Genomic DNA, 72089 nt, shown 5'->3' on the forward strand with positions numbered 1-72089 from the left:
TACATTTGCTTCTCCTATTTCCCCCATCAATGGTTTGGCAATACCAATCATTTTAGTTTAAAGGGTTAAAGGGTAAAAATGCTTTGAAACTTTTTCATCAGAAATATCTGGTATTCCAAACTTTTTGTTGGAGTAATTTCGTTTTAGAACTTAAAAAAAAAAAAAAAAGTGCAATATTATCCTACTGTTTGAGTTGACCATTTATCTGGCAGTTAGAGAAAAAAAGGGTCGCCAATACTCAATCCATAAACTGCCATCTTCAACCTCACTAGCTCTAGGTCCTTGCTCATCTTGCTCCTATACATGCCTGTGAACATGATCGGCTCCTCCATTACTGACTTCTCCCCCTCTCTGATCTTCAGTAGATACATTATCGCTTTTGGCTTTGGGTTTTGGAACGTTGCTATCGGCAGATGGCTATGCTCCAAGTTCACCACCGTCGTCTAGTGATCCTTAATTAATCTGTAGTGTAGCGTGTGAGCTATTAATCCCAATGGAGAAGCTTGCTGAGTTGAGGGGCAAACTTCTTGGATTTTTTTGCCGCGACAACTCATAGCTTCAATTCAGAAACTGAATCTGATTCCTAGCAAAGCATTGCTAGAAACCGAAACCGAGCTTGAGTTGATGTGAGCCGTCATCACCAGAGGTCAAAGAAAGCTCAGAAAATCAAGCTTTAGTTGACGTGAGCTGTCATCACCTACGGTCTCTTGCATGAGTGAGGTTGATCAGCTCATGAAGAAGAAGAAACAGAAGAGAAAGGCTTGCGAGCATCAGAGTACTTAATTCTTTGAAGTTAGTTCTGAATCATTTTTAATCAAGCCAAATCTTCTGAGAAGCAATAGTGACTTTTTTTTTTTTAAATCATGATTTAGTGGCCTTGTCTTTTTTCTTTCACAATGACGCAGCATTTTTTATTGCTCCAGTGCCAAGAGTCGCAAATCACTAGCATGAGCTCACAACACATAACGGTATGGATCAATATGAAAATTTCTTACTCTTGACGTGACTTGTTGAGGCAGATTCAAAATTCAAATACTATGTATTCCAAAAAATATATATATATATATATATATCAAATCCTATAAAGATGAGGTAGCTAGTAAGTTTTTGTTCAAAATACAGAGCATCCTAATTCTCCATCCATGGATGGAGGATGAAGCTCAGTTTTCTTGATATTGACAGAAAACTCTCCATTCCATAATGGCCCAGCGTGAACTTATCATTACTGCAGAAGGAGGGTCGTGGTGCCCAGGTCAGTACGACGCTTGAGGCCGTGGGTGAGGTTCGATTGCAGGCATTTGGGGTAGTAAATTAACGCCACCATCTGGTCCAGTTCCAATTGCTTGGCGAGATGGGTCATGTCCAAGAAGAGAACACCAGTCAGGGAATGGGAGAGAAGAACAGTTTAGGGAGAGAGAAAGTATGACACGTGCACAGTATGGTTCCAAAAACAATAGATTTAATGATCAAAAGTTAGTCCAAGTTAACGATGTGGTGATATTGTATCATTTTTTAAAGTTTCAAAGTGAAATTGTTCTAACAAAAAGTTTGAGATACTTAGTGCTATTGGCCAAAAAAAAAAAGGTCTAAGATATTGTTGTCATTTAATCCTAATTTAAATATACTATTGGTCGCTCTACTTTTCTTCAAAATGTAGACTTTGGATTTTGAACTATGTTCTAAAACCATGCAACGTTTTGTTTTGCCACATCTCCATATAAAAATAACAAATTTAACAATTGTTAGGCATTAATCTGAACATGAGTAACAGTGTGGGGGTAACGGCTATATCAACAAACTGTTATAATTAGCATTACGTAACAGACTGTTAGACATTGCCTTGTAATTGGGGTTGGGGGGATCAAGGTGTATCTAAATAATTAAGCCTATAAAGATAAAGTCCATGTCTATTGAATTGGAGCCAAGTCTGAACTGATTTATTTTTACATTCACGGAGCCTCCCTAGAACGCGCAATTAATTCAAAATTATGTGATCATAAATTTAGGGAAACTACAGATAAGTGTATATTTTATAATTAAATAAGTATATATTTGGATTTGAATTTAATTATATTTATTAAGATTTTATATCTATTTAATTAAAATTTATATTTTTTTCTCATCACTTAATTATAAGATAAAAAAATTTTAATATAAAATTTACTCATATCTTTCTTTTTTTATATCTTGCAGGAAAATAATAGATTAAACAAAGGAAGAAAATGTAAAAAAGAAAAGAAAATAATAAATATATTTATTGAAGGAGTATATTTTCACATATCATATCATGAGGCAAATATATATATATATATATATATATTAATAGTTCGAGAAAAATAGATAAATGGATAATTTATTGAAAATATAAATAATAAAAATAAATTAAGAAAATAATGATGATAAAAACACAATCACTTGAAGTGTTGGGGTTTAAAATTTACCTTATAAATTACTAATTTTTACCCTTTGAATTGACTTTTTAATCAATTATAGTGACAACTATTCCTAAAATGTCATAATATTCTCCTGAATTATTGATCCTTTTTTAATTAGCATTGAATTCATTTTCACAATACCTAAACAACTAATTAAATCGTAAAACTATAGTTTAAGTCATCACAAATTTCTAGAACTATCCCTAACCTAGTTATTTATGTTTATTTCTCTAGATATAGGTTCTCTCTTCACCTTCAAGTCTATCAAGATTACCTATAAATTTGATTAAATAGTGGCCAATCATAAAATCAACATGAAGACCAAAAGAAATAAATATAATTGAAAAGGAAAAAAAATATTCATAAATATAAATGTAAAAAGTCAAAACAAAAAAAAATTAGCTCCCTAATTGGACTATATCCCTACCCCAACTGGATAATTTAGAAACACTTAATAAAATCAAATAACACCATCTAAAATTCTCAATCATAAAAAATGATCACAGAAAAAATTAAGGAGACAAGAAATAATTATGATTTGTAAAACTCCTCAATGATCTCGCTTTCAACCTTCAAAATGCTTCTATGAGCTCCAAATATCTCAGAGAGAATTCCTAAAGTACTTAGATAAATGATTGGATGCCTTCTCTCTTAATGGGGGGAGGATTTATAGTTAAAGTGGGACTATAGTCTCATATCGACTAGGAATAGAAGGAGGAGCCTTTACTCCTTAATTTTCTCTATGATCATTTTTCATGATTAGGCTTAATGCTGAATGCCAATCAAAAGTTGATAATGCAGCTCAAGATGATTCAAATAATATGGTTGTTGGAGAAAGGGAGGAGATTTACAAAATGCTAGCAACAAATTCAAGGCAAAAGGCAATTCAAGAAAGGAGGGCGATGGTTAATGAAGTTTTTACATTAGATGTCTCACATAAACTATGGGATTTGACAAAGAGTTTAAATTTATTATTGAAAAATTTTAGTCTTGTTAATTCTCTTTCTTCTACTAATAATTCTCTTCATACAATTGTGATGGTGACTATATGAAGGAGGCTAATTATATCGGAACTGATACTGATCAAATTAATCCTAGGAATGACCTTTACTCTAACACATACAATTTAGGGTGGAAAAATCATCCAAATTTCTCTTGAAAAAATTATATCACTTAAAAGCCACTCGCACCACCAAGCTTTCAATAACAAAGAAACACAACTGAAGATCGTACAATGAAGTTGGAAGAAGCTTTGGCTCAAATGGCAAATTGCCAAGTGAATAGTATGAAGAGTATGAATCAAGAGATTGACCAAATTAAACAAGCAGTCGCTTCAACACAAGCTTCTGTGAAGAATATGAAATCACAAATGGGTAATTCTATGAAGAATGTAGAGACCCAAATAAGCAACTTGGCTAACTTACTTACTGGGCAGAGTCAAAATAAGTTCCCTAGCAATACTAAAGTTAATCCAAAGGAAGGAGTCATGGCAGTCATCTTATAGAAAGATAAGAACTCCAAGAGGTTGATAATGGGGTTAAAAGGATAAGCAAACAAAAAAATGATGAAGATGATGAGGTAATTGACATGCCTAAAGTTAATGTTACAACTCAAAGCGGCCCTTATCCTCCTAAAAACAAACCTTATATACCCCCTATTTCATACTCCAAGTGCCTTAAAAAAAAAGATCCATATTTAAGCTTCTAGAAATTCCTTGAGATGTTTAAGAAAATTCCAATCAATATTCCTTTTCTAGAGGCATTAGTAAAGATGCTTGCTTATACCAAATAAATTAAAGAGCTTGTTTCAAACAAGAGGAGGTTGGAAGAATAAGCCACAGTGACACTTATAAAGAAGTGTAGTGCAATTCTATAAAAAAAAGCTATCACCTAAATTGAAAGATCTATAGAGTTTTATTATTCCTTGTGACATTGGTTTAGATATTATTGAAAATTGTCTATGTGATTTAGGTGCTAGTGTTAATTTATTGCCTTATTCTTTATGCAGGAAATTTGGAATTACAGACATCAAGCCAATCAATATTACTCTTCAACTTACAAATAGATCAACTAGATATTCAAGAGGTGTAGTTGAGGATGTAATAGTGAAAGTCAAAAACTTTACATTGAGGATAGTTGGAATGTCTCTCTAATTTTAGGAAAACCATTTTTATTAACTAGTAGAGCCTTAATTGATGTACTTGTGGGAAAATTAATTTTTAGAGTTGGTAACGAAAAGGAAGCATTTCAAATAGCTAAAGTTGTTAAATTCCATCTTTTGATGAAACCGTTTTTAGCATTGATATTATTGATACCCTTGCCTAAGAACATTTTAACATGTACTCATATAGTGATCCCCTTAGGACATGCATTGCACAAAACTTAAGTGAAAATGACAAGGATGAGCATGATTTTATAATAACAATAACGAGTTTGGAAGTTTTTGAAATTAAAAACTGACATTATAGGAAATAATATTAGGATTTAGGTATAGGCAATTTATTGCCCTTACCTTCCCCAAACTCACCACCCTTTGTTGAATTAAAACCTCTTCCCTACCATTTAAAATATGTTTTTAGGTGATTTTAATGCTTTTCCTATCATAGTTTCTTTTGCATTAACTTTTGAATAAGGAATAAACTATTGAGAGTCCTAAGAAAATTCAAACATGTTATTGGATGGTCTATTACTGACATAAAGGGCATTAATCCCTCCATTTATATGCATAGAATTCTTGTGAAGGAAAATTACATGTCAAAGGTGCAACCACAAAGAAGACTCAACCCTCACATGAAAGAGATAGTTAAAGCAAAAGTTTTAAAATTGATTAAATCTAGTATTAATTATCCTATCTCCGACAGCCCTTGGGTAAGTCTTGTGTAAGTAGTTCTTAAGAAGGGAGATACAACTGTGGTGAAAAATGAAAGGATGAGCTTATTCCCATAAGAGTGGTAATTGGGTGGCGTGTATATATAGATTATAGAAAATTGAATGAAGCAATAACAATGACCACTTTCCTCTTCCGTTTATAGATAGTATGTTAGAAAGAATAGTAAGGCACGCTTTTTATTGTTTTCTAAATGGTTACTCTAGGTAATTTCAAATACCAACAACACTAGAGGACCAAGAGAAAATAACTTTTACCTGCCCTTATGGTACTTTTGCTTATCATAGGATGCCTTTTGGGCCTTGTAATGCCCCTACTACTTTTCAAAGATGTATGATGGCTATATTCTCTGATATGGTAGAGGACATAATTGAAATTTTTATGGATGATTTCTCTGTATTTGGTGATACTTTTGATTTATGTTTAACTAATCTTTCTAAGGCTTTACAAAGATGTCAAGAGATTAACATTGTGCTTAATTGGGAAAAAATGTCACTTCATAGTAAGTGAAAGTATAGTCCTAGGCCATAAAATTTTTGAAGAGGAATTGAGGCGAATAAGGCAAAAGTTTAAATTATTGAGTATATGCTCCTACCCACCTTAGTGAGAGGTATAATGAGTTTTTTAGGTCATGCTGGCTTTTATAAAATATTTATTAAAGACTTTTCTAAAATTGCTAAACCTGTTACTAACCTCTTTGTGCAAGATACACCTTTTCTATTTGATGAGGCTTGTTTAGATGCATTTAATAAATTAAAATCTACATTAATTTCTACCCCTGTAGTTGTTTCCTTAGATTGGAGTCTCCCCTTTGAAGTTATGTGTAATGGTAGTGATTTTGCAATAAGAGTTGTGTTAGGACAAAGAAAAGATAAACAGTTACATGTCATATATTATGCTAGTAAGGTCTTAGATGGAGAACAACTTAATTATGCTATCATTGAGAAGGAATTTTTAGCTATAGCTTTTGCATTGGAGAAATTTAGATCATATCTCTCTTGTTCTAAGGTGACAATATATACTAACCACCAAGCTTTGAAATATTAGATGAATAAAAAAGATGTAAAGCCAAGTTAATTAGATGGGTTCTTCTTTTACAAGAATTTGATGTCACAATTATTGATAACAAGGGTGCAGAAAATCTAGTTGCGGATAATCTCTCTCAACTAGAAAATTTTCCAAAAAATGAAATTCCTATTAAAGAAGAATTCCCAAATGAAAAGCTTTAGGTGGTTAAATCCTTACCTACTCCTTGGTTCATAGATTTTGTTAGTTATATTGTTCTAGGTATAGTTCTTGTTTCATGAATTACAATCAATGGAAAAAGTTTCTAGGAGAATCAAGACATTACCTTTAGGATGAGCCACTTCTTTTTAGACGATATGCCGATAGGGTCATAAAGAGGTGCGTACTAAATAAGGAGATGATCCTAATTATTGAAGGATGCCATTCCTTACCTTACAGAAGCCACCATAGGCTTGATAAGACAACAACTAAAGTCCTTCAAAGTGGATTATATTGGCCAACATTACTCAAGAATGCAAGGACCTTTGTGACAACTTGTGACAAATGCCAATGAACAGGTTCTATTGATAAGAGACATGAATGCCCCAACAACATATATTAGAAGTTGAACCCTTTGATGTTTGGGGACTAGACTTCATGAGACCTCTTCCTCCCTCATATGGTCATCTCTATATACTTGTTGCTACTGATTATGTTACCAAATGGGTAAGGGTTATGGCACTGTCAAATAATAAAGCTTCTAGTATGATTGGATTTGTTAAACAAATTTTCTCTAGGTTTGGCATTCCTAGGGCCATCATATGTGATAATGGGGTGCATTTTAGGAACTATCAATTCAAGTCCTTGTTAAGTAAATATAGGTGTCACCTTAAAGCTAGTACTACTTATCATCTACAAACTAATGGTCAAGTTGAAGTCTCAAATAGGGAGTTAAAGGCATATTAGAAAAGACTGTAAGTGCATCTAGAAAAGATTGGCCTTTGAAATTGAATGATGCATTGTGGGCATATAGGACTGCATATAAAACACCCTTAGGTATGTCCGCTTATAAGTTAATATATGTTATGTCTTGTCATCTTCTTATAAAGATTGAACATAAAACATATTGGGCTGTGTGTGCTTTAAATTATGATTTGAAAGCTACAGTTAAAAATGTTTTCTTCAACTCAATGAGTTAGATGAGATTAGATAAGAGTCTTTTGAGAATGCCCGCATATACAAGAAAAGAACTAAAGCTTGGCATGACTAAAGAATTCTCAACAAAGTGTTTAAAATTGGACATGAAATTTTATTATTTAACTCTCGCTTGAAGCTATTCCCAGGTAAGCTAAAATCAAGGTGGTCTGGTCCCTTTAAAGTTGTAGATGTAAAACTATATGGAGCTATTGAAATTTGAGATGATGATGGGAGGACATTTGTAGTCAACAGACAATGCTTAAAGTTATATTATGAGGGAGCCCATATTGACATATCTCAGTCTATCTCACTCAAGAAAATCTAAACCACTATAGCAGTGTCTAACAATAAACATTAAATGTAACACTTGTTGGGAGGCAACCCATTTTTTTAATTATTTTTATTTCCTTTTTTGTTATTTTATTTTTTATTATTTTTTTGTTGTCTATTATCTCCATAAAATTTTATTTGATCACTAAGATCTCCTATGAGATGAATTGTAGGGTTATAATGTTTAAAAGGGAGCTTCTTAAAAGTCATCAAAGTTACATCAAAACAAATTAAACTAGGAGAATTTCAGTTCCTTTATCTTTTTTTTTTCTACAAACATTGAGGATAATGTAAAATTTAAGTATGGGGGAGGATATATCATGATAATTTTTCATTGCTTATACTGTTATAATTTTCTTAACAATTTACATGCTATAATTGGCCTTATTTCTAAAATTTTTGATTTTTTTTGTTGAAATTTTTGCTTTTGTTGCATTGTTTTATTTAGTTATATAACTACTAAGGGTAACTGTGTGTTTAAGAAAGAATTTAAGGTTGCCACTACCCTATAGGAGTTTTTAAAAAATATACTTAATGCATAAATTATCTGTCCTATTTATTCATTTTTATACCTAGAAATCTAACGCCTTGTAAAGTAGTTAAAAAGTGGAATGATCCAGTAAAAAAATGAAAAAAAATAAAAGAAGAAAAAAAATGCCAAGTATCCACTCCACCAATGCCAACTAGGCCTAGTAACCAGGGGCCTTCATCACCAACATCGGTCTTCACGTCAAACAGCTTAGTAAGTGTCAAGAGTGTGTCGATAAAGTTCCCTCAATCTGGGTAACTGAGCCCTTGTGTCACCAATATGAGGGTTCGCGTCAAAAGAACTTAAGAATTATCTAAGGAAGAAAGGAAATTCATTAATAGCTAAGAATAATGACCCACCCCATTTCACTAGCTCAACAAAAGAAACTAGTAATACCTAAGGATATAGATAAATTCATTCTACAGATAAATGCTTAATCAAAACTCAATTCACTCCCTGTGGTGGCACTGGTAGAATTATTGGTTTTCTCTCTCACACTGAAGCTTGGTATGTTGGTTATACAATTAATTTTTACTAGTGCTAAGAGCAAAAATCCCATATTTGATTTACTAATATAAGAAATAAGGCTAAATGTAAAAGTATTTGCTTGAGGATAAGCAATAACCTAAGTGTGGGGGAAGTTGATAAGTGCATATTTTATAATTAAATAGGCATATATTTTGATTTGAATTTGATTATATTTATTAAAATTTCATATCTATTTAATTAATATTTATATATTTTTCTCTCATTACTTAATTATAAGATGAAAATGAATTTTGATTCAAAACCTACTCATGTCTTTCTTTTTTATATCTTGTAGGAAAATAATATATTAAAAAAAGGAAGAAAATGCAAAAAAATAAAAGAAAAGAATATATAAATATATATATATATATATATATATATATATATATAGAAGGAGTATATCTTCATATCTCATATCATGAGGCAAATAATATATATATATATATATATATATTAGAGTTCCACTTCAATTAGGAATAAAAAGAGGAGCATCCATTTTAACTATAAATACTCCCTCTATTAAGAAAGAAGGCATCTAATTACTTATCTAAGAACCTCAAAAATTCTTTCTTAGATATTTGAAACCTGTATAAGCATTTTGAATGCTAAAAACAAGATTGTTGATGAGTTTTACAAATCATAATTATTTTTTTTTAATTTTTAATTTTCTTGTGATCAATTTTTATGATTGGAGATTTTTGAATGATATTATTTGATTTTATTATGTGTTTCTAAATTACTCAGTTGGGGTAGGGATGTAGCCTAACTGGAGAGCTAGTTTTCTTCTTTTTTTTTTGACTCTTCACGTTTACATTTATGAATATTTTTGTCCTTTTTAATTATATTTATTTCTCTTGTTCTTTATGTTGATTTTATGATTGGCCACCATTAAATTAAATTTATGAGTAATCTTGATGAATTGAGAGGCGAAAAGAGAACCTAAATCTAGAGAAATAGACATAAATAACTAGTATATGGATAGTTTTAGAAATTTGTGGTAACTTAAACTATAGTTTCACAATTTAATTAGTTATTTGGGTATTGTGGGAATGAAACAATGCTAATTAAAAAAGGACTAATAATTTGGGAGTATATTATGACACTTTATGAATTGTTATCACTATAATTGATTAAAGAGTCAACTCAAAAGATAAAATTAATAACCTATAAAGTGAATCCCAAACTCTGACGCTTCAAATGATTGTGTTTTCATCATCATTATTTTCTTAATTTATTTTTATTATTTATATTTTCATTAAATTATCCATTTTATCTATTTTTTCAGAATTATTAATTATTTAAATTAATAAAAGCACAACTTTTCTGTAGTTTCAACACCTGAAATACTCTAGATAATTTATTATTGTGATCTTGTACACTTACAAGAGCGATCAATTATGACATAAAAGTGTAAATATATATCCTTTTTTATAAGCATACTATATATAGTTTTTTTATTCTAAAATATTTATTTATTAAAAATTATTATTTATTAATATAGTTAGTAAGTATGGGAAGAGACCACGTCTCTTTCAAACCGTCGACAAGCCTGGCCTGTCTTATCTTATTTATAGACAAGCTAAAGAAGAAAGAGGCCTTTTATTTTAGGAAGAATCTCAATTAGGGCGTTTAAAATCAAATTAATAGCATGCATGGCTTAAAACATTCATAAACTATTCTGCAAGTCCCAAGGGCCTTGATGTCAATTAATTTTTTTGGTCCAATTACAAGAATACCCTCAACTTTTATAGTGTGAGAGAGAGAGAGAGAGAGAGAGAGAGACTCACCGTTGCCAGCATCGATGGTAACTATGGACAAACCATCATCGCACCAGAGGCCAAACCTCCATTATCAACTGCTAATGAGTGGTCAATAGTGGGTCAAATGAAAAAGGGGACTAAGGAATGATTTGATCCCTTGACCCTTTAGGTGTTAAAAAAAATTGCCACTGAACCATTGAACACTTTTAATTATATATCAAAATATAATATATATATATATATATATATTATAATTTGTTTTCACATTTACATGATTTGTTGTTTGTCATGAACATGTTGTTGCGTAAATTTGAACAATCACTTATACATACGCAAATATAACTTGTTTATACATAAAAAATATTGTCAATTATTTAAACCTAAGTTTTTTTTTAATTTTTTAACACCTTGTTGTTCAATATTGACATTTTATCAATGTTATACTAAATAAAAATATATATATATACTATAAATTTATTTTTTAAGTATTTGCATCAGTTTTGTTTATTCAAGGATGCATTGTTGTGCGTATCAAAATAATTACTTATACATATGCAAATATGTCTTGTCCATACATTAAAAAAACACTAATTTTTTAAACCTACTTTTTTTCAAAATTTTTAACAACTTGATGTTACAAAATTGACATTTTATCAATATTATACTAAATAAAAAAATATATCTATTATAATTTTATTTTTCAAGTATGTACATTGACTTTTGTTATTCATAGAAGCATTCTTATGCATATCAGAATAATCACTTGTACAAATGCAAATATAACTTATTCATAGATGAAAAAAGAGCCACTTTTTTAAACCTAACTTTTTTTCAAATTTTTTAAGAACTTCTTGTTTTAAAATTGACATTTTATCAATATTATACTAAATAAAAAATATACTCACTCTATTCAAAAATATAAGACATTTTTAACTGACTCTCACCCCTAATAAAGTAGTTATCTACTTTCAAACTAACCCTATCTTTTTATATTTACCCCTATTAAACACTTTATAATAAATATAAAATCATTATTAATAGGGGTACTTTAAAAAAAGGCAATAACTATACTTTAAAAGACTAAAAATGCCTTACATTTTTAAACATCTAACTTTTTAAAAAATACTTTATATTTTTGAACGGAAGGAGTATATGTTATAAATTTATTTTTCAAGTATTTTCATCAATTTTGGTTATTCATGGACCCATTATTGTATGTATTCAAACAATTACTTATATATATATACGAACATGACTTGTTCATACATTAAACAAAGTGCTAATTTTTTAAACTAATTTTTTCAAATTTTTTAATAACTTGTTGTTTCAAAATTAACATTTTATCAATGTTAAACCAAATAAATATATATATAATTTAAAATTATTTTTCAAGTATTTTCATCAACTTTGGTTACGTATGTAGGCATTCTTTATCATATTCAAACAATTACTTGTACATATACGAACATGACTTATTCATATGTCAAAAAAGTTGTTAATTTTTTAAACCTAACTTTTTTTAATTTGTTAACAACTTTTTGTTTCAAAATTGATATTTTATCAATTTTATGCTAAATAAAATATATTTACATTGTACATTTATTTTTCAAGTATTTTCATTAGCTTTGATTAATCATAGACACTTTATTATCCATATCTGAATGATTACTTGTACATATTCAAACAATAACTTATACATATTAACATTTTTAGCCTAATTTTTTTATGTATGAATAAGTTATGTTCGTATATATAAAGTGATTATTCGGATATAAACAACAATACATTTATAAATAGCCAAAATTGATGAAAATACTTGAAAAATAAATTTATATAATATATATTTTTATATAATATAATATTAATAAAATGTCAATATTGAAAAAATAAATTGTCAAAAAAATTGAAAAAAGTTAGGTTTAAAAATTTGACAATTTTTTATGATGAACAATAAATTATATAAATGTGTGAAAACAAACTATAATATATTATATTTTGTTATATATAATTAAAAGTATTCAGTGGTTCAATGACATTTCTTTTTAACACCCTAGGGATCAATGAATCAAATTACCCTGTGGCTCCTTTTTTTCATTTGACCCACTGTTGATCACTTGCTATCATTAGAGGTTTGATGGCCAGTGACACAGCTCCTGCCTCTGGTGCAGCGGTGGTTTGTTAGACGTCGATGGTGGGCCTTTTTTTTTAAATAAAAGTCAAGGATATTTTTGTAATAGGATAGAAAAAATTAATAGCTATCATGGTCCTTGAGCCTGCAAAATAGTTTCATAATGTTTTTAGCCATGCATACTAGTAATTTAATCTTGAGGGCCTCATTGAGATTCTTTAAATTTTTATCCAAACAGATTGGGCATGATTTGGCAAAACCAATATAATAGCAAAAATGTCTTGAATTTTTTTTAGGGACATCTAGTATTTTAAATTTTTTAAAAATATTTTTACTTTGAAAGTTAAAAAACATAGTATTTTTGTTCCACGGTTAAATATAAGGAACATTAATCATTAATTAAAGTTTGATCAAATATTTTATAATTTTGCCCTCTTTTATTTTTGCATTTTTCAATCTTTATTTTTATTTGTTGCAAGAAAAAAAAAATAAAAAAATTTACTAGAAAATAAAATCAGAGACTAAACACAAAAGAATTGAAAAAAAAATATAAAAATATCCTTAATCAAACTTCAATTTAACGATCAATGTTTGTAATTTTTAATGATAGAGTAAAAATATTTTAAAAAAAATTTAAAATGTCAAGCATCCATAAAAAAAATTTTCAGACATTTTTGCACTTTAACTTTGTAATATATTTATATTTTTATATATTTAATTTTTATTTTGCAATTACCATTTTATCCCCAGGATTTTAATTTCATCCCGACCCTCATTCCACCCAATCCATCCAGGCTTCGCCTAGTCTCACTCTCACGTACCTCAGCCCTTCTCCTTCAATCTCCGATCAGTCCACCCTCGGTGCTGTGCCCATGAAGTCGTGCTCTACTCGGTCACCGATCAGTCGAGCTCAGACCTTCTCCTTCATCTTCTCCGCGGCGCCCGAACTCAGCTCGTGAAGTCTTGCCCTGCTCTCAGTCGTCGGCTTGTAGCTTAGCTCTTCTTCAGACTTTCCGCGAGTGCTCACCGTCGATTGGTCGTGCTCGTCCAGTCGTCCTGCTCATGCTCAGGTTGGTCCTTCTCAGCCTCCATTTCTACTCTATTATGAACCTGCTACTGGTAGTATTTCGCAAGTGTGCTTGAGGAGTTTCCGGGACGTCTCAGTCATGGCTTTAGATAATAGATGAGGACTAGATCTAGTTTTGAATATAAAAAAAATTCAGACAGGGTCATTACATTTTACTCATGGTGCCCAGCGGCGCTTCTAAAATCCTGAATTTTTGCTGGTATTTAAACATCTTACCATTGTCAGTTGTGTTTCATTTTGTCTATGAGAGGTTTGTCTTTGTGGGCGTTATTACTTTTGTTCTTTAGGTGAACATGGTGTCATAACTTTCATTTTGGAGAATTAGTTGCTGAGTTCACTGAGTTGATTGCCTAGTCTATGAGAGGTTTGTCTTTGTGGGCGTTATTAATTTTGTTCTTTAGGTAAACATGGTGTTATAATTTTCACTTTGGAGAATTAGTTGTCGAGTTCTCTGAGTTGATTCCCTGGTCTTATATATTAGAATGTAGAAGTTCTGTGTTTATGATTATCCTAGTTGTTTTGCGATATTCATGGTGTATATATTTCTAGTGATACGAAAAAGTTTTCTATTAAACTTTCACAGGCTTTTGGATGTGCAGCAGAGGAGGTGAATTTATTACTATCTCCACATGGATTTTATCAATCTGAACCAAGCCTTCGTTCCTTTCTTTGTTGAACTTGATTAATTATAAAGAATATGGACTGAACTTATAGATTTTTATAGCTTGAGAGAGGTCATTCATGGTGACTGGAATTTTCTTTATCCAAATGCTTAATGTTACTGGTGATTCAAGCCCTAATTTGTGATTGGAGCATCACTTATTTACTTGAAGTGCCCTCCTTACATTTTTTTCATTATATCTGAGCTTTTAATTAGGCTTTCAGACTATGATAGGACTTTGCAGGTTCAGGCTTGAGTCTAAATAACAGCCTTAAATAGACCACATGCTGAGGCTTGAGATCTACCTTGCAAGCTTAGGCCTACCAGATTAAAGCCTGGCCTAGCCTGGCTCGTTTCCATCCCTAGTTCCCACGCCCTAATTTAGAAACACCACGGTGGCTAGGCAGCGGCCACTGCATAACAGCACTTAGCACGACTGAGCACGAAGAGATCTGCTCATTGCCAAACTTTGAATTTCAAAGTTTCTTTTTGGCACAATCTTATTTGAGAGCCTGCTGTCATTTAATTTTCTTGATTGACATCATATCATTTTATCCAAACCCTTAAAATCCCAGATGCTTGGAATTGATGCACCTGCAATCGATAATCTAGATGACTACTCTCGTTCGTCAACTGTAGTAAACTTTGAAAGGCCGATCCCCTTGTTACGCGGACCATTACCGGCCGGTTCCACTGATGACCCATCAGCCGGTCCTTTTGTACTTGCATTCAGAGACTCACAAGCTTGGATTTCCTCATACAGAGCCTGCGAGCACAAAATCATACTGCAATGTCAAGAGGGGGCCAGGATTGGGTGTGCTATCAGCGCTTCTAGCAAGTGCAAGCCTCCATGGTGGAAGTCCTTGACAGGTGTCAAACCTACTGATTTAAAGGAGCGAGAGCGATGTGAAGAGCGTGAAATGGAGAGCTGCTTTGCCGCTGCGAAGGAGAAGTGTATCGGGTTTGCCAGGGACAAGTGTTTATCTCCCTTTAGGGATGCACGGATTGCAGTTAGGGAAAGAGGATTGAATTCAAAGGAAGCTTTGAAATTGATTCACTTATTATCATTGCCCAAAGGGTCTTTGCGGATTATGGGTCAAATGTGCTCCATATGCTTGTCTCATAGTACGAAATTAGGGGTGACAAATTACAAGGCAAGTGAACTGCTTGGCTTGGAACGTGATGTGCAATGCATCCTGGGTGAGCTGCAGCAAGGGGCCAAAGAACTGTAGCTTATTTTGAACGTTGGGGGCACAACCAGCATAATTTTGGCAGACAGCTTAAAATGACCGAGGTATCACTTCCTATGCCTCTGCTTACTAACTTGGCCAGAGTTCATTGTTATGTTTGTGGAATGTATTCAGAGCTTATTGGTTGATGCTAAATGAAGTCTAGAAATTTTCATTTGTCTTTGAGCAGGGACATTGTGCCCTGCAGATGCATTTTTCTTGGTATTGATTTACAATTTCCTCTCTCCTGATTCTTTTTTATTTTTTTAATTTTTTTTGTATGAATTATAATTGGTTCAAAACGTTCAACCTTGTTATTTGATTTATGTCTAAAATTATTTCATGTTCACCATTCCCTGCTTTATTATGCCTTGGAAAGTCAACATTTGCTAGCTGACATTTTTCTAGCTTTTCTTCCTGAATTCATTTTGAGAAGCCCGTGGCTGAATTTATTAAGATACACCTTTTTTAGTTGAATTTTGTATTTTACTAGTTGTCAAAATATAAGACATTGGATAAATTTTATATTTTTTTTTTACCATTTATACCCTTTTTTTTTAAATTTCGTGTCTTTAAATGCTTCATATTTAAAGAACATAGGAAAATAAGATTTTAACTAATATTTTTCATAAAATGTTAATTTGTTACTAATGACATATATTGTGGTCCAGCGGAAGTAAAATATATAAAGAAAGTATGGGATGTATCTGGATTTGTGCTAGATCTCTCCTCTGTATTTTCACTTCTGATAAGTTTGCTAGTCCGTCTCCCAACATACAATCTTTAATCCCATTCCTTCCCAGAAATAATATTGTTTGGTACTAACAAAGATTGATTCAATTGGTAAAGATTTGGTCAATAACTCACAATGTGGTGAAATCAAATTTTACTGTTAATGTGAGGATTTTGTTAATGGGCTATCTGTGAGTACCTTTGAAAACGTTCTTTGAACTTTTAGATATGTTTTGACTTTGGTGAGCTCCTAAGATCCAACACACATAGACTTCTGCTGATAAAAAAAAAAATTATTGTTTGGTTCACCAGCATGATCAGATGCTGCTTAAAACTTGATCTCAAACTCTGCAATAGATGAAACTCAAGCATCTCCTTGTCATTTGAGTGTCGGAAAAATATTAAGATATTCATATAATGATGGACAGGTACAAGATTTAAGCTTGAAAGGCGTGGGTTTGGCTTGATCAAGATTAATATGAAGTCGTGGAGCACATTTATGAGCAATCATTCCTTTGCTTTCTTATGTATGTTTTAACTTTCATGATGCTATTTAGGCAAAATTTGGATCAAATTTGCACAGATTTGGTGGGTTACTTAATTCAAGTTAGCCTGAAAAAAAAAAAGGCATAGGCTAATTCTGGCCTGGGTTTCGTCTTTTCATCAAAAAGAAAAAAAAGAAAGGAAAAAGAAAAAACCTTCAAGTGTACTGCATGCATTTTTATACAAATACCTTTGTCGCACCAGAAAATGCGATGCGGACGGCGCGAGAGAGCAGAAGTTTTGACCTTCGGAGCGAAAACTGACAAAACGGGAGTTGCCATCAAAATTTTGAGAAAAATTTTAGAAAATTATTTAAAAAAGAACAAGAATGGTCCGCAAAATTAGAAATAGGTTCAGGAGTCGATTAAGTGTAGGAAAGGTGTTAGGCATCTCACAACACATTTGTCAGAACGGTTACCTGAAGATTGTTGTGCTATATTAATACAGTTTTAAAGTTATTTTAATTATCCTTTTTGTATTCATATGTTTGATATAAAAATGATAAGAATTAAGTGAGATAGTTATTTATTAACAAGGGAGTACTTGATTCAGAATTAAAGTCTGAGGCTTACGTATCCTGCGATGAGGGTCAAAGTTCACGTAGTTCGGCTTAAAAAGTTTATTGGTGAAAATATTTTTTTGAATAGAAATTAATTAAAAATAATTTATCATTTTGTAAATAAAATAATTTTTTGAAATTTGATATGTGTATTTTATATTACAAAAAAGTAATTTAATTTTAATTATTTTTTTAATTTTAAAATTCTAAAATAAGATAAGAAAAGAGTTTAAAATTATTATTTTATATTTTATAATTAGAAATTTAATCGCTATACCTATAAAACTTTATTAATTTATATGATAATGTAATTGTTCTAAATATTTAGGGAGATTTTGAAATCTTACACAATAAAAAAATTTAACAACTTAATTAATTTATTTATTTATATTTTTATGTATATTTTAAAGTATTAATAACAATTTTTTGAGCATGTATGTATATGTTTTTAAAAAATTTTAATTGTCATACTTGCAAAGTCTTATTGGCTTATACAGTAATATGATTATCCGAAATATCCGCGAAGATTTTAAAATCTCACACGATAAAAAATTAAATAATATACATTTAAGTATATTTTTAATTTAATATAATTTAATATATTTTAATTGTGTATATACATATTTACATTTTTAAAGACTCTTAATCATCATTCATGCAAAGCCTTATTGACTTATATTGTAATACGATTGTTCTAAATATTTACGGAGATAAAAATTCTCACACAATAAAGGATTAAATAATATATATTTAAGTACATTTTTAATTTAATAGATTTAATATATAATTTATATATTTTTTAAAAAAACTTAATCGTCATATCTGCAGAGTCTTATTGACTCATACGATAATATGATTATTTTAGAAGTCTACAAAGATTCAAAAATTTCACATGACTAAATGATCTAATTACAAAATGTGATTATAATTTAAATTTATTAATTTAATTAATTAATATTATAAAAAATATTTATTATTTTATTTACAAAATTCATATAAATTGAGAATCATGATATCTGTGAGGATTTATTATCCCACACAATAATGTACTTAATTTAATTCTCTACGAAAATTCTTGAAATCTTACATGAGACTTAAATATTTTATTGATTTAAATTATAAAAAAAAAGTTAATTTTAATGGTGAGCCATTAGAACCCATCTTTAATATACAAGTTGGATCTTCATACCTGTAAAATTTTATTAATTTACACGATACGAGATCATTCTCAATACCAATGAAAATTCTTAAAATCTCACATGGCAAAATTTAAAAATGATAGTTATGTTTACCATACAGCCACAAAGGGATGCACATATTCAAAGATAATTCATTCGAACATAAGAGCAACAAATTAGGAGTGGACCATTTCTTTTTTTCTTTCTTTTTTTTAAACTTGACCATAATCTTAGATATTTGGCTTGATGTTTTAAAGATATCCAAAAGGAAAAAAAATAAATAAATGAAGCAGCAACGTTCTTCCTTTAAAACAACAATCATATAAACCATGTATGTAGCCATTGCATAACTCTCCAATAATACTAATTTTTTTTTTTCACAAACGATAAACACCAAATCAAAATCTCATCCTGGAATTAAATTATATATAAGTTAGCTTCTACTTGATAATGGGCCTTTCAAAAACAAAAATTACGATATAAATACTGCAAGCCCCATTTGATTCAATTAAAGTGAATATAAAGAGCCTAGTCAAGTAATACTATAAAAACTTGAGGGAATTGGATTACCGACCTTGAAACCCTGTGATTCTTGTGGACGAGCATTTGAATTGCGCTCTAAAATGATTCTAATTACCTCTCGTTTGGCAGCCTCATTATCCATATTATTGCGACAATTTAAACAGTTGCAGCCATCACAATGGATCTCAGCTGCAAAATACTCACAATGCAATTACAGAAACCAACGATTCCCAGCACAAAAGCAATCAAGTGAAGCAACGGGTGCATGAACTTCTAGGTTGACCTCTCGCTCGGTATCATATGGTGCGCCATCATTGCTTGACCCGATATGAAGATATAACCCATGAACAACAGTAGAAGGTGGACGTTGAAGACTCGGTATCTATTGAGAGAATCATACTCCATCCCCTCATGAAAATGCAGCAGCCAGATGAGCAGGAGCATGACGGCGAGGATCCCAAACCATTTGAATCTCTCTCCCTCTCTTTCTCCAGATCTTGCCGTGAGAGAGCAACAAAATGCAAGATCTCTCTCTTTCCCTCTACCGTTGCTCTCTCACCCTCGGTCTCTCTTCTTTCTCCAACTTCTTCTCCTTCTCTCTCTTGCTCGTTCCTCCCCTTCCGGATCTCTCTCCTCCAGAAAATCCTCTCTTGTTTCGTCGTCTCTCCCACTTCGCTGTCCCCTCTTGAAAGCAGAAGCAAGGAAGAATTTATTAGAGCTTGTGTGTGAGATGGAAGGCTCTTTGCGTGCTTCACTCCTCTTGTTACGTTCAGAGATGTTTTGCGTGTTTTCGTCTCTAGGTTCCTTCCTGCTCGTGTCTGCTCTCCTCTTTCTGCTTTCTCTTTGTTTTTCGTCCGTCCTCCTCTACTTTTTGCTTCTGCGTTTGGTCCAAGTCTGTTCTCTCTGCATCTGGTTTCTTCTTCACTCTGCTGTTTGCTGTCCTCCGCATCTTCTCTTCGTGCATGCGTTCTCTGCGTGGCCGTATTTCTGCTCTTCTCACTTTTTTTTTGCATGTGGCCGAACGTGTTCGCGTGTGTGACTGGCGTTTCTACTTTGTGAAGCTTTTGTTCTGCCTTTCTTTTGCTCTTTCGTCTGGTCTAGCTGAAAGTTTGCTCTCCTTGATGCTTCTGTTTTTTCTTTATGTTTATCATCTGTGCTGTGTTTCTATTCTGCTGCATCTGCTTTCTGCTTTCTCTGGCCGAAAGTGTTTTTGGGCTGCGGGTGCGTGTGTTCTGTGTCTGCTCTTCTCCTTCGTCTCTCGCTTTTCTTCTTCCTGCCTACGTTCTTTGCGTGGCTGTGTTTCTGCTCTGCCTTTTTGCTTCTTCGTGTGCGCAATCGTCTGCCCTCTCTCTCTCTCTCTCTGCCCTGTGTTTTTGGCGTTCGGTTTCGGTACTCAGCAGCCGCTGAGCACCGTGGTGCTCATCAGGCCGAAACGCACCGTTTCATTAACCATGGAGAATCTCTGCCGTTCATTACGTTTTTATCTCAACCGTTCATTCATTTTTCATGTTAATAAGGCTTTTAACAATTCCTTTGGTCGACTTTACCGTTTGCTGGCTGTCAGGTTTAAGACTCTCAAACCAGAGCTTTATCGGCGTCTCCTCTCGCCGGTGCCGTCACAATCATTGGGTTCTGTATCTCCATTTGGACCTTCTCCATCAGATCATCACCAAGGGTAGCCTTTCTGGAGAGTTATTTCCTTTATCTCGATGAGCTCTCTCTCAGCGACACAGCCTTAGCCGTTTCCTGCTGATTTTTTTTGCAGTGTTTCCTGTTGATTTTTCTCTTACAGATCATCGCCAAGCATGGCTCTTAATTTCTGCGACACTTCGATGAGTTATTTCCTTTCCAGATCATCGCCAAGTATGGTTCTTAATTTCTCTTGCAGTGCTGTCCTGTCAATTTTTCTCATTTTCTTGGCTCTGTGTTGAATTTTCAACCATGGGGTGCGAATTGATGATTTGTAGTTTTATCCTTTTTATTGTGCCATTGATTGGGTTGTCAGTTCTGTCTGAAGCACGTGACATTGATTAAGCTTGTTCTTTATAACGTTATCTGGGAGAGATTTTGGGCTGACTTAAGCGATTTGAATGTTGAGAAGACTGTTTTGGATGTGGGAACTGGAAGCGGCATTCTTGCGATATGGTCAGCACAGGCTGGAGCAAGGAAAGTATACGCAATGGAAGCAACTAAGATGGCAGAACATGCTCGTACTCTTATCAAAGCAAATAATCTTCAACATTTGGTTGAAGTAATTGAGGGCTCAATGGAAGATATAACTTTACCGGAGAAAGGTAAGCACAACTTGCTTAATCTATTTTCCAAGTTTAGAATTTAATTTTTTGGTGGTATTTATCATTGACACATTTTAATTGTCTCATTTCTAATTTTCAATGTCATGCAACTTGCAGTTGACGTGATAATCTCTGAGTGGATGGGATATTTTCTTCTGCGTGAATCTATGTTTGATTCAGTAATATGTGCTCGTGACTGCTGGCTCAAACCAACAGGTGTGATGTAAGTATTATGTTAATTTTGTTGCTGGAATAATAACAAACTTTACCCTTATATGTATTAATGCTCAGCAGCTTGTTTCTTTACAAAAACACTATATGATTTAGTTTAAACTGTCTCAATACAATATCGTTTCATTCAAACTCCATCACTGTTGCCGCTGATTCATTTTTTTATTTGGAATCAGGCATGCCATTGTAGAAGAACTAGCAGAATTTGGAGCAACTGTGCATATATGTTCCCGTAACCAATTAGACATCGACAAGTGTTTGAAAGAGTGGAGGAGCAAAGGATTTTGTGTCACTAGATCAGTCTGCGATGTGATCTAAAGTCACCAGTGTCAAAATTTAATGCAAATTGTTGCCTCCATTTTTCATGGAAAGCTCAACATCCTTGTAAGCTTCTCTCGGGTTAGCTTGTATTGATAATGATAGTGTGGTCAGTTCTGGAGAAGATGGCTGTATTCGCGTTTGGAATTTGGCTTCGAAATAAACTTACGATCAGAGCAACTACTAGTATCCTACCTTTAAACACATAATTCAATATACAGTAAAGAAATGTGTAGTTCTATCTTGCGTTTAGATGTTCAATGGTCCGCACTATCGGTGGGAAGGAAATTAGAGGTTACATTACGCTTGTGCAGTATCTTTATAGATGCATGTTAGGACTGACCCATCATTCAATCTGGATTTGGATCTTCTTAGTTATCCTTTAAAGGAAATCTAGTTATTGCCATAGAAGCTGGCAATGTTTTCAAGCTAGAATGAATAGAGAGGGAAAAGCACTGGAGGGCGAAAGAACATTTCAATATTGACTTGCAAACACACATTGTGTAAGATGATGTTCTCTGCAAATCAACGCAGAGGAAAAGAGATTATAGTACAATAAAAAAAATCTTGCCAGTATTTCTCTTTTCAAAATTGAACGATTCTTTGCATTTTAATTGACTGTCAAGCACATCTTGGGATGATATTGACCTAATCATCTTTGATGATTTGCTCACTGGGTGTAGAAATATTATGCACTATGATATGACCTTAGTTTCTTCTTTTTGCTCACTGGGTGTAAAAATAATTTAGGTTTGAATGAAGAGTTTCAAGGCTCACCATATCTGTTATATTTGAGCCATTGGGTTCTGTCAATGCATCTTCAGAGGAAAAAGAATATATCTAGTTATTTCATTTTGTTCAATTTGTGAGCCTTTAGATGTGATGATATTTCTTTCCTAAATTGGTGATCAATGGACTTCAAAAGTTGTTTTCTGTTAGATAAACAACGTAGGAACAATCATATATAACAAAGGCACAGATCAAACTGCAGATGATGTATCTACTGTTATGGGCACCAATTTTGAATCTTCTTACCATTTGAGCCAACTTGCACACCCACTTCTTAAAGCTTCAAGATAGATGTTTGGCATCAAAAATCATGAGGAAGTGAGAAATTGTGTTTGGCATCAAAAATTAGATCTACATTCCCAAAATATATGTAGTAAGAGTAGTGTGATGTACATTTCCAAAATAGAGAAGATAATGTAAAGCTATAAATGGATAAGGATGGAAATTGATTTGCTCTATACTGGTTACAGGATAGATGTTGCTGACAGAGTTGGAAAGAAATCTGTAATGAAGCAAAGCAAGGACCATCCCACAAAAAATATGCACAATTGTTTCCAGAATTGCACTATATTGCAGAATCAAGGTGCTGCGGGAAAAAAAACAAAAAACAGAGAATATGTTAACGCTTGAAGACTCCAAACTTGCAATATGTAGTATGCTGATTTGAAGAAAGACTATAGTGCTGGTTTGTGGAATTGTTAGGTGACAGGGATTGTATTAAATGATGTAAAAGTATCATTTTTTTTGCAATTTTGAGTATGTAAACGTTGTTAATTGTATATAGGCCAAAAGAGACAAATGTTTTAAATTGTATATGACATTATGAAAATTAATAAAATTATGTTTTTGTGCAAATTGTGTATCTCTTTTTCTATTCATTACCTTGTGAGTGGTTTTCCATAAGATCTATGGCTTCAAGTGATGGAATTTCATTACTTTGTGCCTGCATTTGTAAATGTTAACAACCGTGACATCAAAATAGGATAACAATATATACCATTTAGTAGTGACCAATTTATTGCTTCATACCACCAATAAGCTTGTAAATGACAATGATTGTGATGTAGGGGGTGAAAAAATATGTTGTACTGGAGGGATTGCATATGAAAATGTTGAATCTTGTATTTGTACTGGTTGTGTTGGAGCTTCCAAGTAAGAAATTGCTGAAGCTTGTAAATCTTTCATTTGATCATCCTTTCTTCTTCTTTTTGATGATGAGGCCTTTTCTTTTTCCTTTGATGTCTTCTTATATGGTGAAGCTTCTTGAGAGTCTTAAAAAAAATTCAAATACAAAATAAGTAATAATTTGTTTTTGTCTTATATATAAATTAAAATTTACTACCTTTGATACAACTCTTCTTCTTGTTTTTAAATTCTTCTCTTCCCAACCTTTCCAACATCTCTTGCTTGATTTTCCATCTCTTTTTTTGAACCCCTTTGGCATATTTTGTGACTCTATGACTGGTTCAGAAGTATCATTTTCATTACCATTAGGAATATGATTTTCTAACTCAATGACACATCTCTGAACACAAGTAAATCCCTCAAGTGTCTTAGCAGCCTTGGATGCTAATCTTCCCATCATAAGCATTAATTGTCTATACCTCTGCGTGATGTCAAGTCTAGGATCTACTTGAATCTCATTTCCTCTAACATCATGGACAACACCAAACCTTGCTTCCTTAGTCCAACGCTTTAGAATATACTGGTCAGGCATAACTCTTACATCCTTTGACTCATACACTTTTAATGCATGACAACAAAATATTCCCGTGGACTCAAACTTTTGACAAGTACAAAAAATTTCATGGGTATCAGGTTTGAACTTAACTCTCCATTCCCCTTCCTGATCAATCATATGGGCAATATATACAAATAATGACTCTTTCTCATCACGTGCAATTAATTCTACAAAGAATTGGAGATCCCATTGCTCTTGAAACATGTCAAAAACAGTAGGGGTATAAACTTGCACAAGCTGGCGTAGAATAGGCGCACTTTGATTAACCATCCTTGGAATCTTTTGTCGAGATTCGTACTCAAGTTCCACTTCCTTGTATCGCTTCTTTGCCACAACCTTGTCAAACCTTTTAAAAAATCGCTTGATGTCCAATTTTGGCTTTGTACATCTCTTCACATCAGCATTCACACTTTCACTAATCTGTGTGCTCCTCATGCCTAGTGTGCATGTTTCCTTCACATAGCACCAAGCCCATTTCTCCTTAATATCATAAGTAGACTTCAACCATCCATTTTCATGAACATTATAAGAAGATAATAATTGGCTCCATGCTTCTTCAAACTTCTCTACATCAACATAATTAAACATGCATTTCTTGAAATCGGTTAAAAAATGTGACCCATCTTTCATGAGGTTCCCAAGGTGTTTAACACCATTTTTTAATAAATGCCAACTACACAAACAATGTTTTGTATTGGGAAGAACTTCGCACAATGCTCTTGCCATCGCTTGATCTTGGTCTGTAAACACAGTTTGAGGCTTTTTTTGTATATGAGCATCCAAAAATGTTTCTAACAACCATTTGAAAGACTCAATTGTCTCATCATATAATAGTGCTGCTCCAAAAATGACCACACTTCTATGATGATTGAAGCCAGAAAATAGTGCAAGGGGTCTATGATTCTGATTTGTGCTATATGTTGTATCAAGTGATACAACCTCACTAAAATGTGCATAATCTATTAGCATACGAGCATCGGCCCAAAAAACATTAGTGATGTGTTGATCAGGGTCCAATTGATATTTGTGGTAGAATGCTGGATTTTCTTCAATTTGTTTCTGAAAGTATTCAAGTAGACACCTCACCTCACCAAACTTCATATGTCTCTTCCTTTTGCACATCAAGTAAGTCTTTGCATCTGTCATTGTATAACCAAGATTTTCTGGACCACCGGCATATGTACTCATTAAGTCAAAAGTATCCCTAGGTTCAAGTCCAGATTCTTCTGCAAGATCCATTTCATAGGCTTGAGCTTCTGATATATTTCTCTGACATGGTAACAAGCTTACTATGTCTTTTGTGTGAAGTGGGTGATTATGTTCTCTATCAATCACAGTGATTCTGAACTTTTGGCCAACACGAGATACTACCATTCTTGCCTTACAATTAGTCCTTGTCTCTGGTCAATGTGTAGAAGCATATGCCTTTTTTTCATTTTTCCTTCGCAGACCTTCCTTGCAACATAAAAATCTATATGTAATAATAATGGATTTGTCTGCTCTACTCTTTGTAGAAGTACCCTTTCTAACTCCAAATCCAATTCTTTTACCATATTCTGTCCAAAACTCCCATGCCTCATCCAAATTTTCAAACTCCCTCCCTATTTTGGGTTCCAATTCATCTTCCTCTTGCATGGTTCCTGTGAAAAAAAAATTATATTATACATTTTTATCAAAAATAAAATTTTCCAAAACATACAAGGTTATGGTAAAGATAATTTACACTCTTCAAACATTATATATTAGTTCTTCAAATAGCCACGCACACCATATATATATATATATATATATTTCATCCATATACATATGCACAAACTTCTTTCTTCATATTCTTTTCAATAAATATATATATATACAAGGTAGAATTTCATTCACCTAATACCAAAAAAAAAAGGCTGATCAAGCCAAATTTTTTATAACAAGTCATAGGTTTATTTTACTAAACAATGAGAAAGATTAGATGACAATTGACAGCCAAATCAAGGAAATGGAAGATGTTAAGCTTGGTTTACTGTCAAACTTATTCTTGTTTAATATGCTTAATTAATGGCCAAATTCTCCCTCGTTATATTGTTTCCCATGCATTGGAAAGAACTGTATCAAATTGGAAAAGGACAAGATTATGTGTAAAGCAAGCTTAATGAAGATAACTCATATTTTCGACGCAAATTAAGCTGTTTCAGATACAACATTCATAGGCATCGTAGCAGACAAAATTCATTCCCTAGTCCACAATTTTTAATTTATTGCAAATTCAGTATTCCATTTAACGTAGCCCTTGTCGACTTACACATACACATATATGTATATATATATGTATGTTTCAGAAATTAGACAACATTCGGTCATCCTTTGAAGTCTGTTTCTACAAGCTGAATGTGGGTCTATTGCTTATTGTCTTCATCATTCATATTTGCTTTCAGTTTTAATAAGACAGCAACCAAAAAACAAACATGAAGAAGAAGAAATTAAAATGAATTAATGGAGTTCTTTAGCTTACAAGAACCCCTTCTGACTGAATGATGTTGTTGGAATTGAATGGTCGAACTTGAAGCTTGAAAGAGAGTGAGTAGAATGGCACCAAAACACATGCTCTCTCCCTCCAACTTTCAATTTTATATCGCCGAATGAAAGGAGAGACTGAACGCGTTCGATGTTAATTCAACACAGAGATTCTCCATGGTTAATGAAATGGTGCGTTTCGGCCTGATGAGCACTACGGTACTCAACGGCTGCTGAGTACCGAAACCGAACCCGTGTTTTTGTCTCCAGAAGGCTTTTCCCTGTTGTTGTTATTATTATTATTATTATTTTCTTTTTGCTTTTTTGGCTTTCTTCCGCTCCCTTCCGTCCTTTGCTCACACGGGAACAAGAGACAAGGGCTGAGTGAAATGCTGATTCTACAGTGCTTCACTCGGAGTCGGCTTCTCTTATTTGAGAGGAACCTCCTCTGCCTCTCCTTTGAGAAGAAAAATTTAAACCATTCAAATTTAATTTAAACAGTTCAGATTTAATATTTTTATTTTTATTTTTTATTTATATTTTTTAATTAAAAAATGTATAAAAATTTTAAAAAAATTTAATAAATATATTTATTAATTTAAAAGTCTAACTTTAATATAAATGATCTAAAATTAATCTTAAATTATTTTAATAAATTTACTGTTCTGTTCATAATATATTTACACTGTCCAAAAAATATCTGAAAAGTCAATTTAAATTTTTCATATTAAATTTAAAGCATCTATATTAAATATAAACTTTCAAATTAATTAGTATATTTATTAAAAAATTTTAAAATTTTTATACATTTTTTAATTTAAAAATATAAATAAAAATAAAATTATTAAATCTAGACTGTCCAGATTAAATTTGGACGGTCCAGATTTTCTGCTTCTCTCAAAGGAGAGAAGCTGACTCTGTTTCACCCACCCTATATATGTATATATATATATATATATATTTTGTTTTAAGAAACAATTTTTTAAGGGCAATTTTTAGAAATTAACTAGGAAGGAAAATTTGATTTTAAATGGGTCAAGAATATCCTCTCTTTTTTTTAAAAAAAAATTTAACTCTCAACAATTTGATTCCTATTGTCTTTAAATTGGTGAGATAATGAGAGATTTTTTAAAAATTTAAGCAAGATTTTTTAAAAAAATTTTGTTAGATTATTATTTTTAAAAATAAAATCCTAAAAATTATTAAATTTTATTTTTATATTTTTATATTTTTTTGATTGTTTTAATGAACTAAAAGAAATAAAATTCTCACCAACAAAAAATTATCTACACTAAAATAAAATTAAACACTATTAATTAAAGATTTTTATTTTAAAAATATAATCCTAAAAAGGATTAAATTTTATTTTTATATTTTTATATTTTTTAATTGAATTTATTATTAAATATAAAATATAGCTAAATAAAATATAGTGTTCACAATATTCATGTTGTTTTATACATCTCGTAGCTATGAATTATCTTATGGTCATTACTCATACTATGTCGCCTTTATCAGGATTGTCATTGGGCTATTGGCAACGTTGCTTGTAATGAGTAAAGTGCTCTAATGGTTTATAAACAAGTTCATAGCTGACGTATTCTAAACTTTCTAATCCCACTCCTTAAAATTTAACAATAACAGGCGGCAGGCTTGACGTAAATGTTGTTCAGATTTGCAAACGAAGGAATAGTATCGATGTTAAAGTGGCTGTTTGAATAACTTCTACAATCAATTTTAGAGGTTAAAATTAGGGGCTTTTGAAAATATATCTAAACACTTTTATTATATGTTAAAATCAATTATTAACATAAAATCAGGTTTTTCTAAAAGTATTTGAATGCTCATTATATGTGCCATGATTTTTTTAAAAAATAATTTTGGGTTCATAATTGATTTTGTCATATATAATGAGTGTTTGATTTTTTTTTTTTAAAAATAATTTTGAATTTATAATTGATTTTAATATTTATAAAAGGTGCTTGGATATATTTTTATAAAACCATAATTTTACCTGATTTTTGATTTTGCTTTTCAATTTTACTTTTCAATTATGATTAAGGGTGTGTTTGAATTTTATTTGGGTATAATTGATTGTGAAAAAGATTGATTATTTTTTGGATTTCAATTAAAAAAATTGATTATAGCAAAAATTGATTAACAGAGAATGTGATGTTGTTTGGATAATATTTTTTAAAATTGATTTTGAGGAAAAATTAGTTTTTGTAGAATATAGTTTTAGGAATCAAATGGAGTTTGGAAAATTGGGGATGTTTGGTTAGCTTCTACAAAATGAATTTTGGGAAAATTTGGCGTGTTTGGAAGGCTTTTTCCAAAACCATGGTTTTAGATCCTATAATTTTGGTTTATCACATTTATTCTCCCGTTGAAGACAATCTTATACCTCGTATTGTTATGTACTAAATGTGGACACATCTTCTAACAAGAATTTGAACATTAGTTCATCACATTGTAATGGGTTAATCTTTTCTACTAGATCCAATCTTTATTGGTATTTGACCCTATAATTAATTCTAGAGAAATATCTAAACAAGCTTAAAGGTATGTTGTATCGGTATGGTAGGGAACTTTGGCATTATAAAGGAAGTTGCATGGACAACCCCACACAGCTTTTATATATTGCTTGGGTTGTGTTCAATTTTAACAACTATTAATAACATGTTTGATAGCAAGGAATTAGAGGGAAAGAAATGGGAGTGAAAGTGGAATCATTATTTTTGTTCATTTGGCATGATGGAAGTGAGTTGTACGAAGGAAGTTAGTTTCACCAAAATTGATTGAAGTGAATTACATGCCTCACTTGATGAAGGAATCTCCATTTAGGTTGCAGATTCGAGAAGTTCCATTTGGCTATGCTTCTTCTTTGATCCCTCTTTTTTCTTCTCCCTACCTTAGTACTCGTTAGAAACCTTCAAATTTTAACGAATATGGGTTCTTCTAAAGTAGGCCATGTTTGGATGTGTTCAAAAGCATGAGATAATTGTCATCAATTTATTTGGGTTCTTCTCCTACTTATGGATCTTGCTCTAGTTCTCTTTGATGTTCACTTGAATATGGGTTGTAGATCTCCATCCTTTCCTTAAGGTTGCAAATTTGTGTTTGAGTGTCCATGATTTTTAGATATGATTTTATGACATTAGATAATTATTATTTTGTATTTGAATGCTTTGTTGATTAAGTATTGTAATGGTCTTCCTCAATTTTTCTTCTGGACGATGGTTATCTTCTTTGATGGTGGTTTTTTCATAATAGCCACTTTAGGTGCTTGTGGTTCGATGGGGCTTTTTTAAAATAATTTTTAAGAGTATTTTAATCTTTTTACAATATAAATGCAATATTAAATAAAATTCACTCTCATTTATATCTATATACCGAACATACTTTTATACTTTATCTACTTCCATTAAAAACACTTCTCTATACCAAACAAGGCATAAATTAATATTAATTTATGAACAAAATTATTGGATAGATTTTTGGATTTGGATCCAGTGAGTAAGTTAAGTACATTTGTAACATCCTAAAAAATTTAATCTTGAGAATCAAGCCTAATTGGGGTAATTAAGTAAATTAATGTAATGTATGTCCAAAGAGGTCCACTGAATGTGATTGTGGTTTTAACCCTAAATTTGGGTTCAATGTGAAGTCAAGTCACTTAGGCATCAAAAAGTAAGAACATATGAAGCAGTCTTTATGTCACATGTTGCAGTGTGTAGCACATCTATCATGGCACATTGATGACCATCAGCTAAAAAGAGATCTCTTTGTGACATGCACCACAGCATGTGCGTGCACAGCGGCTCATGGTCAATTTTTGACAATAAAAAAAGTGAAAATCAATTCAAAAAATAGAGAGAAAAAGGGAGGCGAATGAGAGAAAGAAAGAGCACAATTATGGCTATGTAGGGCTTGCTCTTGAGGAAGATTCTTGATGTCTAGAAGCTTAATAACATCAGAAGTAAGTGTATCAACTTCCCTCTTCCTTTTGCTTCCATTTTCTCAAAGGTGTGAGTTGGGGTTTGAGTTGGAATGATGATCTTTGATCCATAATGGCTATGCATCTGAACCCATTGACTTAAATAGAGTTAATATGAGTTGGTTAGATTATGTAAATCTAACATTAATGGTTTTACAAGTGTTTAGTTTGTGAATGCCATTAATGTTCGAAAATTGGCATGCATGAGGTGGTTGGAAGTGTTTGATAGTCATTAATAATGGTTTAATAGTTCATTAATGACAGTGTGAGCTAAAAAAACCTAGTAAACCTAATGAGTATATTTTGACAGTAAGTTGGTGATTTTGATAAGTTTGGAATATTGAGTTAGAATGTTGAAATTTATCTAAATAAGGTATTAATAATTATCCTTATGATTAAATTGTGGACTAAACAAATTTGGCACCATTCAAACTAATTGGAGCTTAGGAAGTGTTGGTAATTGAGGGATAAACTTTTGACCTCTTAAAGGTTTAAGGTAACAAGGAAAAATATAGTTTGTTAATTGATTGTACATTAAAAGGATTTGTTTAGAAATTGTGATAGAGATTAACTTGTTTTTTTAATGTAAATTTTGCAAATGTGATATAGCATGTAACGTGCAAGTACTTGTATAATTTGATGAAATGTTATGTATGTTTATACATGTATGATAGATGCTATTAAGTAAGAGCATGCATATATGAAAATGAATAATATAATATATTGAGTTATGTGGAGTATGATGAGATAAATTGTGATGAGCATGATACAATGTGATTAATATTGTTAAATCTACATACTAAGTGTTGACGTATGATTGGCATGGTCATTGATGGTGGAAGTGCCTTTAGGAAGTGTTGGCAGCACCGGCGGCAGACATACTGCTTGAGTCGTGCCCGGAAGGACATTGTCCTTAAAAACTATTTCGGCACACCTTTTGATGATCGAAAGTTTTTCAGGATTAAACAAGCACTTTCTGCGGCAGAGCAAGGGAACAGAACAATAAAGACTAAAAAGCAAACACAGATGAAAAGATGAACACAAGAGCAGAAGGCGGAGGGAAAAGAGAATTGCCTCGAAAACTCAAGAGGCTAGTACTTTGTTCTGTCTGCACCCATGGCTATATATAGCCCGCAGATGGAGATATGAATGTTGGCTCATAATCACAGGATTAAAGCTTCAGTTACACTCTCATAAATCACGTTTAAACACTTGTCTGGGGGGTTACGCAGACGTAAATCACAATTAAGCCTCTGTCTGGAAATGTTAGCAGACAAAACATTTAAGATATTAACTTCACAAAATCGGTTAATCTAGAGACGTTACCAGACAAAAATGTTCAAGACATTAACTCACAAAATCGATTTTCAAAAGAGGCTTAATGCTGAAATAACTGCCAAGGCTTTAAGTTCAAATTCGAAACAGCAAAACTAGAGGTTTTTCAGTTAAGCTAAAAAAATTATTTATTTAATTATTTTTGTAAAAATAACCTAGTAAAAGGAACCCATTGCCTCTTGAACTCGCACGCAAGGGGTGAATCAGTTGATTTTAACTACGATTGCCCTGTGTTGGCCTGTCTTATGTGCGTGAGGCTACTTCTCCTCAAGCCCATCTTACTAGCCCACTTCATTCCTTAGTATATATACACTAGGAGAGTCCTTCTTTTAGTCAATGTGGGACTTTGACACATACACACTTTTGACACACATACAACAATCCCCCACATGTGTCAAAAGAATCTATGTTCGTCTGTGTTATTCACACAGAAGATAATCACTTTGAATTTAGTGTCTGTCGACTTGAACTAAACTTAGACTAATAAAACTTAGCACACAGAAAAGTCGGTGTAACTTTATTATTGAACCAACAGATCTTGAGCATGTGCTAGAGGTCTTATTAATCAGATTATACCCCCACAGTCTCTACTGTTAACGACGGTTTTGCACGTTATCGACCATGCGCGTGCCTGGTTTTAACAAATGCTTTAGAGATTTTGTCACAATCTCATAAGAGTGGCCCCACTCTTCATTTGTATAGGTGTTTTCATCAAGTATATCTGCAATGAATACATCTTCCATAAGGACTATGAAAACATTAAGAGCTTTTGCTTAGCCTTCGTTCAATGCATTCTAGCACTTTCTTAAGCCATATGAAGGGATAGAATTCAGTGCTAGCAGAACTAACAAGTGACTTATTCTTACCCATTGAACCTTTTTCATGGGACCTCCAATCACAAAGGTTGGATTACCATCACCGTTAATTTTAAATAGGCTTAAGTCCCATTTCCCTCGACGTTTCAATAATAAATTTCTTCCCCAGGGTTTTAGTTAATGGATCCACCAGATTTAACTCTGATCTCACATAATAGATTGAGATGACCCTATCTTTGAACAGCTGCCTTATAATATTATGTCTTAATTGAATATGTCTACTTTTGCTGTTAAAGGTCTTATTTTTAGTCATTGCTGTAAAGACACTGATGGTGTGGGCTTTTCACCTATTGGAATACTCACTAAGAAGTTTTCCAACCACTCAGCCTCAGTCCCAGCTAGCTCTATGGTAATGAACTCAGAATCCTTTGAGGATTTTATGTTGATTGTCTGTTTTGCAGACTTCCAGGTTATTGCACCACCATCAAGAGTGAATATATAACCACTTGTGGATTTTGTCTCTTCTGAATTTGAAATCCAGTTAGCATTACAGTATCCTTCAATACAACAAAAAATCTACTATGCAATATACCATAATTCATGATACCTCTCAAATATCTCAAGACTCTCACTAGAGCCTCTCAGTGTTTACTGCTTGGACAGTGGGTATATCTGCTCAATTTGCCTACAGCATAAGCTATATCAGGCCTAGTAAAGTTTATCAAATACAACAGACTCCTAATAATCTGTGCATACTTAGATTGAGCAACTGGGTCACCCTTGTGCTTTTTTAATTGCACACTCGAATCATAAGGAGTACTCAAAGGACCATCTTCAAGATGTCTAAACTTTTTGAGAATTTTTTCAACATAATGTTCTTAGGAAAGCAAGATCCCACTTTTATTTCTTATAATTTTTACACCCAAGATTACCTTGGCTTTACCCATATCTTTCATATCAAAATTTGAAGAAAATTTGTTATTTTATTAACAACACACATACTAGAGCCAAAAATTAGCATATCATCCACATACAAGCATATAATTACACAATCATTATTCACAAGTTTTGTATAAACATGTCTTTCTACTTCAACAGTAGAAAATCCACTAATTGTCAAAACTTGATCAAATTTCTTATGACATTGCTTAAGTGCTTGTTTTAAGCCATACAAAGACTTAACAAGTTTACAAACTTTGTTTTCTTGCTCAGGAATCACACATCCCTCAGGCTGTACCATGTAGATTTTTTCTTCCAAATCACCATTTAAAAAAGCAGTTTTAACATCCATGTGGTGAACAAAAGGCTTGTAAATTAAAGCCAAAGCAATAAAAACTCTTATAGAAGAGATTTTAGTCACAGGAGTGAATGTGTCAAAATAATCTATATTTTCATTTTGAGTAAAACCCTTGGCCACAAGCCTTACTTTATATTTATTAATTGAATCGTCTGAAAAATATTTTTTCTTAAAAATTCATTTACACCCAATAGCCTTAGCTCCTTGTGGCAAATTTGCTAAAACCCAAATTTTATTTTTCTTTAAAGAATCAATTTCAATTTCAATTGCTTCCTTTCAAAATTTGACATCTGGAGAAGAAATAGCTTCATAAAAATTTAACGATTCATCTTGTACTAAATAAGTGTAAAAATCATTTCCAAAACTTATTTCTTTCATTTGCCTTTTACTTCTCCTTAAAACCAAATCCTCATTTAAATTTTGTTCAAACTCTGAATTCTCAACGGGTTTAGAAATATGTTTAATTTTTAAAGGAAAAATATGTTCAAAAAATTCAGCATCCTTAGTCTCTACAATTGTATTTTGGTCTAAAATATCACTTTTTAAAACTAAAAAGCAATATGCTGCACTTTGTTCAACATATCTAATAAACATACAATCAGAAGTTTTAGAACCAATTTTTCTCTTTTTAGGATCAGGTAATAAAACTTTTGCAAGACACCTCCACACTTTCAAATATTTTAAATTTGGGGTAAACCCTTTCCATAACTCATAAGGTATTTTCTTTGTTTTCTTATAAAGTATCCTATTTTGTAAAAAACATGCAGACAAAATAGCTTCACCCCACAAGTTATCAGGCGCAGAAGAACTCACAAGCAAAGCATTCATCATTTCTTTTAACGTTCTATTTTTTTTTTGTAACACCATTGGACTCGGGAGAATAAGGAGGTGTTATCTCATGTATAATTCCTTTTTTTTCACAAATATCATTTAACAAAACATATTCTCCACCTCTATCAAATCTAACCTTTTTAATCCTTTTGTTTAACTGATTCTCAACCTCTGCTTTATATAAAAAAAATTTTAAAAGCCTCATCTTTTTTTCTTAACAAGTATACCTTAGTATATCTTGAAATCATCAATAAAAGTGATATAATATTTTTTACCATATCTAGTCATGGTTTGTTTTAAATCACCTAAATCTGTGTGAATTAAAGACAATAAATTTAGATTCTCTTTGACTAGAAAAATGAGGTTTTTTTACTTTGCTTAATTTCTGCACATACTTCACATTTTTCAAAATCATTGTTTTTAATTTCAGAAAGTAGTCCAAGTTGTCGCATCCTATTTATATAACTTTTACTAGCGTGACCTAGTCTAGCATGCCACAGATCAAAGGAATCAACCATATAAACAAGCATATACTCAGCAGATTCAGTCCTACTCATTTCATTAACATTCAAAACAAATAGTCCCTGATTACAATACTCTTTGCCCACAAACACATTATTTTTTGTCATTACAATCTTGTCAGATTCAAATGATATTTTAACCCCAGCTTTTCTTAAAAGAGCAACTAACACTAAGTTTGCTCTAACTTCAGGCACATGCAGAACATCATTCAGAGCTAAAGTCTTTCCTGATGTGAGCTTTAAGACCACTTTTCCTTTTCCTTAAACTTTAGCAGTTCGAAAATCAGTAAGGTAAATATGGTCTTCCCCTTCCTTTACAAGATTATAGGAGGTAAATATCTCTTGGCTAGCACATATGTGCCTAATAGCCCCAGAGTCTACCACCCATTTCTCCACATCTGAAATCAAGAGAGCTTGTGACACCACTGTAGTAATGATGTCATCATCACTGTTACCATCTCGTTGTACTAAATTTACATTTGGCTTTCAAGGTTTATCACGGTTCACTCTCTTCCTACACTATGCTACATAGTGTCTTGGTTTATCACAGACAAAACAGTCTCCTTTCTTCTTGAAAGAGGGGTTAGAAGCATTGGGTTTGTAATTAGATTTCCTATTCTTCTTGTCTTTAGTTTTAGAATCATACATCTTATTGTGAGGCTTTGTCTCCACCAGGTTAGCTTTAGATGTCATTTCTCTTATTCGAGCTACACGTATTATATTGCAGTTAGTGTCTTCGATGATGATGTGAGTGATCAGGTCAGTCAAGGATAGCTGCTTATGTTTGTGTTTCAGCTACTGTTTGTAATCAGACCATCTGGCAGCTTCTCAATCAGGATCCCAGCAACGAACTCATCTGAAAGGTTGATGTTTTCAGCATGAAGCTCCTCCAACAGCTTATGATATTCATTGATTTATTCCTTTATATCCTTACTCTCGGTCATCTCCCATTTGTAGTAGTTGCCCACAATGAACTTTTGTTTGCCGGCATCCTCAGTAGTATACTTTATCACTAAGGACTCCCATATCTTACAAGCTTCCTTATAGACATAGTAGACATCAAACAAATCATTAGATAAAGTGCTAATGATAGTGTGTCGGCATACCTTGTTTGCATGAGTCTATGTAACTCTCTGGGCTTGATCAGTATCAGCAGGAGGCTCGGATTAAGCAAGACTAACACTACACCATGCATGTCAAGAATGGAGAAGACTCGTTCCTGCCAGCGTTTGAAGTTCCTACCGTTAAAGACTTCTATCTTTGATATGTCTGGGAATAGCCTCGGTAAGGGGACGGCAACAGCGACAGGGACATACTGACCTCCTACCGAACCACTGGGCACACCTTCAGGAGTGACATTCTTAGCACTGTTGGTTGCCATTGGGTTGAATAGTTCTTAAGATTGTTAGTGGCACTGGTAGTAAACGTGAATGGCGAACTACGAACTGCTTGAGTCGTGCCTGGAAGGACACTGTCGTTAAGAACTATTCTGGCACTCCTAATAACCGGTAGTTTCCCAAGATTAAACAAGCACTTCCTACAGTAGAGTAAGGGAATAGAACAATAGAGACTAAAAAGAAAACACAGACAAAAAGACGAACATAAGAGCAAAAGGCAGAGTGAGGAGAGAATTGTTTTGAAAACTCAAGAGGCTGGTACTCTGTTTATTTGCACTCATGGCTATATATAGCCCGAAGATAGAGACAAGAACGTTGGCTCATAATCACCGGATTAAAGCTTCGGTTACACTCTCATAAATCACGTTTAAACACTTATCTGGGGGGTTATACAGACGTAAATCACAGTTAAGCCTCTGTCTGGAAATGTTGGTAGACAAAACGTTTAAGATATTAACTTCACAAAATTGGTTAATCTGAAGATGTTGGCAGACAAAAACGTTTAGGACATTAACTCACAAAATTAGTTTTCAGAAGAGGCTTAATGCTGAAAAAACTGTCAAGGCTTCAAATTCAAATTCAAAACAGTAAAACCAAAGGTTTTTCGGGTAAGCTAAAAATAATTATTTATTTAATTATTTTTTGTAAAAATAACCCAGTAAAAGGAACCCATTGCCTCTTGAACTCACGCGCATGGGGTCGAATCAGCTAATTTCAACTGCGATTGCCCTTATTGGCTTGTCTCATGTGCGCGAGGCTACTTCTCCTCCAAGCCTATTTTACTAACTTACTTCGTTCCTTAGTATATATACACTAGGAAAGTCCTTCTTTTAGTCAATATGGGACTTTGACACACACATACTTTTGACACACATACAATAGGAAGAGGAGTAATGTGATAAATCTACGTGATAATGGTGGCTTACTATTGTAATTGAAAGCTAGTCAGACTGTCGACCTGTTGGAATCAGAAGGTAGTTATTGTCTCATGATTGATAAGGGACTATTCCACTTGTTCTTCGAGGGGCACAAATCTAATTAGTCTCTACCGATTCATGAGAAGGCTAAATTAAGATATAAGGCCCTATTGTTGTTAGTATTAGGGGAAATCGCAAATCACAAATGAGTGATGTAGCCTTGGCTAGGAAACTCCTCACTAGCAGAAGGCTTGGTTAATACAAGTTTATAGACATGCTATTAAATAGCCACCAATTTCATGTCAAAGGTATTAGAAAGGTATAAAGTTGATATTGATCATGCATTTCATGTTTCGGCCATATGGTTGTTATTATTATAATCCGACCTGATTTGATAAGGGCACATGGTTGTTATTATTGTGACTCCATATATGTATTATTATTTATACATATTATGAGATGATATGTGTTTATGTCTGGCCACATGATTTTTAGTATTGTGATCATAACAGCCTTTTGAAAAATACACAATATTTATGAAAAAATAAGGTAATTGCTATTTACATATATAATTAATTAACAATCATTTGTATAGGTTATATTAACCTTGGTTACTGGGTGGTCTTACTCACCCTCCATTCTTCAGTATCACATGAACTAGCTCTTTAGATTAGGAATGTGGAAAACAACCAGAGGTTTAGGATTCAAAGGAAATCCTATTAGTAGGCTTCATAGTTTATTTACATATATTTTCATTGATAATTTCCCACTAAGATTTCATATGCTTTTGGTGCTTGCATTACTTTTTAAACTAATTGAAATGTGTATTTTATATCCTAGATTGTATGTTCTAATGTTGTAAAATTTAAATAGGGACAAAATAGTAGTGTAAGTAGGAAGTTGTGTAAATGAATGAATATAGAAATTTATATGTTGATTTATGAATATTTGACTCCCTCTCATATTTTTATGATCAAGGATTGAGCATTGAAAATGTGATATTCATAACTCCATTATAGTCCATTGAAGGTGGTTTAAAGATTAGTGTGAGCTCTTAGCACTTGAATAGAGGTTTGGACACTCGAGTTGCATGACATTGTTAAGAGGAAGTAAGTTTCACAATGGGTGTTCAACTTTTGATTGAAAAATGATTTGATTGGAAATTTAGTGCCATTAACTAAAGTTTGAAGAAAGCTCTCTAAAGACATTTAGATCATTTTAATCGGATGTCGGACAGAAAAATGGGGCTCGTTGGAAGTTCGCCCTAGGAGTTGTCATGAGACAACTCTGCTAAAAAAGGATAAAGGTGCATTTTTATCCTTGAAGTATTTTCCAAGAAGCACCAAACACCCTAACATTTATATTGGAGCAATTTTGCCCTTAACGTTTTCAAAACAGAGCATTTTTTCTCTTTCTGTCAAATTTTTTTAATTGTTAATGTTTGATGTCAACTTTGAAATTTTGTCAAAAAGAGCAAAAATGATCTGTTTTGAAAATGTTAAGGGTAAAATTATTCCAATAAAAATGTTAAGGTGCTAGGTGCTCTTCGAAAAATATTTCAAAGATAAAAATGCACCTTTATCCATAAAAACATGTGCAATGCACTGTGGTGCATCATGTTATTTTGTAAAAAATGATGTTTTCCCAACTTTTGCAAATGCTTGACTCAATTTGGATTTGCATGCTTCCATAAAGGTTTTCAACTCTAATTTTTGGTTATGACATGTTTGGGATGATTGATTAGCTTATGAAAACTTGAAATCTCAATGGTAATGGAGTCAGCTTCCCTCAACTCTGCCTCTCTACTGAGGCAAAGGCAAATCTGGGTCGTCTAAATTTAATTTGGATGATCTAGATTTAATATTTTTAATTTAAAAATAAAAATTATAAATTTTTTAATAAGTATGCTTATCAATCTGATAGTCTAAATTTAATATAAATGGTCTAAATTTAATATTAAAATTTTTTAATAAAGGTATTGCTTTGTCTAGAGTATATTTGCACTGTCCAAAATATATATGAAAAGCTAATTTAAATTTTTAATATTAAATTTGAACCATTTATATTAAATCTGGACTGTCAGATTGATAAGCATATTTATTAAAAAAATTACAATTTTTATATTTAAATTAAAAATACTAAATCTAGATTAAATTTGGAGGAGGATTCCCTCAGCAAATTGAAGCCAACTCTAATTTAATCGAACAACTATCAAAGATTTTGTTATATTATACTTAAAAATATCAAGTCTCATATTGATGGAGGCGATAACATAAGTAAAAAGTGTTCTAATTGTATTAATTGGTTTGAATTTTTGAAATGTAAGTAAGCAAATTATTTTCTAAAGTTTAGGTCTAGTTGCTCCACAGGTTTTTAACTCATTTATTATATAAATGTTCTATCAACTTTTGAAGAACATACAATCTGAATCTTATCATTAACATAAGTTAACTTTAAATGTTAGTTATCTAAAAAATAAATTTAAAAATTAAAAAAATAATAAAAAACTTGGTCCTTTTTTTTTTACTTTTTTTAGTTCTTGTATGTAATTTTTTATTCTTTTTTATAATTTTTGAGGTTTTTTTATTATTTTCTAATCAACTAATAGTCAAAATTAATAGAAGAGGCTAGAATGCATGATTTTTTAAAGTTGGAGAAATAATTTGCATAATAAATAAGTTTAGCATTTATGGTTCTACTAAATCTAAAATTTAAGGAGTAAATTGCTCATTTATCCATTAACATGTATCTTAATAATTTTTATATATTTGATTAAATCTAACGGTTATAATAAGGGTATTTAGGTCACTTATAAAATCCATTAGAGTAATTTTTGAATTACAAGGTTAATGGGTAATTTAACATGTATCGTAATAAGTGTATTTAGATTAACATTATTAAATTGTAATTAAAAGTGATAATTAATAATTATTTAATTTCATAATTATTTTACATTATTTTTAAAAAATTTTGAATTAAAAAATTATATTTCCATCCCAATTTACATCTATATTATTATGAATATTGAAGAAAAGGCCAAACTCTTTATTTAACATGTATCGTAATAAATGTATTTAGATTAACATTATTAAAATTGTAATTAAAAGTGATAATTAATAATAATTTAATTTTATAATTATTTTAAATTATTTTTAAACAATTTTGAATTAAAAAATTATATTTCCATCCCAATTTACATCTATATTATTATGAATATTGAAGAAAAGGCCAAACTCTTTATTTATGCTCATATATAATTCCATGAACTTTAACCGCAACATTATGATATTCCCTCTTTTGAGCATACAACAAAAATTAAAACCAAAAAGCGCACTTACCAAATCCACCCATTGGTGTTGCACAACTTAATCAATAGTCATTCTAAAAAGCCATGCGAATCTTACAGCAAATTTCCAATCAACACCTGAGGGAGATCTATTCAAAAGATTCGAAAATATAAAACAAAATTTTCCCCTTTCTTTTTATAATTTTCAAGGGATGTGGAAACAAAAACCAAACCCACGAAATTTGATAGCGTGTTTGGTTTTATATTTAGAAATCATTAAAACCATAGTTTGGATGATAACAAGTAATTACTTGCTTTCACCAAAACTATAGTTTCAATAGTTTATAACGTGAAATCAAATCCACTATAATTTGTATTCTCATAGCTTACTGAGAAGGTAAGCTCAAGCCATAGCCACCTGTTCCCTTCTCTTATGTTTTGTTAAGCAAACATGCAAGATTGCGAAGTTCTTCAAACGCATGCATTGTTTCTGCATCAAATCCCCCAGCAAACTGTATTCAGAAATGAAGTGGGAAAACATTAGCACTTCAACGCATATCAGTATTGGATACGATGCCAACACAGATTAGTTAAGCAAATTAAAATATTGGTGCTTCATAAGCAAAACATGTGCATACAAAAGGGGGGGAAAAAAAAAGAATGACATGGCAAAATCCAGAAGTCTCCATAACAATGATTAAATATACAATATAGCATCCGTGTTTCAAACAGGATAAAAATAAAAAAAACATATAAAATGAAAATAAGAAAAATAACATGTAATGTAGATTAAGCAGCATTTTTAATTTACTCAATAAGGAATGTGGTGCCCCAAAATTCAATTAGAGACAAGTAAGTGGTCAGTCTAATTTATTTATTCCAAGTACAACCATTTTTGTCCTTATGGTGTTAATTGAGCAATATCAAGGAATAAATTAAAGTAAATGAAAATAATAATCAGATACAGCAAATAAAATGAAATGATTCATCGTCTCTCGTATGTGGATTCCCAACAATCCCTTTGTTTACAGGAATTTTTTTAGAGTTAATGATAATTGCAAGGAAGAATTTAACTATGAGAAAAAACTATACTTCAAAAATGTCAACTGTTTTGTACAGTTAAAATTTAAAAATTTAAAGGTATAACTTTTTTCACATTTATCACTTTTAATTTTAAAATAATACTGGATAGTTGCCAAAATAAAGAGGGAATGAACCTGATGGATTCTGAACGCAAATCTCACTCCTTGGAGAAGCATGTAGTCCATTGCAGGATCTTTTTCTGTTGATGCCTTGGTTTGAAGTTCCATAGCTACCCTTTTCATATACTTTTTTGCCAGTTTAACTGAGACTAGCTTTATCTGCAACATTAAATTTTAGTGTCGTTTGAAGCTCTCTAAACCAGAAACAATTCATCCTTCCACCGCCCAAGGAGTCCAGTTTCCATGTTTCTTACTTAAAATTCTAGATGTTATTTGAAGCTATATGCATCATTTGTGATATACTTCCCAAAAAAAAGAAAAAAAGAATAGCAATACATGGACAGATGGACTTTTCAAAAGGTCACTCATCTTAATACTAACCTCGCTTCAACACTGTTAATTGTGAAGTTCCAATGGGATCACGTGTATTAGTACTGATGTGATTGCATGTACTGGTAGAAAATAAGCATTTCATTTCCATTTAGATCTCATTATGGTGTTATCAAAAAAAAGATAGACCATTATGGTCTTCACTTTTCAAGCTTGCGTCATCAAGTAATGTGGGCTGCACAAAAGATGGGACGGAACTAAATTTCAACCTAACCCGAAGTCTAGTCTCTTTCATGAAAAGGATTAGGTTAGGTAACCTGTAATCTGGTATAGTTCAGTGATAACCTAAAGATTAACAGGACCGAATTTGGTTCATAGGACTGGAAGACTGGTCCTGTTAGTCCAGTACTTACTCACTTTTTTTTTCCCTCTATGAGAGGCAATAATCCATTTCAACTTAATAAACTTAATTAAGATAATAAAAACACTTATAATCATTAAATCCATGATAATTTCCAACAACAAAAAAAAATATTTTAGTTACAATCCAATTGGTCAAGATTATTAAATTATTAGTCTGAGTATGTGACCGTGCCAGAAACTAGACCTATTAAATAGTCTTAACTTATTATTATAAATAATTAGTAAATTAATTATAATCATATTAAATAAATTTAATAAGACCAGACTAGACCAAGTGGTCCAAATACCCAATCTCCTATCCAATCCAACTCAAAAAAATAGTCTGATCTTTTTAGTCTTTTCAGTCTTAAAGAACCAGCTTTTAATAGGACCGGACAAGACCGGATCTTCTCATGTCAGATTGAGTGACATGCTAAACTCAAATCATCTTAGAAACATTAGTTCTTGCACAAATATAAGGCACGATACAGTATACATACATATATACACACACACCACTCTATGTGACAAAATATATAATTTTCAAATGTAAATACAAATGTTTAGTCATTTTTTTTTTGGTCAGCAATATTGTCATATATTGTAAGTGTTGCATTTATATACTTCATACTATCTCTATAATAGAACATTTTTTTAGAAGGATTATTTAGTCTTTAATACAAGACACATGGAAGGTTATTTATTTATTATTATTTTCCAATTCCAACCCTATTGTAAATTTAATCTTATGACTTATCATATATTGTATATCTCTCTTCTTATTTTTAATTTCTAGGTTCCTATGAAATAGTTAAAAGCGCTTTATGATTGGGAATGAAGGGAGTATATGTATATTGCATATAATAAGACTTATTATTGATGTTGTCGTTGATAAAATTTATTATTTAAAATTAAATATCTTGACTTCACACATACATACATATATATATACATACAAATATAAGGCACGATACAGTATACATACATACACACACACCCCCCACTACATGTGACAAATATATAATTTTCAAATGTAAATACAAATTTTCAGATTGTATCCTTTTTTTTTTTTTGTCAACAATATTGTCATCTCTTGTAAGTTTTGCATATATATACTTCCTACTATTCTATTATAGAACATTTTTTAGAAGGATTATTTAGTCTTTAATACAAAGCACATGGAAGATTATTTATTTATTATTATTTTCCAATTTCAACCCCATTGTAAATTTAATTTTATGACTTATCATATATTGTGTATCTCTCTCTTCTTATTTTTAATTCCTTAGTTCCTATGAAGTAGTTGAAAGCACCTTATGATAGAGAATAAAGAGAGTATATGTATATTGGATGTAATAAAACTTATTATTGATGTTGTTGTTCATAAGATTTATTATTTAAAATTAAATATCTTGATATTTTTCAATTTCAACCCTATTGTAAATTTAAGTTTATTACTTATCATATATTGTGTATCTCTCTCTTCTTATTTTTAATTCCTTGGTTCCTGTGAAGTAGTTGAAAGCGCCTTATAATAGGGAATGGAGAGAGTATATGTATATTGCATATAATAAGACTTATTATTGATGTTGTTGTTGATAAGATCTATTATTTAAAATTAAATATCTTGAATTCGCACATATATACATATATATACATACAAATATAAGGCACAATACAGTAAATATACAGACATACACACACATCACTGCATGTGACAAAATATATAATTTTCAAATGTAAATACAAATGTTTAGTCATATCTTTTTTTTTTTTCCAACAATATTGTCATATCTTGTAAGTGTTGCATGTATATACTTCCTACTATTCTATTAGAGAACATTTTTTAGAAGGATTATTTAGTCTTTAATACAAAGCACATGGAAGGTTATTTATTTATTATTATTTTTCCAATTTAACCCTATTGTAAATTTAATTTTATGACTTATCATATATTGTATATCTCTCTTTTCTTATTTTTAATTCCTCGGCTGTGAAGTAGTTGAAAATGCCTTATGATAGAGAATGAAAAGAGTACATGTATATTGCATATAATAAGACTTATTATTGATGTTGTTGTTAATAAGATTTATTATTTAAAATTAAATATCTTGACTTCATACATACATACATATATACATACATACAAATATAAGGCACGATACAGTATACATATATATATACACATACACCATTGCATGTGACAAAATATATAATTTTCAAATGTAAATACAAATGCTCAGTCATATTTTTTTTTTTTTTTGCAACAATATTGTCATATCTTGTAAGTGTTGCATATATATACTTCATACTATTCTATTATAGAACATTTTTTAGAAGGATTATTTAGTCTTTAATACAAGGCACATGGAAGGTTATTTATTTATTATTATTTTTCAATTCCAACCCTATTGTAAATTTAATTTTATGACTTATCATGTATTGTATATTTCTCTCTTCTTATTTTTAATTTCTCGGTTTTTGTAAAGTAGTTGAAAGCGTCTTATGATTGGGAATGAAGAGAGTATATGTCTATTGCACATAATAAGATTTATTATTGATATTATTGTTGATAAGACTTATTATTTAAAATTAAATATCTTGACTTCATTGCTGCTAATAAACCCTTTTCCAGGAAACACTGTCCAACAGATACTGACATTGGTAATGCTTTCATTTTATATAAATGGCACAAGCAAGGTGTCATGTCAAAGTCATTGTTCGCATGTTAATGTAGACAGATGAAAAGTATGATGTACCTTTCCAATGATTCCGTTATCAAGCATCCATTCTACAGGGATTCGGAACTCCTTGCAGTTGCGCATCAAAGAGTCTCTTGTGCGGAGAAGGTTATAAACAGTACGCTCCATCCTGACAGGGGAAACAAGCATAAAATTGAATGAGCTCAATAATGGCTAAATTATGTACTATACAGGACTTATTTGTACTCCCACAGATATTCAGTTGAATACTTTTCTGATAATGCAACCATTTTCTTTAGAGAAATATCACAAGGTAGCCGCTGATCGTCCTTGTAAGACGACACTTCAGTCTCCAATTTTTTCAGATCTCTGTATCCGAACGCGGCTTCTCGTAATGTGTCAGCTTTCTTTTCTGGCCAATCAAAATGCTTTAGGACTGCTCTCTCATCCACCTAAGAGTTTGCATGATCAAAACCAGTATAATTAGACAAGAACGTACAGAAGTACTTTCTTTCACATTCAAATGAATGAAATATCTTACGAGGAAGCAGAGTTCATCATCCAGCCACTTCACGAATGCCACTACATCTTCTATGTTCTGATAAACTGCATTGTTTACCTCTCTAATCAAAGAATTTACAAATTCCCCTTGTGTCTCAACATCTGCTTTTATCTACATACCAATGGATAATGAACAGTTATACACTAATGTAAAGCAGAGCGTTCATCAAATCAAAATTCCAAGACATTGAAATGGTTTGATAAATCTGTTATTAAATCCCCGAGATTTCACTTCTCCCGGTGCTGATGCTCAAAACCATACTTTTTTGGTCTTAAAAATTCAACCAAAATTTAGTTTAGTTCGTGTTGTTTAAAAGCTTGTATTGGATGATTTTAGTTTTAAAAAATTAAAAGTGATCCCTCTCTTTTCAAACCTTTCTTAAATTATCCCAACATATTCAACCAGGTGTTATTTAGATACTCTAATGTATAAGGTTCATGATAATTCACTTAAATCACTAATCTTAGATAGCATGTGACGCCACACGTGAGTGATTTTCAATCATCTACTTTAAGCATTTTTTTTGGGTAAACATCTACTTTAAGCATTTTGTTAATTGTTAATCTTAACCATATTCAAAGTGCTAAAAAGTCAAATGGTCACTCCCATTTAAAAAATTTAATGCAATGTAAAAATAATAATAAGAACGAACAACTTAATACTTTTCAAAAACTACAAGAAAGAAAGCACTATAACCCAAATAAGGAACATGAAAAGTTGAAATTACTCACAGCAAGCAAATGTGACGAGCGGTTTTCAATTTCTCCAATCATGCTGCTACGAACGTCAGCAACATCTGGTGCATCGGAAAGTCCACCATTTGAAGAATCCTTTCTAGAATCTCTCTTCATGAGTGAATGGTACAATTCCACTACTTGTGGAGCTCGTTTCACCATCCCTCCTGTGTTACTACTCCTCTGTGCAAAATTCAGAGGTGGTGGTGGTGGAGGAGGAGGAGGAGGTGGAGGTGGGACTTGACTGGTATTTTCTTGTTTTGAATTACTAGACATAGAATATGAAGATGGCCTTGGAGGTGGATTAGGAATACGCAAGGCCCTTTTCTCAACATCTGAAGAAGCCAAAAGTTTGTTTGCTTCTTGGAAGCTCCCCAAACATTGTGGCCTTTGGACAATCTCCAAATCAGATTGTTTTTCCATTTCTTTTGTGCATAAGAAATAATCAGATTGTCTCCTCTTACTTAATGCGGTGTCTTCCTCTGAACAATTTGACGATCCACTAATAGAGTGCCTTCTTCTGGGGCTTCTCCCTATAAGACTATCTGGGCATTCTTCTACTTGTGACAAATGGTCACTACTTATGGGCCATTTCTTTGGCGGCTTCATTAAATTGAAACTATTTACACTATTCTCGAATAAGCGAGGGCATGAGGAAGGCTTATCAACAGAATCAGGCGTTGAGCATGATGAATTCTTCAACTCGTTTTTTAAGCATGAATTTACCCACCTTAGATAGGCAAGTTCTTCAACCTCAGTTAACCTGCTCATTTGTAAACCTTCTACTTGCTTGCACAGATCTTCATTTGTCAGTCTGAGCAATGATGCCTCGGCTTTGATTTTCGCTATAATATCACTCTGATTACAAGCATCGCGAAAATGCAGGGTGAAAAGATGTTATATCAGGAAAACAAAACGAAAAAAATCTCCCTTTAGGCTTTAGCAAATTTTTGAGTAAATACAATATTTGGATCATAAAAACCTACCAAAATCATTCCTCTATTCGAGTTAGTCCAATATACTGAGAAACTCAATGCATACTTGTTATTCCCTTACAATAGTGGATGTTTACTCCTCCTCCTTCTTTTCTGGTTAAAATAGTGGATGTTTACTTTACTTTGACAAACTAACTCAGTATACATGGGCCAAAAAAAATCTCAATATGCACGTATGTAAAATTAATAACTGTGGAAGATTAACTCGTGGCAGTGGGGAAAATCAACTATTAAAGCGGAGAGACATGAAATTTTCGTAAGTAAATTTTATATACATTAAATAAATTTCTCAGCTCTGCCAAGACAAAGGACAATGCAATGTTGCAAAAAAGAATGTGCGCTTCAGGAGTTTAAATTCTACAAACGGAAAAGAATTGCCAAAACGAACATAAGAAATTAACGAATGTAATTGGGAATAACTATTTCTACAACAAGATAGAACAGAATGCCGCTATTTTAATATTTTTCCTCTCGATCGAGACACTGAGTGTATTAAATAGTGAAGAATTAGATTTATGTTAAGCAAGTCAGCTTAATCGAAAATTTGCCTTTCTGTTTGAAAAATAAGGGATTAATAGAGAGAAAATCTATATCTCACGAAGCAACAGTGAACTAGAGAATTACCTCTGAAGATTTAGCAAGACAAGACATCTGAGACTCCAAAGAAGAGAGTCTGCAAGTGAGGTTCCTTTTTTGCATCTGTAGCTCCTTATTCAATCGCCTCAATTCAACAACCTCAAGCTCCAGATTCTGAGTACTATCCTTGAGGACTCCTTTCACCTCTTGTTCTTCTTGTCTTTCTGAAACGCATGTTGTTAAAGCAGCTAACTGCTCAGCAAGCTTAGTTTTATCATCTTCAAGCTCCTTTTGATTTCTCTTACACTCAGACAGTTCTGCTTGCAGCTTCAACTCTCTCTCCTTCGATTCTTGAAGAAGGCTTCTCATATGATCCAACTCAGTAAACAAGTCCGTCGACGACTGTCTCCGATGCGTCAGATTCGGATAAACCTGAGCAACATGCATCGAGCACGACAAATCACCGATGAGAGATCTCTTGACTCTTGAATGAGTGGGCACTGCTACTGAATTCGCCAGAGGTTGTTTCTTGTTCGGGGCCGTCGCTTGCGGTTTCGTTTTCTTGTCTGCGGTGAAGCCTTTGACAATGTGTGCTCCCCAGGAAGATGATAACCTAGGTTTCGAGTGATTCGAATTTCCTTTCGCATTTTGAAGCTTTGGATTCTGATTTTGATCGGCAAATTTTGACGGACCCTTGGTATTGGACCTCTTCTCTGCTACGTTTTCTTCTCCCATTGTGAATGAAACTTGAGAACTAACAGAGAATAACAATGGTGTGATTTCCTCTTAGGATTGAAACTTCAACTCCATTGAAGCTTGTAAGCTCCAATTTGAATTTGTGAGAGGGATGAATGATATGTGATGTGAGGTGGAGAGTGAAATGGCAGCTTTGCTTTTCTCTGCTCTGAGTATTTGAAATTTTGAAATTTGAATGAGGAAAGCTGAGCTGAGTGGGGCACTTAACTGCGCGAGCAGTACGAGGGCGGAACTAGGGAACTGCAACGGTCGTTTTTACGCAAGTGGGGACCACAGGAGCTCCAATTTGCCAGAGTCAACTTTTGATTGTTTGGAAAGGAAAAAGAGCAAAAGGGAAGAATGAGGATGCGTGCGTGTGGGAAATTTATTTTTCCCCTCAAAATAAATTCCAAAAATAATCAAGTCAATTTCCTTGATTTTCATAATAAATGAATCTAATTAATTTTTTGTTAGCAAGAACCGCGAGATATTCCTTCCATTTAATATTATAATGCACATTTTTAAATAATCATGTTCAAAAATACCAGTATAAGGTATTTTTTTATCTTTTTAAGATATAATTAATCAAATTTTATTAAGAAAATATCTTTAATTAGAGGTATAAATAATACTCACTCTATTAAAAAAATAAAACATTTTTAACTGAATCTCACTTTCAATAAAATAGTTACTTGTCTTTAAACTAACTATATATTTTCACATTTATCTCTATTTAATAAGGTGTTTAACATTAAAATAAATATAAAGTGATTTATTTAATAGAAATACTTTTGGACAAAGATAATAATTACACCTTAAAAGACTAAAAATGACTTATATTTTTATACATTCAACCCTTTAAAAAATTAAAACATTTTTTAAAGAAAGGAGTAAAGTTTTTTTTAATTAAAACACCATATTAATAAAAGTAAACAGTAAAAGAATACTCCTAATCTTATTTATAAGGTAGAGAGAATATTTTTTTATTATATTTATAAATCACCTCATTAAATTTTTAACTTAAATTTTCTATTTTACCCTCTATTGAATGTTGGAGAGACAATAATATGTTGTTAAAATATGCATATTTAATAAGGACAAAGTTAATAATTTATTAAATTTTAAGACATAGTTAATAAGTTTAAATATATTTCTTGGTTACAGCAAAATATGTTAAAAGTGACTTATAAATAAGACTAAAAGAGTTTGCAATTTTAAATGTCATTAACTAACTTATTAGAATGTATCATTAATTAAAAGTATCTTACAATTCTAAATAAAGGGAATAGCCCAAAACAAATTTAAAAAAATATTACAGTTAGACTTATTTTTAAGCACAAAATCTTAAAATGAAATGATCGTTTCAGTATTTATTATTAAAAATATTATTATTATTAAAATAAAAAAAATATTATTATTAGTGATTGAATTGAATTTTGATGGTTTATTTGAAATTGTTTAAGTGTTCTATGAGTTTGGATAGTAGTTTTTCATGGATTAATGGAAAACATAGCAAAACCCTAAGTTAAATGTTAAGTATTTGGGTGATTTGGAAAATGGGTAGTGGAATCTTAATACCCAATGACTAATACCATGTTAAAGTATGTTAGAATAGCTTAGGGACAATGTGAAAATGGTTCTAGAAGAGAGGTAGAAGGAAATGAGCCCTTAAGGTATGTTTGGTTTAAGAGTAGAGGATGAGTTTGATGTTATCTTGTTTAGTTCAAGCGGAGAGAGGAGGAAAGATAATTATATATGGACAATTTTACTCTCATTTTATTAATGTTGAAATATTGGAGAAATATATTTGCATTTTTTAAACTTATTGTAAAACCTTCAATTTTTAAACACATAATTAGCAAATAGTTAACCTTAAGGCAGATCTACCATAATATTTATAACTAATTTAATAATAAAAAATATCATGGAAAGAAAATGATCAATTTTGACTACATAAAAATTTAAAAAGTCTAAGTAAGAAAACCCCATAAAGATGAGATTTCATAAATCATTAAATCTCAAAATTAAATCTAAAAGTTATTTAGTCATTATAAATCAAAGTAAAAAGTGTTTGGGAAGCATGAAAAATAATTAGAGTGAAAACAAATCAAAATAAAGTAAAAAGGGTCATTTTTGCTTAATAGGGCTATGATCAAAGAATATTAAGCCACAGCCAACACTTCTAGTAAAGTTTTGGATGTAGCCAATTCTCTCACGAATGTGGCCAAATAATCTTGAGAAGTCCTTTGGTTGCAGCCGATAATCTATTAGCTGCGGCCAAAGATATCATAATAGCAACTCTCATGACAACTACTCAATTGTAAACTTTCGACGAGCATAACTTTTAACTTGGATATCTGATTGAGATGATTCAAGTGTCCACACATCAACAATTCATAATCTAGCTAACGGTTTTAGTTTTATATCAATCTAACATCAAATGAAGAATTTGGACACTCGAGACCACACTTTCATATTTTTACTTCTAAAACCATCAACCAGGTGTCCAAATCTCAAACTATAATTCATTAGCCCCACAAGAGCTTGAACCACACTTAATAAGATCTAATATACTTGTCTAAACAACCACAAGCACCAAACAACTCCTTATACAAGAATTGACCACCCAACCACCATAAAGCACATAACGAGGGGGTAAAAATGTAATTATTTACATTCAAGTTAAATAATCACCTAAAACATGTAAAACTCATTTAATTAGTTAAAATATACTTGTTTAAACTATTTTGGTACAGTATCATGGTCAAATTAGGGGGTTAGACCCTACTATAACCAAGATAATCCAAAAATGACTTTAAAGTTACAAATACAAGTATACTTCAAATAAATATAAGTTAATATAAAAGATCCCTAGTTGAAAAATATTATATTCAAATCACACATAAAAGATAAAACAAGAGATATTACAATTAATTACTCAGTCTCTAGCTTTATAGGCCTCCATTTTGCCCTTAGCTTGATCCTGACCTGTAAACATTAAACTACAAGAGTGAGATAAACATCTCAGTAATCAAGTAATTTAATCAAACATATTAAAGCATGGCAATCAGTATGACAATCACAACAATTAAGCGTTTAATATCACATAAGGCAAACTAACATTATTCACAAAGCATCTTTATAATGTGCTTCGCATGATCAAATGCAATCGCCTTATACCACTCCTTATATCATCTAACTAAATCCATGGGCTATTATCTCATATAGGTCTAGCCCATGTGACTGGACTAGCCCCACTCTCCAATCGTAAAGGGTTACTCGGCCAAAGGCTCCCACAATTACTCTTGAACCATGGATTCGCCTTACTCAAATTTCGAGGTGTTATAAGTGCCCAACCCACACAGTCCAATCTAGGATAGGTGATACTAAGCATCGAGCCCAGCCCATGTTATACCCGTTGATTGTTAGCAATATTAAGCACATAATAGTAATGAAGTATGAAGGCTACACCACGTCAATTTTCTATTATAATCCTTCTACTATACTAGGGTGAACTCCCACCCATTATGATTATGCAAGTTCAATCAACAAATGCAAATATAAGCACATGCATATCATAGTAATTCATCACCCTCATGATTTCTAGAACTTACTTACTTATTACAATTTACACTACATTATAGTTTACAATGGCTCGTTATATAATCAACTCATAGCCAATATAAGCTCACAATTCATATTTCAAATACCAAATAACATCTATATAAATATAATCACCAAGTATTTTATCATAACGAGTTATGTTCCATATTTGGATAATTGTTCAAAATCAACATATTCATCCATAAGCTCATTTCAAGCCATCCATAATAATATTTAAAGTGTAAATGTAGACATAATAATATATTATATTGAAATTTTTAGTTACCTCAACTCTTGGTTTACCAACTAAGAGTACCCGTGAATATAAAATGGAACCTCCAATAAGCTCAATAGTACCAACAATAGTCAATCTAGTACATGTTTGGATTATACTGTAACTTCAGTTAGTATAGGTGAAACTGAGGTTAAGATGCAAAACACTAAAAAAAATTTGTTTGGATTAACATAATTTTTCAACCTCAATTAGCTGATAAACGCACATTATCTATAAAGCCAACTGATCTGGCTTTTGAAGCTCAGCGTTCACGTTTGCCCATTAAAGCATTAAATGCATTTTAAAATTTATTGCTTTCTCTCTCTTATCTTCTAGCTACCCAAGCTGCTCCTTGCTTCCTGTACATGTTGCTTTTACCCGTGAACACACTTCCAGATCTACTTCCTTCGGCCAGTCTCCTTCGGCCAGTCGTCTTCCTAATCTGCTTCAAAACACACTTCCAGATCTGCTTCCTCCGGCTAGTCGTCTGCTTTGTTTGCTTCCTTCAGCCAGTCGTCAGCTTCGTCAGCTTCCTTCGGCCAGCGTCTGCTTCCTTCAGCCAGTCGTGGATCTCCAGCTCTCTTCTGTTAGTCTTTTTTGTCGATCTCCAGCTTTCCACCGTGTCCTTGCGTCGAAGTGCTTCTTCTCCTTATTGCCTCTCGATCTCTGCAATGTGAACCAGATCTGCACTTCGGCCAGTCATCTACTTCGTCTGCTTCTTATCTCTGGATCTACTCCATAGCACTTGTCCTTGCCAAGTAAGGTCATTCTTTTTGTCTCCTTCGTTGTCTTATTTCCTGTTGTGCTCTGCTGTTCCTTCTTTGAAGACTTTTCTTCCTTGACCCGTCATGCTCTGCTGCTCTGGAAAGTGATGTGCTTGTTATTATCTCATGTCCATCCCCTGTTTGTTTATTTTAGAGCAAAGGAAGATATACGTGTACATTTGTTTCCTATCCTGCTTGTTATTTTCTTTACTTTCCATCCCTATTCGTTCTGGAACTCAAGTTGCTGATGTTCATCTTCTTTTTCAATCCCATGCGATAATGCGTGCGTGTAACATGAGTACAGATGCCCATAAGTGTATGTCTTCCCCTGTTCGGTTATTTATAATGCTGTTAAACACTCACGTTAGAAGTAGGACGAAATATGGCAGCTCCTTCAACATCCAGAGGAAACACACGTTTGCTAGGCTCTAGACATTTTGATTCTTAGCAATTTCAGAACTTTCAAATCCCTTTCGTTAATTAATACCCGAGATTTTTCTTATTCAATCGTAGGAAACACTAAAGTCAACCTGGATTTAGTTAGATCTTGATATCTTCTCTGCCTTTAAACTAGAGACTTTATTAGGTTATATATACCACATTGTTAAAATATCATTTCATGATTTAGCTGTAGCCTTGTGGATCCTCTTCATTTTGTCAAAGCTAATTATTTAGCTCTTTTGATCATGTTTGGATTTAGTTTTTCCTTACCCCTTTGTGACCATAAATGCTATTCCCAAAGTATGTAGGTGTCTACATGTTTTATTTTTCTAGCCAGCCAGACTTGATTTTTGAGATGGGAATTTTCATTTAATCATGTATTTGATGGTCTTAATTTTTTTTCTTTTTGAGAGTAAGGTTGCGACCAGGTCACACAAGACTACAGAGTAAAGTATTTTCTTTTTTCAATTAATCTCAATCAATCTTCTCCAGCTCAGGAAAGAGGATTTGTAAATATAGCACGATTATTATCATTATCACTATCATGCTTCAATTCTTTTTGTGCAAGTTGCATTATTTTAAATTTTTGTTCTTTATTATATAAACTCCATGAATTTGAAAAATGCCAGACTGAAAATAGGAGATATATACTGATTTTGCATATATGTAGAGATATATATTGATTTTGCATGTTTGTGATGGCTAGCTAGTCTATACAACAATGAACAGCGATAAAGGAAAAGCTGTGTGGAATTCAACTTTAACAGAAATCTTCATTAAAGAATGCTTGGAACAAGTATACAAGAAACAAAGGAAAGGAACTGCTTTCAACAAAAATGGGTGGCAGGCAATAATTGAGGGGTTTGAGGCAAAAATAGGAAAAAGGTATGAGCGAAAGCAATTGAAAAATAAGCTAGATAACATGAGGAAAGAATGGAACGTATGGCATAAGTTGTTTTCAAGTGAAACCGGCTTAGGATGGGACAGTGACAAGAATACTGTTCATGCTCCAGATGAGTGGTGGGAGCGAAAAATCTTGGTATGGATTAGTTGTTAAGTGTTTTTAGAATTAGAATTTAATTTGAGAATTTTAATTGTTGGTTATTTGAATGGTTGCAGGAAAATCCTCTTTATGAAAAATTTAGATATAAAGGTCTGAGATTTGCAAGGGAATTAACCTTGATATTCAAGGATGTCCTGGCAACTGGGGAGACACTTTTTATACCATCTGCTACCCAGACCCAAATAGAGGATGATGATGATGAGGATGTGTACCGCCCTACTATTGACCTTCGAGAAGGCTCCGGTGATAGTGAAGAGGAGTTAAATTTATCTGACACCGCAGCACCTACGGGGGTCACCAATGAGTTGTTAGGCTTGAATGTCACCACAAATATTGGTGGAACTAGTGGTGACGGAAGTCAAGGCAAGAGAAAGAGGGTGGTAGGCATTAGTGGGAGGAAAAAGCAAAAAGTCCCTGCCTCAATGAAAATAGCAGATACGATGAGTGAAATGGCCAAGGATAATAGAGCTAGAATAGAGACAGTGAACAAGATTTTGGCAAATGACATAGGAGTTTCTGAGGTTGTGGCTCACCTAAATGGACTCCCAGAAGTTTTTGGTGATAAAGATTTACATTGGAGATGTGTCAATCTTGTTCTATACAAGCCTATGCGAGATGCTTACTGGCAACTTAAAGACCATCATGATCACTTGGTCAATTGGTTGAAGCACCAAGTCTACCATCTACCAGATTTTATTTCAAAGAATACATCAGGATGAATTTTTATCTAGGCTTATGATGACTTGGTCAATTGGTTGAAGCACCAAGTCTACTATCTACCGGATTTTATTTCAAAGAATACATATTCAAAGAATACAACAAGATATATCTGAGCAAGAAGAAATATGTCAATTAGTTGGCAAATATGTGATGCCATATGTGTGTAAAGAGCCATGAAGAACTAGCAGGCAAACAGGGCAAATGTGGGTTAATGAGATTTTACAAGGTCATCCTGATCGTTGTTATGAAATGTTTCGAATGGAAAAACATTTGTTTAGGCAACTATGTGCGACACTAGATGAGCTTGGTCTAAAGAAATCTAAAAAATGGGAGTTGAAGAAATGGTTAGAATGTTTTTGAATACAATTGGACATGGAGTTGGTAATAGGATGATACAGGAACGATTTCAACATTCAGGGGAAATTGTCCATAGAAATTTTCATAAAGTATTAGCTGCCTGCCTTAACCTTTCCAAGGCAAACATAAAGCCACTTGATCTTTCATTTCAATGATGTCATTCAAAAATTCAAAATGATCCACGGTATTGGCCATTCTTTAAGGATGCTATAGGAGCAATTGATGGCACTCATGTGCCATGCGTGGTTAGTGTTGCTGATCAAATTAAATTTATTGGAAGAAAGGGATATGCAACACAGAATGTCATGGCTGTATGTGATTGGGACATGTGTTTTACTTTTGTCATTGCGGGATGGGAAGGTACGGCTCATGACGCCCGAGTATTTGATAATACCATATCAACTCCTTCAATACATTTTCCGCATCCACCTCCAGGTATATTTTATTAAAGTTACCATAATTATTATTGCATTAATTTAATGTTGGTCAATTTTACAAAACTTCCTTTTATTTAATAGGTAAATATTATTTGGTTGATTTTGGTTATCCAACACTAAATGGGTATCTTGGTCCATATCGTTGTGATAAATGATAATTTTATATATTTTTATTCTTTTAATTTAGACTTTTAAATATTTATTTAAGGCTAATTGAGTTTAATTAGATATTATTTGATTTTATTAGCTAATATTCAGTTTTGAAATTTTAACTAACTAAATCTTTGATTTTAAAATATAAATAATATCTTTAATATTTTTGCACAGGTGCTATTTAATTTTATTTTATTTGTGCAGATTTTCTAGATTCAATTTGAAAGATATTGATGAAGAATATTTTGGATAAGAAGAATATGGGCATGCTTGGAGATCAAATCAAGAATCAAATCTTTAAAATTTTATTTGAATTTATTTTGGATTATTTAGTGTAATTTTTAATTAGGGTCCACTTTTCATATATATATATATATATATGAATAGATGGGGGACGGAGAGGAAGCACGATCTGGGAAAAAAAAACAAAAGAAGGGAAACAGAGCAGCGATCGCCATTCGTCTTTCCTTCTTCCAATTTCTTGGGTGATGGCTTCTTAATTTTTCATTTCATGTTGTTTGATTTTTAATTCTATGGAGAGCTAATTTTTTTTTGGTGTGATCAATCACAAACCATGATCCTAAATTTTAATCAGAGTCTTTAATATTCAGGAAAGATTTTATTTTAGCTTTATTCCAATTTTCTCTTCTTCTCTCTACCTCTAAATTTTATGCTTTAATTACTATTACTGATTAGAGTAGCTTTATTGCATAATTTTTGAGTTATAAATTTTATCTGAGGTTTTAATTGCTATAATCGATTGATATAGCATTGTAAGAGTAATTTGGCTTGGCTTGGGTGATTATCCATGCTTTGTTTTTGGTGTGGCTATAAAACAGTTGTTAGGTTGTGGGTTAAAGGAGATTTCAATTAATCTATAACTTAACTTCTTGTTTAATTCTTGAATGATAATTTGAGAAATATATAATGAAACCAGAATAATAAAGTTGAATAAAATTGATTTATTTTGTAGACGAGGAAGGTTAAATTTAGGTGATTGGGTTGTGATTGATTGCGCTGCTTGTTGTCGGTAATTTTCTTAATTGAATTTCCTCTATTTATTTATTTATAATTTAGTTTTTAATTTCATCATAAAAAAAACCCCCCATTATTTACCTTTTCATAATCATAATTTAAATAGTTACTCTATTGACTCTTAGGGAGACGACCTAGGTTGCACTTTACTGCAAAATCTAGTTTTTATTAATTTTGGTGCTATTCGACAGTAGTGTCAAAATTTTGGCGCCGTTGCCGGGGAGTCAAAGGTATTAACTTTTTGAATTTGGTTGTTAATTTTTTTTCTCATTTTTTTGAATTTTCTAGAATTTTTTTAGGTGCTATTTTCATTTTTTTTTTCAAATTTTGGGTTATTTTTCATTTTTTCCTAGATTTAATTTTTTGATTTTTTTTCCTTACTTTTTTTAGGTAGTTTCTTTTATTTTTTTTATTTATTTTAGTGAGGATAGGGTCCACAAAAAAATTCATTATTTTGATCATATACTTTAGAGGACTTTGTGTTTTCTTTTATTTTCCTTTAGCTTGAGTGATTCTATTTTGGCTATAGAGATGGCTTTGAATGGTTATCATCTTGATACTAATTTTTCTCCATCTATGCTTTATCATAATACTCATAGTTTCGAAAGGAAAATTGATGAGTTGACCTATATTGTTAAACAAATGCTTGTTGAACAGGCAATGGCACAACCACTTGAATTGGCCCCTTACCATCCTCACTATTACCCTTTTGGAAGTTCCCCGACGTATAATGAGCAATGGTCACACTACCATCCGCCCCATCACTTCCACACCTATTCTTATGAGAGTACCCCAGCTTTTGTCCAAAAATACCCTTATATGCAGGCTAATGATTTGCTTGAGACTGCACAGCCTCTACAACCTGTAAGCCAACCTATCCCAACAATTGAGTGTAGTGAGGGGAGTAGTTTTGAAGTTATGAAGAAGCAGATATTGGAAAATAACATGCAATTTCAGCATCCTCAACAGAGCAGTCAACAATTTCAACATCAATGTCTTGAGGCTCAGAAAATAGTAAATCAAAGTTCTCTAATAGAACAAGTGCAGGAGGACTCTTCATTTGATAATGATATAGATGAGGACATTATTGTTGAATTCCCTAACAGTGATGAGTCCAAAATCACTAAACCATGTTCTAGTGGTACTGATGAATTAGGTGCACGCAAGAGTGGCGTTGAGATTGATATATCCCCTCCTGATTTTATTGATCCTTCTTGGTCTAAAGAATTTATTGAATATGTTAGTAATCTTGCACTACCTGATATTATTATTTCTGATGGCATGATATATTTTACATCTGATGATGCTTGTGATAATATTGATTTAGAGTGCTCTGAGACAATTGAGTCCAAGAATGTTGAGACGTGCATTGATTGTGTTAATATTGATGAATGTTTACATTGTTCTTCCTTAGACTTATCTGCTTCTAGTATTGAGCCTGCAACTGTTAGTAGAACTGAATTTTCTAATTGTTTGGGAGATGATAAGATGGGGAAATTACCTATAATTGAGAACAAATGTGAGGGTGACTGTGAGATTAAAGTGAATATAGGTGGTAAGAGTTTTCAAGAGGATGTTATGCTTAAAGAGCACATGTCATCTTGCATTAATGATGATCTTAGTAAGGAAACTCAGTATGATTATCCTTCATTCATGAACGAAAAATGTGATGAGACTTGCGATGATTTAATTACTGAGTTGCCTAATGTGGTGAATTATGAAAACATTATGCATTGTACATCTGATAGCTTGCATAATTGTGCTGCCTGTGTTGAAATAGATGAACTTATAAACTCTGATGATTTGTTGGATCCTCTTATTCACATTAACTCTATTAAGCGTGATGATCTACTTGACTGTATTGATTCTACTGAGGCTATTAGCCCATGTATTTGTGTTAAGTCTCTGGACTATAATGATATATGTGAGACCATACAGTCGATTGGTTGTTTAAATAGCATTGATTTTGTGATCCCTATGAGCTTTTGTGATGGCATTGATAATATCAAGAGTCATGGGATTATTAATTATGTTATGCATTCTGACTCTAATGGTCCTTGTGTGGAGGATTTTGTTGTTTCTGTTGAGTTTCATGAGCAGGTACCTGTGATTAAGAAAATTATTTCTACTACAATGAGGCCATCTTCAATGGAGATATTGTCATGCAACCTTCAACCAGATAAAGGAAAACCATTGCCTAAAGGAGCTTTTGATGAACTTGAAGAGAAAAATATTTTAAACAAGCATTTATTCTCCATCATAGATGAGAATTTTAACTTTAAGAGCTTACAGAGATTTAAATTATCTGGTTAACTCTTCTCCTTTCACTTTTACCTTGCATCTTATATTTTATTTTTAGATTAACTGGATTATTCTAAATTGAATTGCATTGAGGACAATGCAAGATTTAAGTGTGGGGAAAGGGATTTGTCTTTATTTTGAAAAGTTTTTTTTTCTTTTTCAAAAAAAAAAGTTGGTGTTTTCTTGCTTTTTTTTAAATACTTTTAGTGTCTTTTTTGCGTGTGTGTGAAGTTATGAGTTTAAGACAATTTTAGTTTGGATGCATTTGAGCATGATAAGCAGTTGATCTTATATTTGAAATTTAAGTTAAGTGGCAATGAATTTGGTTTCATTGAATTAATGTGATAGTCTTTAACTTGTGAGGATTTGGACCTAATATTATTCTTTTCTTGTGTGTATTCTCCTATCACTACTCTTACTTTAGAACTTGTCTTGATTCTTAGTTGGGACTATAATTGTATATGCTTTGCATGAAGATGATTTAGGCATTCTTTTTTTAGCCTACCAAATAGCCATCCCATGCAATTTATCCCTTGTTAGCCCCTTTGAGCCTAAACCTTTTCTTTAAAATTTTAGCCAATTGAAAACATAACCTATAAAAATATTTTCCTTTCATTCTTCTCACCCCGCTTTAGGTGATGAAAAGTGTATTATAATATTTGTTGGAATGAAAGAATATGCTTGAAGAGAGATTTGGGTTATTTTGAAAAAAAAACGAGAGAAAAAAAAAGCAAAGAAAGAAAGGAAGAAAAGAAAAGAAAAGAAAAGAAAGAGCATAAAAGTCATAACGCAACAAAAAAAAAGGTGCATGAAGCAAAGGAAAGGAAAACAAAATAAAGAGAGAAAAATAAACCCAAATCAATTTATTTTGTTTCTTTCATTCTATATATTTCGTTTCAAATATACTTTTCATTATCCTAAAGTTTATTAACCTTCATTTTCCTATATCATACCTTTACCTAAGCCCCATTACAACCTAAACTAAAGTCCTATTGATTTTTACATTGCATATAACATAAATAGTGGAGACCTAGATGATAAACAAGCCTATGGTAATAAGGTTTTAATAGGGGAACTTGAGTGAAACACTTACCTATATACATTTGAGAGTTGAGAGTTAAACACTTGACCTTTGTGAGGGGCTATTGCTTAATTTATTCTTACCAAATGAAATTGTCATGATACTTGTTATTCTCAATATAAGAGATATTGATTAGAGTGTTAAAATGTTGAAGAGTTATAATTATTTCTTATTCTTTGTTGCTTCCACAGTTCTTTTCTTGAATTTTGAGATTTAAATTTTGCCCAGGAGTGCAAAAGTCTAAGTGTGGGAGAATGCGAACGTTATCACCTTCCAGACTTCAGGCGAGTTGCAGGATTTGCAAACAATAATGAGGTCTTCAATTATTATCATTCAAGTTTGAGATGCACTATAGAAAGAACATTTGGAGTATGGAAGAATAGGTTTGCAATTATACGAAAAATGCCCAAATTTAAATATAAAACACAAGTTCAAATTGTTTGTGCAACAATGGCAATACATAACTTTATTAGGAGAAATTCAATTACTGATGAGCAATTCATTCAAGCTGAAGACAAAAGTGTAGATGTCCTTGAGGAAGATATCGATATTGGTGAGGCATCCTCGTCAAATCTACCCAGATCATCAAGACAGATGTAGCATGTTCGTGATATAATTAGAGACTAGCTTGTAAATCATATCAATTGAACATTAATTTATTTTAGGTTTTTGTAATTGAATATTTAAGATATTTTACTTATTAGTTGTCATTTTAAATTTAATATTTTTACTTATTAGTTAGTCTAAAAATATAATCATGTTTATTTAAGATTTAATATTTAAGAAAAAAATTCATGCTTATTTTTGTCATTAAACATTTCAACTGGCTTTTGAATCAAATTATCCAAACGAATTTCAGTTTATCTAATTGACTTTTAAAAATAAGGTATCCAAATATAAATCACGTTATATTAACTGACTTTTTTTTTAACTTTAGTTTGCTAACCTCAGTTGAATCTTAACCTTAGTTGTAAAATTTTTAATCCAAACACACCCCTACAATCAAACACATCAATAGTCATTAATGACTAATTATTTTTAATTAACTCTAATCAAAGCCTAAACTTAAAAAATCTCATTGTGGTCATCTACCCACAACCAAATCCATTTTTAGGTTTCATTAGTTTACTTAGACTCCCATTGGTTTAATCAACAGTATTGATAACTCATAATTTTCTTAGCTTAATTAACTAGCTTTAAGGTTTACTCTAAACCCTACTTTTAAATCCTAAAACATTAATAACATTATAACCCAAATGTTAGACATTTAAATAAACACCTATTAATCCCATTGAAGTCAGAATTCTAGGCAAAACCACAACCCATTTTCAGACTCTCAAAGAACTACCTAAAATAGTGATGAAAATGCATAAGAGAGGAAGAGAAGAGGTTGTAGGCACTTTCTCAAGTGATTAGAAGCTTCAAATAGACTCAATTAGACACCCACAACAAACCTTAGTAGAGCTCTTCTCGTTCACCTTTGGACTCCTACTTAACTCTCTAATTTTCTAAACTAAAAAGCAAATCTGGTAGCTTAAAAATCAAGTTTTGGCTGCGGTATTAATTGTCTAATTTGGGTCTGATATACCCTTTAGCCATCTATATATTATCTTTTAATTCAAGTTAACTCTTAATTGTATAATTTTTCCTTAATAATTCAATTAACCTTAAATTAAACTTTTCAGGATATTACACTTATCACAGAAGGCATATTGGTAAGGGTATGAAAAATTTTACCCCTCCCCTCCTAATTCCCCCAATTTAGAGAGTATGGTTCGGAGGGGAGGGGAGGGGAGGGGAGATTTTAAAAAATTTTCCCTCTCCTCCCCTCCAATTTTTCAGACCAAACAAGGGGAGGGGGCAAAATCCCTCCCTTCCAACCAAACAACCCATTAAGGTTAGATGAATTGTGTATTGCAGCCATATATTGATGAGAAAATCTTATAAATGATATAAATTGAAGTGTATTGAGGTGTTTGCAAGTGGGATTGCTCAAGATTTGATTATCCTTAGCAAATAGTTGATTTAACCATTGATCAATTTGCTTGGTTTTTGAATGTTGATCCTTATTAGTTATTTCATTTTTCCTTTTAACAATTAGAGAACATGTAAGAACACTAATTACACTTACAAATTTTGAATTATTAAAATTTCAATAACTGATCATGATACTTATTTGTGATAAAATATCTTTTGTTGATTGGTTTTAGATTTACAACTGGCTTTTATAAATTTCCAACTAATATCACAAAGATTCTCAAGTATTTTTTGTTAACTTTCCAAGCAATTGATATATATATATATATATATTGACAGTAAAAAATCATAAGTGATTGACTTACAATTCACAACTGATTATTGTAAATTATCAACTAAAGTTATAAATAATCTCAAGTTTATTTTATCAATTTCCTAAGAGATTTATCTTTATATTGATAATAAAAAATTACAAGTAATTGGCTTGCGATTTATAATTAACTCTCATGAATTTTCAACAAACATTATAAATAATTCAAAGTGTATTTTATTGATTTCTCAAGTAGTTTATTGAAAGCAAAAAATTGAGATTTACAACTAACTCTTATAAATTCCCAACCGATGTTAGAAATAATTTCAAGTGTATTTTATTAATTTCTCAATTAACTATTCACATTTTTTAATTGCAAGTAAGAACCATAATCTATTATTAAGATTTCAATAATTTATAGCATATAATTGTAATTAAAATTCTGATGAGGTCCCTAATTGTCATTTTTCCTTTTTTAATATCGTGAACTTCTATTTGGATGAGAAAAAACTATGATTGTTTTTATTGAATTTGTTTGGCAAAGTGGGAAGTATGGAAATCTGTGTTTTGTAATTTGTTATGTGAATGGAGGAGAAAATGACATATCTTTGACAAAAAGGTGATTTTGTTCCTAAAAAATTTATTTAAAGGGATATTTGCCTCATGCTTTAGTATAAGGTGCCCAACGCTCTTAAAAAAATTTAGGAGGAAAAATGATATTTAACCTAATTTCTATTCTACCATAATAAAATCTTTTCTATCATAGTAGGGGTTACTAAATAATTTTAGATATATATATATATATATCTAAGTTAAATTCTATTAATTATAGTAGAATTTTAAATTAAGTCTTTTTTTTTTCCTATTATGGTTAGCTATTTTCAACTGTAGTTGAATCCCTTCTACAATAGTAAATTAATAATGTGATTAATTATCTTCTAATTACTAACAACTCCCATTAACTCTATTTAAGTCAGTGAGTTCACACCTATAGCCTCTATAGGTCGAAAATCATCATCTCGACACAAACCCTAACTTAATCCTTTAAGAAAATGAAGATGGGTGAAGGAAAGGGATATAAGAGTTACTTTTAATACTTGGAGGCTCTAAAATGTCTCCAATAGTCCACAATCTTGAACCCTAACAAAGCTTTGTGAATGCTCTTTGTTTTCTCCCTTTCTCTCTTCTAATTTCATAAACTAATGATGCATGACACAAAGAAGTTCCTCTTTCGTTCATTGTCACTTATACACTGTGACTAATGTGATGCATGTCGCGGTATATGGCATAGAAATTCCTTCTTTTGATTTTCTCACTTTTTAACACCCGAGTGACTTGACTTTACTTTAAACCCAAGTTTAAGGCTAAAATCATAATAAAAAACACCTATTAGACCTCTCTAGCCACACACCATGTCAATTTACTTAATTGTCCTAATCAAGCTTAGTTAATCAAGGTTAAATTTCTGAGATGTTACACGATGTGCCATATGATCTAAATGTTTACAAAAAGCTCTTTTAGAGCTTTGGCTAATGGCATTGATTTTACTTATAAATCATTTCTCAATTAAAAGTTGGATATTCTTTTGCAAACTCACTTCTTTTTATACTTGAACCACAACTAGGCGGTCCAAAATCATAATGAATGCCATAAGCTCATAATCTCTCCTAAACCACATTTAATAGACTCAATAAGACTAGTGCAATATACCACAGCAACACATTAGCGCATACATTACATTTTCAACTCTCAACCTCTTAATCAATAAGGGGAGACAATTTCTCATAAATTATCAAATATTCATCATAATCATGCATTTACACATTTTTTTACTTGCACTAGTATTCTAACCCTATTTAGATATCTAGACATTTCACATATAACCCAAGGCCCAAAATACACCATTTAACTCAAATCAACTAATAGTGCAAGTAAGTCAAAAAAATGTGACTCCCTAGTTGGCAATTGTCTAATCAAAATACACATGATTTAAACTACTAGAGGCTTACAATTAGGATTGAAAATTCCTAAGCCTTTAGTACTTTCCCTCTTTCCTGGCTCAAGCTAACTCTTGAAAATATTAAAGAAAGAGGGATGAGTACAACACTCAGTAATCAAGATATATCTAGCCTATATAAATGCAAATCTGTATTATTCTCCTCCTTCTAATCCCATAATTAAAACCAAATCTCAAGTAATTAGGGAGTATGATTATAGTCATTATCAAAATATAAAGTTTTCATTGGTTAGCAAAATGGGGACCTTAAGTTTACGAAACTAAAATTATTTTCAAAGTCTTGCAACTAGACAAATCAGAGTTTACAAATACACGAAAGCATAAGATCATTACATAAGTGAGCATTTATTTAAGAATTTGAAACAAGAGAATTTCTGAAAAATTTTGAGGCATGCATTGCGACTCGTTGAACATGCACTGCAGTGTGTTCATCTTTGTGACACGTGCCGTGGCTCATAGCACCATACGCCGCACACAACTACACGAATTAGGTGTCTACAGAAAGTTTTTCTGAGCTCTAACTAATAGCATTAATTTCAGACTCAAACTCTTTTTAAAACAAAAATTGGACATCATTTTCAAAAGTTACACTTTTACAACAATTTTCGCAAAATCAAGTGTCCAAACAAATGCCAAAGGCCAATAGTCACCGACGCCAATTTGACCACATACAAATCATTAATACTAACTCATATAATGCACTAGATCACATGCAATACTCTCAGATCAAATTTTGTCACTCAACCCCTTAAACTCAAAACATGAAAAAGGAGAGTTTACCATGATTTTCATCAAGTTCTCCAAATCATCTCATAGTATGCTCTACTCTTGCTTGCATTAGTATTTTAGCCCCATCACAATAACACATCCATCAACTCACTCCCTAGGGCCCAAAATACACTTACAATTTACAATTCACATAATGCAAGTAAGGAACAAATAAGAATTTCTAATTGAAAATTGAAATTGTCATATACATGTAATTTCTCAAAATAAAGAGGCTTACTACAAAAGGATCGCGGTACTAAGCCTTTGGGTGTTTTCCTTTGTCTATACCTCTTGAGCTATTCCCTGTGATATTGAAGATAATGGGGTTAGTACAACTACTTAGTAACCAATGTCTGACTAACCCATACTAATACATATCAATTAGTTTAAATGCAAGTGACAGTTAATGTTAATACTTTAACCCATGTAAAACATTTAAAAATAGATATTCACAATTCCATACACATAATAGCATTTACTTGAGAAACAATGCTTTTTAGCATTTTCATATAAAGAGAGTTGGTCACATAAATCATTAATAAATACATTGGAAGAAATTAAGTCTCAACTCGTGATATCATCATTAGAGACACAATATAGGCAATAGGTGCCCTTACTTATTATATGCATGATCACCCCTCCCTTATATCCTCCTTATTCTTTTGACATGAAACTATGAGCTATAACTCAATGGGATAGTCTGTATTCCATGACTTTCCTAGCTTAAACACTTGTGAGGGGATTACTCAACAAGGCGCTCCCAACTCACTTATGAAAACACGGTTTTCCCAATTTCACACTATGGGGTGTACTAGCCTCCTCATTGAACCGGTGGATAGTTAGTTAGGTTTGAGTCCCTCGTTGAACTAGTGGGACAGTTTCTCATTGAATAAGTGGGACAATGTAGATATAATCAATCCGACAAACCATCTCATGGATGGGCCTTACCTTGTGGATTTTATCATCTACTCCTCTTCCTAGGTGAACTATCGCCTCTCAAAATCATGCAATGCACATTCATGTCATAATTCACACATATACAATTCATAGGACTTCACATTATCAAGTTTCATTGAACTTCATGATTACACAAAGATTCATGTTACTTTTCAATTTGTAAAATCATTGAACTCTTAATAAACATAATGCAAAAATCCACCGATAATGTTCTCAAAGAAATTTTACATCATAAGAAATAAAATTCACAAATTTGATCTAGTGAATTTTCTAACAAATCAAGCTACACTTACATTTCTTTTTAATTTACACATTTCAATGATTAATCATAAATCCATAAACTAATAAACACATAAAAACATAAGATAGAATTCCTCCGATTACCTCAAACCTTTAAAAGGTCAAAGGTTTCACCCCGTAATTACTCACTCTCAAAGCTTTCAAGAAGCTTGAATGGTGTCAATGGTAGTTACTCTACAAGCATTTACCATACAAAATATCAATATTCATATTTGAGCTATTTTTTACTAACACTTCATCATTTCTTAATACTCAAGATTTATTCTTAACTCATGTAAAAATACCCATAAGGCTTCTTAATTTTTTTTAACTCTCATTAATAACATTGAGCTCTTAAATGGGTATTAATGAAATCACATTGTTCCCAAACACCAAATTTATGAGAATTTTGAACATTTAATGTCCTCTAATCACCAATCATCATAAAACCATAATATTAAGTTTACTTAGCTTAATCTACTCCCATTAACTCTATTTAAATCAATAGGTTTAGACCCATAACTTTTATGGATTAAAAATCACCATTAACAATCAAACCCTAACCTCAACCATCAAAAAAATGGAAGAAGAGAGGAAGATTTAAGTAAGAAAGCTTACCTTTGATGTTTAGAAGCTTCAAAATAATCTCAATACTCAATTCTCCCAAGCCCTAGCACTACTCTCTCACTGCTCTTTCATTTCTCTTCATTTTTCTCTTCCTCTTCTCTCTTCCTTTCGCGCAGATACAAAGATGATATATCAAAATTTTAGCCGTGTGCCATGGTGCATGTTGCCCTCCGTCACAGCTCATGGCACAGAAGAGCCTGTTAGATTCAAATTTGCCTCTGTGCACCGCGGCGGACTGACCACGTGCCGTGGCATGTGGCATAGAAAGCAAATCTTCACTTTTTCTTCCTCTTTCTTTGCTTGGGTGGCCCATCATTTCCAGACATACTTTTAGGGCTGAATTCACAACAATTATACTAAGTTAAGCCCCTCTGGCCACACACCTCACTAATACACTTATTTAATCTATTTGAACTTAATTAATCTTAATTTAAAATTGAGGATGTTACAAAGTCAATCAATTATAATGATGTAAGTGACATTTATGATTAACTCATGTTCACATAATTTTAATAACACAGTTAATTTTGTCACAACACTATCAATCATATGATATGAATATCATAACATGCAATGGTCACAATACTAACAATAATGTGCTATTGTTATGCTATGCAATGCTACAAACAATAACAACCATGCGGCTATGATAATATGCATGATCAGTGCCATCCTTATATCCTCTTGATACATTCGACATGAAACCATGGGCTATTTCACTTAACGGGGGTTCGTCTATGTGTTTAAACTACCTAAACCTTCCAATTATGGAGCTGCTTGATCAAAGGTACTATACTCGCTAGTGGATCACGATTTTCCTAAAATCTCACATTATAAGATGCCATACCTCTAAGCTAGCTTCCTCATTAGACAAGTGAAAAATTGATAAGTTTAAATCCCTTATTGAACAAGTAGAACAGTCCCATATAGAACATGTGGGACAATATAAATTAAAGCCAAGACACCGAACTCCGAATGATGGCTGTGTCATATGAATTTAAAAGCCCTTACTCCTCTTCCTAAGAGAGTTCCTACCTTATATGATCATATAATACAACTCATGCTTAGTCATAGCATCTTCATTTACTCATCAAGTTCTTAGTATGCAAATTTTCAAGCACTGAATTCATATCAATCACAAATCTTAATCATCAATTTCTTATAAGTAATATTTACATATCATACTCATAGCATGTAACTCCTTATACAACAATCTCATCACATCATACTTGTCACTTTTCATAATCTTATACACTCTCAACATAATTTTCCACCATTTAATATTTTCACAATCATTAAATTACACATTCATTTCACTCACACATATCACAAAATCTATGTCAATTTTTCCACATCGCATCAAAACAAGTTTACAAACATCACATGATTTCAACAAGTCTTTTGAACATTTATAATCAATTAAATATTCAATTACACAAAAAAATTTCTTCCAATTACCTTAAACCCTTAAGAGATTAAATATTTTGCCTCTCAATATTAATTACTCTCAAAGCTCCACAAAGCTTGAATGGTGCCAAAAATGATTAATATATAATTAATCACATCAATATTCATTAATATCATTATTAATGAAATTACAACCCTTAATCAACACTTTGATTACTCAAAGTCCTAATCTCCTTGCATTTAAACATACCCATTGAGTATATTAACTCTCTTTAGCTCCCATTAGCTCTATTAAACTCTTAAACCATTATTAATGGGATTTAAACACCTTCAACCACCACATTTATTACTTATTTTTGGCCATTACTGACCCTCCAACCATCAAGGCGCATGAGAATACTAGGTTTAAATAACCTAAACAACTTCTATTGATTTTATTTAAGTTAATATGTTCAAACCCATAGCCTTGTAAGTTCGAAATCATCTTTCAATATCAAACCCTAGCTTGAAAATGTTGTAGAAAGGAAGAGGAGAGGTTAGGCAAACTTGCTATAGATGATAGGAAGTTCAAATCCCATACCAAGAGCCTAATATGTTGTGCCCTAACAAAGAAAATGTCTCTCATCGCCTTCTCTTCTATTTTCTCCTTCTGTTTCTCACTTTAGAACATGATCTCTTAAGTTTGATTTTTGGCCATGCATTGCAACGCATGCAGCATGTTCTGCAACATGTGGCACAAAGTTTGGCTTTGCATTTTTAGGATCCATACACTGTGTCATACGATGCCCATGCCGTCAAATGTGGCACAAAGATATTTTTTCTTGTTTATCTCCCTTTTTGATTTCTAAGTGACCCAACTCCATTTCAGACTCGAACTTGGGGCTGAAACTATAATCTAATACATTCATTAGCCCTCTTTGACTACTCACTACATTAATTTACTTAGTTATTCTTATTTAACTTTATTTATCAAGGGTTAATTTTCATGATATTACAAAACTCTTACCATCTCCAACTTCTATCAATTTTAACTTTTGCTTGTTAACATAAGTGTAACAGTCTTTTTTTTTTTTGAAATCCAATCTTATCAAAGCCATACATTTCTTTAGCCAAACAACTCCACATGTCTTTAGTTCTAATTCCAACACTAATCATAGATCGAATAAGGTTTCCCTTAACTGTAAGAATACTCCTAGCTGAATGCATCAAATGTCTATGCTCTTCTTTTGCAAATTCATGGTTATGCTCAGTGATTAACTCAATAATCTTCCACAAACCATATGATTTAATAGTAACATTAACCATGACTTGGCAATTTGTTCCTGCATATATTTAGCAAATGAACCATTGTTTATTCTCAATAATTTAGACCCTTCTTTTGAATAGACGTCATGTTTGGTATGAATCATGTTAGTTTGAGTAAAATAAATCTGTTTTGCTTTTTCTTATTGGAAAACCCAATTGACATGCATACTTAGAATATAAAGCATAAGCCTCTTATTTGCTATTCACAACTTGACCCAAGTAAATGTCTTTAACAAAAGAGTTATCTGAATCTTCAAAGCTTAAGCTACTCATATAATTTGTTTTTTTTTTTTCCATCCATGTTTGGGTTTGGTTGACTTGCTACTTGTAAATTATTGCATTTCTCCATTGTATAACATTAAATCTAATTAAAAACATATATATAACCTATAGCA

The 72089-nt window shown here is 32.1% G+C and overlaps 5 protein-coding genes across 18 annotated transcripts; 3 read left to right on the forward strand and 2 right to left on the reverse strand.

Moving 5' to 3' along the window:
- The first annotated feature begins 13593 nt into the window (after positions 1 to 13593).
- Positions 13594 to 17108, forward strand: LOC129304755 (uncharacterized). 7 transcript variants are annotated; one of them, XM_054944523.1, is made up of 4 exons: positions 13594 to 13868; positions 14469 to 14492; positions 15122 to 15840; positions 16936 to 17108. In XM_054944523.1, the coding sequence occupies exon 3, from the start codon at positions 15122 to 15124 to the stop codon at positions 15776 to 15778; it is 657 nt and encodes a 218-aa protein (XP_054800498.1). In that variant the 5' UTR covers positions 13594 to 13868; positions 14469 to 14492; the 3' UTR covers positions 15779 to 15840; positions 16936 to 17108. The 7 variants fall into 7 exon arrangements, with proteins under 7 accessions (XP_054800498.1, XP_054800501.1, XP_054800502.1 ...); XM_054944526.1 differs by having other exon boundaries at positions 15159 to 15840; XM_054944527.1 differs by having other exon boundaries at positions 15186 to 15840.
- Positions 17109 to 20870: 3762 nt separating this feature from the next.
- Positions 20871 to 23784, forward strand: LOC129307438 (protein arginine N-methyltransferase PRMT10-like). Of its 8 annotated transcripts, none has more exons than XR_008592368.1 (6): positions 20871 to 20984; positions 21075 to 21172; positions 21277 to 21603; positions 21721 to 21826; positions 22011 to 22218; positions 23412 to 23784. XR_008592368.1 is itself a non-coding variant. In XM_054948399.1 (4 exons), the coding sequence occupies exons 2-4, from the start codon at positions 21489 to 21491 to the stop codon at positions 22150 to 22152; spliced, it is 363 nt and encodes a 120-aa protein (XP_054804374.1). In that variant the 5' UTR covers positions 20877 to 21172; positions 21411 to 21488; the 3' UTR covers positions 22153 to 22332. The 8 variants fall into 8 exon arrangements, 1 of the variants encoding a protein (XP_054804374.1); XR_008592367.1 differs by having other exon boundaries at positions 21315 to 21603; XR_008592366.1 differs by having other exon boundaries at positions 21411 to 21603.
- Positions 23785 to 23812: 28 nt separating this feature from the next.
- LOC129307260 (protein FAR-RED IMPAIRED RESPONSE 1-like) lies at positions 23813 to 26056 on the reverse strand. Its single transcript, XM_054948168.1, has 2 exons — positions 24284 to 26056; positions 23813 to 23884 (listed from the first exon to the last, which is right to left on the reverse strand). Exons 1-2 carry the CDS (start codon positions 26054 to 26056, stop codon positions 23813 to 23815), a joined length of 1845 nt encoding a protein of 614 aa, XP_054804143.1.
- Positions 26057 to 41527: 15471 nt separating this feature from the next.
- LOC129305006 (protein CHUP1, chloroplastic-like) lies at positions 41528 to 49981 on the reverse strand. Its single transcript, XM_054944902.1, has 7 exons — positions 49132 to 49981; positions 47510 to 48370; positions 46758 to 46889; positions 46487 to 46668; positions 46274 to 46385; positions 42798 to 42941; positions 41528 to 42092 (listed from the first exon to the last, which is right to left on the reverse strand). Exons 1-7 carry the CDS (start codon positions 49816 to 49818, stop codon positions 42012 to 42014), a joined length of 2199 nt encoding a protein of 732 aa, XP_054800877.1. The 5' UTR covers positions 49819 to 49981; the 3' UTR covers positions 41528 to 42011.
- A 5640-nt stretch (positions 49982 to 55621) lies between these two features.
- Positions 55622 to 56682, forward strand: LOC129307268 (L10-interacting MYB domain-containing protein-like). The gene is made up of 2 exons (XM_054948187.1): positions 55622 to 55939; positions 56020 to 56682. The coding sequence occupies exons 1-2, from the start codon at positions 55622 to 55624 to the stop codon at positions 56680 to 56682; spliced, it is 981 nt and encodes a 326-aa protein (XP_054804162.1).
- Positions 56683 to 72089: the final 15407 nt, after the last annotated feature.

This window comes from Prosopis cineraria, unplaced genomic scaffold (assembly GCF_029017545.1).
Source record: "Prosopis cineraria cultivar Desert tree isolate PC_DT_omini unplaced genomic scaffold, ASM2901754v1 PC3, whole genome shotgun sequence".
In the NCBI taxonomy this organism is placed as follows: Eukaryota; Viridiplantae; Streptophyta; class Magnoliopsida; order Fabales; family Fabaceae; genus Prosopis; species Prosopis cineraria.

What these genes read in the sequence shown, in the direction of transcription:
- LOC129304755 (XM_054944522.1), top strand. Translation starts at nt 15,122, where the DNA reads ATGCTTGGAATTGATGCACCTGCAATCGATAATCTAGATGACTACTCT.
- LOC129307438 (XM_054948399.1), top strand. Translation starts at nt 21,489, where the DNA reads ATGGAAGCAACTAAGATGGCAGAACATGCTCGTACTCTTATCAAAGCA. An exon ending in TATAACTTTACCGGAGAAAG is followed by an intron (nt 21,604 to 21,720) that starts GTAAGCACAACT and finishes TGCAACTTGCAG; the next exon opens with TTGACGTGATAATCTCTGAG. An exon ending in CTCAAACCAACAGGTGTGAT is followed by an intron (nt 21,827 to 22,010) that starts GTAAGTATTATG and finishes ATTTGGAATCAG; the next exon opens with GCATGCCATTGTAGAAGAAC.
- LOC129307260 (XM_054948168.1), bottom strand. Translation starts at nt 26,056, where the DNA reads ATGGTAGTATCTCGTGTTGGCCAAAAGTTCAGAATCACTGTGATTGAT. An exon ending in GAAGAAGAGTTGTATCAAAG is followed by an intron (nt 23,885 to 24,283) that starts GTAGTAAATTTT and finishes TTACAAATGCAG; the next exon opens with GCACAAAGTAATGAAATTCC.
- LOC129305006 (XM_054944902.1), bottom strand. Translation starts at nt 49,818, where the DNA reads ATGGGAGAAGAAAACGTAGCAGAGAAGAGGTCCAATACCAAGGGTCCG. An exon ending in GCTCGTCACATTTGCTTGCT is followed by an intron (nt 46,890 to 47,509) that starts GTGAGTAATTTC and finishes ATTGGTATGTAG; the next exon opens with ATAAAAGCAGATGTTGAGAC. An exon ending in ATGGTTGCATTATCAGAAAA is followed by an intron (nt 46,386 to 46,486) that starts GTATTCAACTGA and finishes TTCCCCTGTCAG; the next exon opens with GATGGAGCGTACTGTTTATA.
- LOC129307268 (XM_054948187.1), top strand. Translation starts at nt 55,622, where the DNA reads ATGAACAGCGATAAAGGAAAAGCTGTGTGGAATTCAACTTTAACAGAA. An exon ending in GGTGGGAGCGAAAAATCTTG is followed by an intron (nt 55,940 to 56,019) that starts GTATGGATTAGT and finishes GAATGGTTGCAG; the next exon opens with GAAAATCCTCTTTATGAAAA.